The sequence below is a fragment of the Gallinula chloropus genome, assembly GCF_964237585.1.
Source record: "Gallinula chloropus genome assembly, chromosome: 2".
NCBI lineage: Eukaryota > Metazoa > Chordata > Aves > Gruiformes > Rallidae > Gallinula > Gallinula chloropus.
The window spans coordinates 81,945,961-82,018,049 of NC_140086.1; positions in this window are offsets into that span (position 1 = coordinate 81,945,961).

The following is a 72,089-nucleotide window of genomic DNA, read 5'->3' on the forward strand; positions in this document are numbered from 1 at the left end:
ACATGATAAAGTTGCAGTCCCTATAGTTAGGATACAGTTATGGTGCAGCTGAGGAGACAGGCTGCATATTACAGCTCGGATTGAGGATTTAGAGAAGGCTGCTGAACTGTGTTGGGAATAAATGGGCTACTAATGTTCAGCTCAGCAGTAGAAGTTGGAGCCTAAAACCCCTATAGGTCCTTCCTAAATTATCTCATCCAGTAAACGTACATCTGCATACAAAGCCTCAAACATGAGAAAATGAAGAATAAAGTTATGTCATATTACTCAGGTTTGCTCCTGAACAATCCTGAAATCAGCACCAGAAAACTGCCACATTCTTTCCCAACAGAGTAGCAGATTTCAGCAAATCTATCATGTATAATTTAAATCTCTGTTCCCTTCCCACATTTTATTTTCTCAAAGCTACTGAAAACCACAAATTATGACTAAATAATGTGATTTTGAAAAGAGTTCAAAGAAATCAATATTATTTTCTAAGTCTGAGAAATTGCAAGAAGTAGTACTGAAGTTCTTAGAAATGTCCCATTTGATGTATTAATTGTGAGGCTCATACCCAGTACACTTACCTATGACTAATACTCATACCACTGCCAGAAGATGTCAGACCATAAAAAACAGCATGTAGAAGCTGTTGTGCCTCTGCTTGCAGAGAAAATTCTTCATTGACAGCCTGTTTCTGCTATCTTTGGGGACAGATGAAACTTAACCCGTGCCAAATACTAGAGAAAATAACATTAGGATTTTAGGGTGAACATGAAACACATTTTAAGATGCAAGCTGTCTGAATCAGACTAGAAGCTACAGTCCTTTTCCTCCTGCATGACCAGGTCACTGTCAGTGTTTAGTGAATTAAATACATAATTTATTAAATGGTCTCTCTGAGCACTGAAATCTGTCAGAATTTAAACAGGTTCAGTTTGCCATCATTATTTTAGAAAGAGATTACAGAGTTAAGTTTAATTGTTTTCTTCCTCTTTCTGTTCAACGCTGCCCACAAGATCATTTTTCCAGCCATTGTTGAGCTTCTCTTTTATATGGGAAACTAAAGTGTCTTTTGTTCCCAGAGCCTGAAATCCAGGTTTTGTGAATTCCACTTCACAAGAGCTCAAGGAAAAAGTTCCCCAAACACTTTGTGGGCATCATGTATTGATAGCTTCATTGATAAGAGACTATGCGTTGGAAGTCTGAGGTTCAGAATTGATCCCAAATTCTTACCTAAACCAATTCTCGAAAGCAAATGTTAGTCCTTGCTTGGACGGAGTCAAAGAAGGCGACTGCAATGGAACCACTTTTGCAAGCAGTACATTTCACGCTAAGCCCTACTGACACTGGCAGCAGTAACATTCAAATGAATGTAAAGACAATGCAATGCACCAAGCTGCAAATTGTTTTGATGCAAATGACTCCTACAGGAGGCAAATATTGCTCTCAGGGATGGCAAGAAAATCAAGTCAAACGTTTATTATAGGGTTTTAACTTCTCTGAAATTACTTTGGTCTAGCTGTCACGTAGGTAGACCCTTGCTGATACTTGCCCTCATGAAAGCACCTGATTTCCCAAAGAGGACTCCCTGCAGAGCTGGCACACTGGGGTCAGCAGCTGGCAAGAGGAAAAGAAAGATGGGAAACACACTAATTCACAACACTCGCTGCCTCCCTTTGAGGGGCACCCAGAAGGGCTGACATTGCCTTTCCTTGCTGACATTCGAGTCTTTCTGCTGTTGGCCTTTTGCCATCTTATCTGTCAGAAAGCAAAAGTATGAACTCAGATCACTGATCTGTTTTTTTTAATGTCTCAAAGAAGGCAATAAATTTTCAACCTTTAATACAGATGGTGAAAACAGGCACCTGATTTGAACTTAACTTTTGTATCTTAATGCGAGCTCTAGCTTTAAAGGATATGGATACATCCATACACCATTCATTTGAAGAATCCTATTCACATTTCAAAATAAAGCTATTCTATATAAGAAAAATGTATGTGAAGAGGAAAGTCTTAATATTGGGTGTAAGGCTGGCTGATTGAAGAGCTGTTTCCCTCAGTACTTTTTAAAGAAAAGGACTTCAAAATTTAAAGAAATCCAGAACAGAGGAAGGAGGATCAAGGGCTGAGGAAGCTGCCTTCAGGTGCTGTTTCTTTCTTTCTTTGGGCTTATATACGGCCTTGTTCCATCCCCTGGCAACACTCCTAACTATGCTTATTAATGGGACAGAGTCACCCCTGCAGACTCAGTAAAAAAAACATGTACAGAGTACTGCTGCTTGAAACATCTGCACACTCTAAACCTCTGTAAATCCCTCTCAGGCAAACTCCCCATCTTCCCAGATGAAGAAGTGAATCTTGAGTGTGAGTGATTCTTGCGACTGAAGCCACGTTAACTTGCTTTGCCATTTAGAAGAGCCATATATTCTGCCCCCTTCTTCCCTTACAAAAATAGGTTTTTTCCCTAGGTTTTTTCCTAATACGATGAGAAAAAAATTTAAATTTCTTACCACGTTGTTATCATATGGAAAAAAATTTACAAGAATTAATGATTAAGAGAAAGCAAAATAATTTACTTTTTTTTTTTTTTTTTTTTTTTTACAGCCTGAAGGATGCAAAGACACTAGAATTTATACTGGATTTGACAGTGTATTTTAAGGTCAAAAAGTATAACTAGAAGTTCATATTTACCCACTGACAGCCCAAGGCAGCATTAAAAATGTGCCAGTCAAGCAGAATGATTATAATGTTCTTATTATGCCTGAAATAAGGCAAAACTAAGTTTTGTAAGCAAAATATAACTCTTCTTCTTGACCCCTACCCCCACCCCCCCCCTTATAAACACCAAGACATTATTTTGCTTGGAGGGAGATTTTTTTCCTCTGATAGTGGTAGGGAAACAGGGTTGTGATACTTTTTTTTCTGATGTTAAAAAAGTAAATACACAAGACTTTAAGAGGGCCTTTAGAAAAAAACCCAGCAATCTTCACACCTGAAAATGAAGACTTCTTAGTTTTATCACAGCTTGTCAGTTATATAGAAAGAGCAAAACAATATCACAAGGTTACAATATTACAAGGTTATATTCAGCTGCCTAACATGTAATGAAATATTTTGTGTGTGTGTGCATATGTGTACATAAGTACATGAAAAATTGTTATGGAGTCATTTTTCATTTAGGCAAGCTCTAACTATTTATCTCCTGTTTAATTCCTCTAAAGATGACAACATCATACCCTCTGGCTCCTGTAGATCAAATTCTAGCAGTTTTGGGGTTTTTTTTTTGGGGGGGGGGGGTGGGATTTTATAAATGGCTGGAATAAATAACACTTCACCAACAAAGTGCCTGCATTAGCTCCTATCTTTCTCCCACAAAATTTATGCAGGGCCCCATCTGATTGCAGCAAGAGACAAAGATGCTTCCTTTTTCTTTTTTTTTTTCTTTTTTTTTCTTTATTCTGATAAGCAATTTTATGTTATTTAGTATGCAACTTGTTACCACTATTTTCACATTAATGATCTAGATGTTTAATTAGAACCATAGTTGTAAAGGGGTGGAGTATCAAAAAGTACTATTACTTTTAGAGCTTGGGGCTACTAAACTCCATAAAATTTACATTCAGACACTGTAACTTTTAATGAAGCTTCTGATTACCCTTATTCTGCCTTGCTTTATGAGAAACTGACTCCCAGAGGAATCGTATCTTTGCATCTCAATTCTGCTCATTCATGCTATTCCACTGTTCCTTCTACCCCCTCCACCCCTGTAAGTGCAGTCTACATTTCTAAGACACTAAGCCTGTCAACGTGTTTTCAAATAATTTTAACAATCTTTTGACACGTAGTGGAACTCTTCTGATATTCCTATTATGAAAATTCAAATGGTGTTATTCATTACTACTAAGAGCTGCTTCTTGCGATTGAGCAACTTTACAGGTATTTTCCAGTTTGAAAAAGGAACACTGATTAGCAATAGGCTTTAGGTATTTGCAGTCTGCTTCCAAGATGAATGAGAATGTGAAATTAAAAATGAACCCAGTCTACCTGTTTACTAAAGAAAATCATGCTTGCTAACGTTGCTATCCAATCCAGAGCAGACCACAGTTGTGTTGCTTATTTTCACTACTGTGGTGGTTTTGCCCCAGCTGAGAGCCAGGCACCACATCGCTGCTCGGTCTCTAAGAGGGAGTAGGGGGGAGATTAGGGGAGGGGAAGCGAGGGAAAAGAAAACAAAAAAAACCCCTAAAACATGGCAAGTTGGGATAAGGATAGTTTACTGGGATAGCAGAGAGATGGATATAATAATAACAATGCAGTTTTTCACCGAACCGCACAACTCAGGCCATACAGCTCAGAGCTGCCCTCAAACCGGACTGTGCAAAAAAAACATGCATCCTGGAGCCACGTGCTCCTCCCCAACCAGCCCCCCTTTATGCTGAGCATGATGTAATTGATATGGAATACCATCTTTGGCCAGTTTGGGTCACCTGTCCTGGCTGTGTCCCCTCCCAGCTTCTTGGATGGCCCCCCCGCCTTCTTGTTATTAGGTCAATATGAACAACTGAAAAGCACTTGACTGCTTGGCAACAACTAAAAACATCAGTGTGTTATCAGTACTGCTCTCATCCTAACTCCCAAATAGGGCACTACACCCGCTGCTAGAAAGGAAATTAACTCTGTCCTAGCCAGGACAACTACTAGTAGCTAACTTTATATATCCTGAAAAATACAATGTCAGCAAGATTTTCCCCATCACACCATACCATGGTCTGATATCAACTCCATCAAATAACTATGAACTGCCCTTTAGGTATTTATAAGCATTGGCAAGATTCCTTCTCAGTCTTCTTCAGGCTAAACAGATCCAGTTCTCTCAGCCTTCTCAAAGAAGACAGATATTCCAGCCCCTCCACTGCTCATAGCTCTCCACTGGACTCTCTCCAGTAGTTCCCTGTGTTTCCTGAACTGGGAAGCACAGAACTGGACACAGCATTCCAGATGAAGCCTCAACAGGGCAGAGTAGAAAATGAAGGTGATCTCTCTCCACCTGCTGGCCACACCATTATTAATGCACCTCAGGACACCTTTGGCCTTCCTGGCCACAAGGGCACATTGATGGCTCATGGGCAGGTTGTGTCCACCAGGACTCTCATGTCCTTCTCTGCAGTTCTGCTGCCCAGTAGGTCAACCCCTAACCTGTACTGGTGTCTGGGATTGTTCCGCTTTATGAGCAGGACCCTACACTTGTCTTTGTTGAACATCATTGGGTTCCTCTTTGCCCAGCTCTCTAGTCTGTCGAGGTCTCACTGAAAGGTAGTGCAGCTTTCTGGTGTATCAGTCACTCCTTCCAGTTTTGCGTCATCAGCAAACTTGCTGAGGGTACACTCTGTCCCTTCATCCAGGTCACTGATGAAGTTGTTGCACAAGAGCAGACTCAGTACTGACACTGGGGCACACCACTAGCCCCAGGACTCCTCCATCTAGACTCTGCCCCATTTCTCACAGCTCTTTGAGCCTTTTTGTGAATATTTTCCACACCAACGACACTGGTTAAGAACATGGGGGGATGGATCATACAGCATATGTGTATGGCTCAGAAGATATCTACAAAAAGTGGTAAAACTGGGGTTGCATGTAGCAACCTGTATTCTTAAAATTATAAGAATTTAACAGAGCCCTGTAACAATCACAGCCTAAAAAAATGGTCTGCCAGTATAATTTGCAAGATGTCATCTTACAACTCCTGTTGCTATTATGTTGCAAAACTGTACATCATTAACAGTGTTCATATAGACGTCAAAATTTAGTATAAATCAGGCATTTATACAAAATGAAATCTGAAGTCCCAAGCATTATCCTATGAAAATGCTCAAGGAGCCCTCCAAACAAAGAATAGTAATTTTCTACACATTTTTTATGATGGATTAAAAAAAAATTAAAAATATCCAACTCAATTTCAAATAGTAGAAACTCCAACATAGTAGCCATCAGCAATTGGAAGTAAAGGACTTATTAACAGAATCAATTAATGTATTCTTTGGAAATGATCCACTGCACTTGATGTGGCATTAACATTAGATGTACACTGACAACCTGAAAAATTGTATTAAATAAACACAAAGTAGTCTGCATGTTAAATGCTAAAATTGCAGAGCATCTAAATTTCCATTCATAGAATCATAGAATGGTCTGGGTTGGAAGGGACCCCAAGGATCATAGAGCTCCAACTCCCCTGCCACAGGCAGGGACAATGGACCTTTTTAGCTGTTTCAATCTCATTTAAATAAACTTATCTGTATTTGACCATCAGTAATTGTTATATTAAGAATCTGAAAGATTTAAAAGAAACAACTAAGTTCACACAATTAAGTATGTCAAAATTGCAGTACATTTTGCGAAACATCAGTTTTTGAGTATAGAGCAGTATCTTGTAAATAATATGAATTCCACAGTGGTTTATGAAGATATTGCACAATTAATATTCCTTTGCTTTTTTCTCCCTAGTGTATTTAGTTAAACAAATTAAAACATTTTTAATGTTTAAAACCTGCGTAGTTTAAAAAAAAATCAGTGTATATTCTTTGAGATACAGCAATAGTTTCCTATATGAAGTAAAGAGTGACACTGGAATAAATTTTAATACACATTGATTCAATAAACAGCGGCATTCTGAATTCTGAATGCAGCATCACAACTTCAAAATTAAGCACAAGATGTGAAATATGCTTTTAAATTTCCAGATATTAAACCTATGGAATGCTCTTCAGAGTTATCAGAATGGTGAAGCTGTGCCTAGTGAAATCTAAACTTCAAATGAGAGTTGAGCCATTTCAATTGCCTAGAGCTCTAAGGCAGCCCCACAGTCTATATGTTTTCATGTCAGAAAACTAAATGCCTGCCCCAATGTAAGAAAATATGGAAATAAAATGCAAAGCAGGAATTTTATAATTGGGATAAAATACACTGATTATTATGCTAAGCTGTCATTTGACAACTTAATGTAGATGCTGAAGATATAGAAAAGTCTTTTCCTGCGACTCCATAATCACATACAGGATTTTTTTTCTGGCAAGGAAATTCTTATCTTTGGGCTGTTTCTGCTACTGTTGGCCAGTTCTCTCTCCATTCCTGCATTAACGCCCAAAAGACACTATCTCAACCACGGTGACCTAGTTTGCAGAAATAATCCAGAAAAAAAAAATAAATTGGGGCGTAATAGGGTTTAATTTCCTTTCAGTTCAGGTTTTTAAACCATTCTGGTGTGGTGCCAGAGGAATACCAAAAGCCAGCAATGAGGAAAGCAATGCAAGAAGGAGTATGATGGAAGGAGAATAGTAAACCACTCTTTTTCAGAAGCAGCCCACATTTCACTCACAGTTGTAGAAGTACACCAGTGGTCAAGTACCAAGAGATACTTATAGATCAAGTGTTAAGAAAAAATTTCTCCTGCTCGTTCCCATGTTTCCATTACTCTTTGTTTTGCTACATTTTATCATATACTTCTTCCATTTTTAATCACTAGCCTGCCACACCCTTGTATTAATAATTTAATTTTAGCTTTACAAATCATCGCAGTATTAAAAACATAACATTATCTGTATTGCTGTTTATTTCAGGCTAAGTAAATTTTAAATGCTCTGAGTATTGAGGTGCCAGTATAAATGGCTTGAAGAAGGTCTTACACTAAGGTGTTTTATATAAAGCCAGACATGTCAACAGTTCGTTTTCCCTACAATTTGATTGATATGACATATAAAGAAGAAAAAAATCATAGTAAGATGAAGCAGCTGCTCTGTAAGGAGACAAGGAACAGGTTGGGACATCTCAGCTTGCAGGGGTGCACAGCCACAGTTTACTAACTCATGAATACAGCACGTATGTTGAACACACAACCGTTACTCAAGCCATTCTGATTAATCAAAAGTAGGTGGTGCATGACAAACCAGTTGAAGATGGCTTTGAACAGAGGAAGAACGTAACACACAGCAGGCAGGATGGCTGACATATGAAGCTCTGGGAGGCCCTGGTGGCAAGTACTGTCAGCAAGTTCAAAAGAGAATCTGTGCAATAAAACTGGCAGGTCACACCAGTGTTGATGCTAAGAGGGGACTGGCCCACAGGAATCAGCCAGGTTCAACTGCCTTCCTGTCTTGCCTCCAAAATACCTTCTCCTATCGTCAATGAGAGACTGGTGGTACAAGAGAGCGCTTTTGCACTTCCAGGCTCATCACCACTGGGGACAAGGAGGCACTGGTCTGATACAGCATAGCACATCCTGTTTACTCATCCTGTTCTGCAGGGCTTGCCACAGCACTGAAATAATTAATTAATTAATTAATTAATTGTTAATTTTGAATGCTTTGAGATATGAAGAAACAGAAAAAAGAAAGATCACTATGTTAGTTTTTAAGTCAAAACCAAAATTAAAGTTATTTCTTGCAAAGTTGGGAGCCTAGCACAACTGCACAGTGTGTTCTTATTTGCATTCATTCAAATAATTTCTTTTCATCATTCATTGATAAGACAGTGTTACAGACTGATAAATTAAGGACTTTTCTAACCTCATGCTTTACACTGCAATGCCATGCCCAGAACTGATATTCTCTACGGCTCCTCTAAAATATAATACCACCTTCTAAAATACAAACCCAGATTACCAATGTTGTCTTCAGACATATATAATTTACTCATCTTACAAAGTTAATATACATTCTTGTACTGCACTACTCATTTTATAGTGGTTTTCTATTAGACCATCACATGGTGGAGTATATTTATAGGTTTGCAAAATAGATTTACCTGTTTATATTTGTATGACTTTTAATGGAGAATGGGTTGCATTTGGGTTTTGGGACAGCATATTCTATTATATTCTAGAGGGGAGTACTTTTAAATGACATATCTATCCACTACTAAATTGAAGCTGCCTTTAAAACAACTGGTTTGGTAAAACTCCCAGCTGAATTCTTAGGTTATCCTAGTTGCTAAAAATGAAGCATATTCCACTTCTAAATTTTGTCCTAAGAGCAATGCAACAAGCATACAAAGGTAATGTTCATTTTCCCATCCTGATCCAAAGGTATTCTTCCAAATTCCTTCCATCTACCAACACTGAAGTGTCAAGCCTTCTTCCCAGAGAACGCTTTTCTCGGTCTTCCATGAATACTCATGTATGTGGACACTGTTTTTATATTCATTATTGTTCACAGAAAGAATGGTCTATACTTTCCTTTTTTTATTTTATTTATCAAAGGTAAAAATATATGAAAAAAAAGTTACAAAAAAAGCCTTTGAAATCTGCTTATAAGTACTATCATACAATTTTTGTATACTTAGTTTGCCTCCGGAATTCTCAACAATTACAGGACCTGAACACAGCAATCCAAACACAGGTTTACATTGCAGAAGTCACACAATAAATATTCTATTCTGACAAAAAGGACAAGGAAAGATGAAAGAGCTACTATCCATTTGATTAATCATGTCTTTCTAATAAGCCCTAATGTCTAAAATACCTGGAATAAGAAAACACACCTAAACTTTTGGGTTTTTAGAAGAAGTATCACACATTAATTGTCTGTATGCTTTTCAATTTACAGTATCTTACAAAAGTAAAAATTCTGAAACCAGATTTATATTCAATACAACTGAAGAATGGTAAATTATGTATTGTTGCCATAATTGGCTCCTTTGACAATAATGACATTTCTATTGGAATTTCATAAGTATTAGGAGCACTTCGCTCAGCGATATGAATTTAGCTCATAAAGAATAACCTATAGAAGAGCAGGAACTCCAAGAATGTAGTTTCTATGGGTTTTTTTTAAGTATCCATTGAATACGTCTACTGAAAGCTGGATTTTCCCCATTCCTTCTTTTCCAGTGATATTTATAGAGTATCTATCTCCAAATCTGCATACCTCAGAGACTCTGCCATAGGTTAAGAATTATTTCTGTAGCTAATCCTTGACACTCTTTTATAGAGTACAATTCTTGCATGAGTTGCAACATGTAAATTTCTATGAAACCATAGAAACTATGACAATCAAACTGTGTCATAAATAGTACTCATGAGATGGAAGTCATCACCATAAATAATAGCTGAACAGCTGAACTTTCTTTCTGTATATATTTTCTTCTCCCTGTCACTGAGCCACAGTGAAGTGTGGTGCTCAAGAAAAAGTGCTGGGAAGCCATGAAGCCCAAAGATAAAACCTAGAAGATGTAACTGAAGCAGACCATTTTCTTCTGCATAAGGTTATTTCATATAAGAAAATCATTCTCCACTGCTGTATGCCCTAAGACTACAGCAACATCAACTACTGCATTGCAGAAATGGAGGCATTTACATCTGTCTTGCATCTCCATTAGTCAGTGGGGGGCAATATAATGAAAAAGCAATGCAAAAAGAAATTACTAGCAAATTCAGAAACACAACTGACTATACAGCATACATGCGGATTCAATTGCTCTGGTTATCATCCAAATTTGAAAAAAATAAAAGAATGACCAAAACATACCAAATTATAACCCCACATGTTCAAAGAAATTCCAGAAACCAGTTCTTTTTCACCTTTCTCACTGGGTTTAATAATTATGCTCAAAGATGTCTGTAAAGATTATAGTTCAAGCACTGAAATAAAGAAGGACATTTTATCAACAAATTACCCACGAAATTGCCTCAAATCACTTCAGACTTCTGGTTCCTTCTAAACAAACTGTGTGTTAGTGATCTGACACAGTTAATTGGCATAAAAATAAACAGTTTCAAAAGTTTAACATTTTTCTGACTATTTAAATAAAAGCAAGACTTCTTAGATACCAGCCAAAGTCTGTTCTTGCTGAGTTCTAAAGGCAAGCTACTCAATTTCCATCAATGTAGTGATTCTGGCTATCAAAGAAATTTATACCAATCTAACTGAGATCAGAAAAAACTTTTGTCAATGGCATTTCTTTAAACTTGTATTGATGTAACAGGATTAGAATGTGATCCTAGGGAATATAATCACCTCAGCCATCTTTCTCAAAAAAACATCCTACACGATGTAATAAGCATGAATCCAATACTGTCTGAGAGGAGCAAAAGAGTATTTTACTGTCTATTTTCTTCCACCTCTCCTGTCCACATCACAAATCTGATTTTTAAAAGACAATTTCTGAAATGGGATCTCCTGCAATGATAGCCTTTCTACCATGAAATTGCATGAATAATGTCAGAAAGCAGCATCCTGCATGCTTGAATGTAAACCAGTCTGATGCCAGGAATAACCTATGCCTTCACTGCTGTCTTGTAATCCACAAAGCTATGTCAGTTCACAGCTTGTGATTAAACTTCATCTCTAAATCTACATCTGAATATGCCAATCTGATATATGTGATTGACTTAACATTTCCTCATCATCTACTATGCCATGGGGATCTCGGTGAAACTGCAGTCTCCGTCAGAGGACAAAAACATTGCATTGCAACTGAGGCAGATGTCTATTTTCAGAGCCCTGCAGGCACCAAGAGGCCTTAATTGCCCCAAAGACCCTCGCCAGAGACCCTCACCCATGCATCCATGCACGTGGGTCTGGAGGCACCCAGATTTGGCCTGAGCTATGTTGATGCCTTTTTCCCAATCCTGTTCCTGCACTGTCTGTGAGATTTCCCAGACTAACCTCAGACCTGACTTGTTTCTTCTCCTTTTTCTGGATCACTGACTGCTTGACCATCAGTGGGAGCTGCCACCAATCCTGCTCTGCTCAGCCAGCTCAGGTGCTGTGGGATGGTGCCCCACTAGTGATGGCCCTGCACAGCCCAGGTGCAGGTTGCCTCCAGCTTCATCAGCCTGGTGGACCAGACCCAAAGCCCAGGTTGAAGCAACTTGGAGCTAACCAGCTTTTCAAGTATAGCTAGTCTGTCTGGCAACTGCCTCACTAGTATTTTATCTTTGCTATTAGAACTCGTATTACGCATCACAATATCAATGTGACTTTTCTTTATTTTGAGCTCCTTATTCACCTTTTTGTGTAAAAATGTCCTTTGAGAAAAAAGAAACTATAAAATATTTTTGAAGTCTTTGATTTGTTAAAATGCGCTTTTCATCCTCACTTTACATAAAATATTGATGAAGCACATGACAGTAAAATATATTTAAGTCCTTTGAAATTGTATATGAGATTTTCAGTAATTTTCACATCAATACTAAAAGATATTATAAGTTATTGGTGAGCTTATGTGAATGTGCATCAAAAGGTTTTCATGCAACCTGCACAGAAGTTACAAAGAACTATATTATCACTTAGAATATTTTTAGAAGTGTATGTTAATGGATAGAATAAGAACATCTATATTACAGCATCTAAACTACTTTTATAATGGTGAATAGCGTTTTAGTGAAAGAAATAAAACGCTACTAAGATTTGCCAAACTTTGCAACTCTTCATGTCCTACTTTCACATATTATGAGTATTTAATATCACCTTGCAGCCAAAGCTAATAAAGCCAAGACAATGCATGACCTGCAAAAAGTCTCTTTTTTCAGGCACTTTTGACAATCTTCATTTCTCTCACTTGTGATCAAGAATCCAAGAGAATCATCATTATTTCCCTTTCCCTTTGCTGTCCCAGTAAACTGCCTTTATCCATGTGGTTTGCCTTTGTCTGCCTATTCTTATCCCCATCCTGCCAGGGAAAGAGTGAGCAAGCAGCACATAATGCTCAACTACTGGCTGGGGCTAAACAATGACAACAGTCCATGTAAATACATTTTATATAGAATGAATCAAATTTAACCCTCAACAAAGCCCAATAATTTCATACAATTTATCAAAAATTGAAAGAAATGGGAAAACATGGCTACAAGTGCTAAAGTTTAATGTCACTATTCTCTGTACAAATACACCAAACACCCCCATGTTGTTCTCTATGCACTTTCATGAAAGGGAGAGGTCTGTAAACAAACTTTTGAAGACACCATCTTCAACTTCCTCAGACAACTTCTAAGTGCAATCAGAACCCAAGTGAAGAACCAACAGCAGTGACTGTGGACAGACAGACAGAACCTCATACTAAAAGCAATACTTTGATATCTGCAATAAAAGAAAAATAGCATGGGCAAAGTAGGCAGAAAGATCCACCCTACAAGAGACGTTTGGACTGTGATGATTACATTTTTTGGGAGGACAGAAGTGAAATATCTTCCCCATTTCTACCCACTGAAGGATTATGTGTAAGACTCTAAAAAACATGATGGTTTATGACCTACTTATGTTTTCGCAGATGTGCTGTATACCTTAGGGCTTTCTTCATAAACAGGCATGACTAGCATGACAGGGCCTGTAAAATTTCAGTAAAATTTAATGGGTGCTTAAAAAGACCCTGGTCAGTCATTTGAACCATATCTTGTGGTAATAGTAAGGCACACCTGTGAAAGCACAAACAGTAGGTAGATATCTGATTCCTATTAACTACATTTATAGATATAAAGGAAAAAATTCTTCCAACTCGCCTTTTCCTTCAACATTCAGTCTTTTCTTCCTTTAAATCCATACTTTGTCTTTAGAATTCAAGGAATTTCTGCAAGATCTTTCCAATACCACCCCCAAAAAAACCTGACAAGCAAATCATACTTTGTCCTGCAAATTTGTTTTGATTTCAGTAAGAAGATTGTTTAAATCTCAGAGATTGTTTAAATTTATAGTCTTCATAGCTTTAAACGTACTGAAATGACACTGTACTGCATCAGTGAATGATCAGCAAGAGTACCCGATGTCACAAAGCCAAGCTGGCCAGTAACTATCAGGAAACAACTTGTCTGCCATAACCATAAATAGTATCTTCAAGAACTCTCTAATGGAAAAATTACAGAATAATTCAGTTTCACAGCTCTATCAGTCTGGAAAGCAGGACGCGATTTTCATACAACTGCAAGATGCAGGGTTGGACTCAATGGTCTCTGGAGGTTCCTTCCAACCCCTACTATTCTGTCATAAAACATGCAGGTTGGAAGGGACATGACCAAGTCCAAAGTCTAGCTCAAAGCAATGTAATATGACCATGATTAGTTATAGAGATGAGGGGAAAACAGCATTTATATTTGAATTTTAAAAATGCTCTGTTCTACAAAATTAAAATAATCATAAAAAAGTTAAATTCATCTAGCTAATTGAAAAAAAGAAATAAAACTCCTACCTTTGTCTCATTAATCGGTTAACCCTAAGTGTAAAAGCAGAGTGGGCACTGCACTGTGGATCTTCAGCAGAACTGAAGGTGGAAGGTGGATCTGACTCTCCCTTGCAGTACGAGCGCCAGCTATACAAAGATAATCACACTGGAAATGAGGTTCCTGTTGCCATGTTGGTATTTATGCATGATTCCCAGCTCAGACTACTCCTGATTTCTGATATATCTATTGTTAGATAATTGAAATTAAATGAAAGCATTGTAATGACTAATGCATAATTTATTTTTAAAAACAAAAGCATAGATTTCTCACTAATAGACAATGCTACATTGTTATGTGACTACCAGCACTTAAAACACACTCCAGTCTTAAGTGGAAGTTTTGAGGCAGCTAATGCTTCGGTTTCTTCATTAAGTTTCTATTCATTAGAGTTCTGAAACATGGAAAATGCTAATACGCCAGCTCTACTGCTGGTATCCTTCCAAGATTATTTCATTTATTGAAAAATTGCCTTCTGTTCATAACGCAATTTAATGCAAGATCAAAAATAACTGTGATCCAAAATTCTGATTCTTTAATGCAAGTTCTTGAAGAAGTTCAGAAACAAAAATAAGGATTTTTAGGAAAAAACCTTGAGATTATAAACATTTATCAAGCACAATTTGCATAATTTGCATCAGAATAACTATACATTGAACACGGAAAGATTTCAGATACTGGTCCTTTACAATATGTTCAATCCCAACTGGATGCAACGTCACAGAAAAAAAATAAACGTTTATTTTACAGTGACCATTCTAGTCCTCATGTCCACAACACTTATTGTGAAGCTAAAAGGTAAAAATGCCAATTCAAACAAACAAACTAAAAAAAAAAACCCAAACCAAACTAAAAAAACCCAAAGAAACAAACAAAAAAACCCACTCCAAAGCCAACTGCCACTCAAAACCCCCTTGAAATTGTCACCGCGTGGTACCAACAGCAGAAAATTAAAACAGTAAATCAAAAAGTGCTAGTATTGTCTAGCAAATCACTTACACCATAAACTTACTACTTCAAAATTATACAAAACATATGCTTTGAAATCAGAAAAATACAAACAAAATGAAATTAACAAATTTTGTAATCTTTTTAGTTGAAATTAGGATCTAGACAATGCGTGTATATAGAAATGGTTGAAGATTTGTTTACTGTTTTTTTAATGCAGAACACTAACTCAGTTTTTTTTTTGCCATTCTTGATAAAACCTTCACTGAATGACAACATCAGAGGGTCACTTCTACCATAGCACAGCCAGATGCATCTCTAGCTGAGGATCTCCGCTGTTTTTGTTATCAAGCAGCAGTATCAAAATAAGATTTATCACTGCAAGGAGGTCAATATGAAGAAGAGCACAAGTGTTTTAGGCATTGATATTAAATGGGTAAATGCATAACCAAAACCCAGAAAAAAATTGTTCCCTATCATTTTATCATACACTTGCATAACGTCCCCTGTTATCAGTACATGGTCAAGGTCTACAAAATACAGTTGCTACAAGTGGTCCTTTCACCAAACCGAGTCACTGGCTTGTTGGTTGAAGCACAATGTATTTTTGTACTCAAACTCCTGTATCCAGGAAACAGGAATAAAACTATCTGAAATTACACATATATTGTGATTAGAAAGCACTTTGAGGTCTGTAAATCAGAACCGTTTTCTATAGCAATTTAGCAATAGCACGGCTATGGCAGAGAAAAAATACGAATGTTCAGGTGAGTGAAAATTCACAAACATTATAAAAGGGAAATAGTCAGCTTTCAATAGTTGTACAACTTAATTTACAGACAACATGCTAGATCCTTAATTAAGTTCTAAGCCCTCCTGCTTGGAGGGTACAATAGCAATAGCTACAGATACTGGTTGTGTTAGAAATGTGAATTGAAGCAGATCACAGAGTGAAGCTAGAAGCACTATGGTCCCTATAACCTTTTTAATGGAATCTGCTTCTAATCAAGTCCTTTGAATGAATTATCATGTAACATCAGGGAAACTTGAGGACATGTGCTTCCAGAGTTTATTTTTCTCCGAGAGGAAATAACATTGAAATTGTTCAGTGATACAAAACAGAAAGTGACAGCTGTTTGAAGACAGACCTGCTTCAAATCCACTCCCATCAATATTTTCTAAATGATAAATAGGTAAAATTTCAGAGTGAACATATGTAAGCCTTCCAAAATCTATAAGCATGGAAGAATGGTGCCTTCACTGGCTGATGAGCATATTTTCAAAGGGAGCTCAAATCTGTGAAAAGTCAGCTGACATCTACTATAACAAAATTTATTTTAAAAGGAATCCTGACGTTTTCTTTAAAAAAAATAATGTTTAAGCTAGAAGTAACAGTCACTGTTACAACAAACAACAAATGGAAGTACAACTCTTCCTTTTTTATGAGCTTTCCTTTGAATATTCTTCCATATACAATAATTAATTTTTGTATATGGTTTTAAACTTTGGAATTTTAAAACAAGGATACAAGAGTTAATATCACTTTTCTATGTCAAAATAGCTAAGGAAGTTTACCATCTCAAAAAAACTAATCAAGGACTACTGAATTATAAATACAGATGTACATACTAGCCATCTGAGACTGAAAATGCTGAAATGTTATTGCAATGACTGCATCTAATCTTGTCAATGACTACCAGATTTTCTATTCCGCTCCTGAGACCTGAATATATAAACACCATCAATTTATTTTAAAAATCTTGGTAAAATATTAAGAAATATTTTAAATTAACTTCCCGTATCATAAGCACATTAATAGATGTAGCTGGATTTTGATAAATGCTGAACAAAATAATATTTATAAGGCAGTAAAAAAATATTTGAATCTTTGAAAATATTCTGTATACTGTATGATTTTTTTTCAATAAGTTAAAATATACGTTAGAGTTCAAGACCTAATTAAAGAACTGAAATTTATATGCAGTTCAGTACATACGTTTTGCTCTTAACAAAATAACCTCAAAAGCAAAGTGCTGAAACCAAGTGCTATGCTTATTATGCATCTCAGAGGTGCTCTGAGAAGATTCAGGGAAAACTACCACCTGAAAGCTAAATTACAAATTATTTGGCATTCTTAAAAACAAAGGAGTAAGTCAGAATTTTAGCTCATATCTAGTTTCCATCTTGTTATCCATTCAGTTTTCTCTAGAGTGAGTTTGGAGACATTTTTGCTCACCTTGGTTATGCGGTCTTAAGTCTATATAGTTATGCTTTGTTTTGTCTGTCACAGACAAACTATGCAAATATCTTATTTTCAGTTATTATAAAAATATAAAATGTTCTGCACTCTCATACCACATTTATCATAGTTATCTGTGAAAATGAGACATTTTCACCAGTGAAACAGTGCCATCTTGTGTATTATGGACTTTTTCTTTTGCCAAAGTAGGAATTTTCTTCCCTTGGGATGTTCGTAGATTTTGACCCTGCCCTACACCCTGAGAATGATATGAAGTGCCATAGATAAAGCTTGTATTTTAATGATGAAACTAGTTGTTCAAGTCATTCACAAAGCCCTGTTAAAATAACTTGGGATCTTCCTTTGAAGTAAGCAAAATGAAAACCAGCTTTTAAATGAAACACCACAAGAAACTTAGTTTTAGTTGTCCACAAATTACTCATGTAATATCTTAAACTGCAGTCTCTCTGCATAATGGTTTAGATTCAGTTTTAATTAACAGCTTTAAAATTTAATTTATATTGGCCAAATGTCCACCTCTTTAATCTCCCTGAGTACTTAAGTCCTCAGCATACAGTTCTAAGAGTATTGATGACCATCATTAAAAGGAACAACATAGCATACAAAAGTATTTTCCGTTTTAAGGTATTACTCTAAACTATTTTTGGTTTAGACAATCAGAGATAATTAAATGGCACTATAGCATTCTAGTATCGTATACAAATGAGCAAGCAACAATTTATATTAATACTTCAATTTGCATCCATTTGAATGCTAGGGAAACAAACAAACAAACAAACAAAACCACCAAGAAACAAACAAAAAAATTCTGTTTAACAAATACTAATACTGGTACAGAGTAATTAATACCTCCAGAGCAGCTCTGGATGAATGCTTTTGTAATTTTAAAATTATGTGGTGACGTGTACTGTCTATAATTTGGGTAGACACATACAAAAAATGCTGTTGTTTTATCAACTGATAATTTTTCTTCCATAAAATTATTAATTCCTCTCAATTAACTTTGTTCAGAAAAGCAGACTGAAAGACATAGCTGCTTATATTACAAGAAACTCAGGAGCAGCGATCAAATTAATATTCCTGGTACATTTTTAAAATAATGTCATCTATTTCTATGTTTTCAAAAATTTCACTATGTCCAGCATAGTCAGCATAGTCAGCATAGTCAGCATAAATATTGAAAGCTTTTAAAACATAGAAATACATTTTTTTACATCATGGATAAACACACTGAATTATGCAGTACCAAAAGAAAAACCTATCAGCGGAGAGGAAGATTTGTGGGGAATAAAACACTAACCAAATGGCAAGACTGAATGTAAAGAGCTCCTATGTACCAGATAGGTAATTATGAACTGAATGATGTTTGCATTAGGAAATAAAAACTATCAATCACAGGCATAATGTCAGGAGCGCTGCCTGTCACACTTTTAACTTTCTGTGCTGAAACCAATAGCTGTAAGAATTCTTATACATAAAATCTATATTCCAGGAACAAATATAATTTGACACACTACATAATAAAGACTGGTGCTGAGATTAAGGAATAAAGAACAGATACAAACCTCTGTGTCTTCTATCTATTTCCCATGCACTACATAACGTTCCATATTTTATGGCTATTTTCATAAATAATTCCAAGCAAATGAAACTAAGGCAACTATGACTCATTTTCTACTAATACTTCATTTTTTTCAGTCACAACTCTTATGGTGTTCTGAAACTTTCAGAGAATAAACCTATCATCTCACTGAGGAGAGTATCACTAATATCTACCAGGTATGCACGTTCTGATAATCAATTTTTTACTTGGTCATCATAAACACACAGAAATTTTAAATAATATCACTCAAAAAAGTAAAAGCATAAAAAAAGAGCAAAACAAGTAAAACCAGCCTTCGTATAATCTTTGCTACTAGAAAAAAAGGTCTTTTTATATGGAGAACTCTGTTCAGCTCACATAGTCTTGCCATAGGTACAATATGAAATGACATGTTTTCCACCTGCAGTATGGTCCTTTCCTTATTTGCAACCAGCATTGAAAGTCAAAGCTAAAATACAGCTTTCAGTGTCACTTCCAATGTTATTTGTACAGGTAGTAAACACAAAATGTACAGAACATAATGAGGTACATCAGCAAAACAACGATCATTTTATCAGATCAATAGAGAGCAGAAATCACTTGAATCATTCCTTATGACATGCAAGAGAACCTCATAAGGTTCATATCAATACTAACCAACTTCAAAATATTAAATATGTCACTCAGCTCCTAGAATGACTCCTGATGGTGGGACTCCCAATCCCCAGAAATATAGAAGAGCCCCAACAACAAGGCAGAATTTCAAGTATTACGGCAATTAAATCAATCTTCTCTGGACATGAGTTGGCAGTAGGGTAAAAAGATACTGAAGCAGAATACCACTAAAACTAACAGCTGTTGCAGTTAATGGGGAGAGGGTACTTTCTCTAGGTAAATAAAATGGCATTGTATGGAGGAGATGATGGACTTGAAGAGAATGAAAGCAAATGTCTCTATGGAAGTACATAAGAGACATGAACTTTGTTTTTATTTCTGCTAAATTTTCATCACTACCTTTGACACACCCACCCATTTCTACACATGTGTATACATGCACACAGATACATATACATATACTTCTGTCTTCTGGGTGTATTTTGCATGCTACTGTTTGGAAGTCACAGAAATAAGAGCAATTCAATAATCTGACTACCTGTGATGATTAATTTGACAAATTTCGGGCATACATGAGAAAGAAAATAGGTGCTATTCCACAAGCATGGACTGATTGTATTCAGATTTCAGTGAACCTGACATGAATGATTATAACACATAATGTTTTCTTTATGATCTGCAAAATAAGACCCCCGTCACAATAAAAAACAGAAGACTATTTTAAGCACAAAGAAGTGTGCACGTTCAACGAGGATCTCAAAACATGGCATCCAAATATTTTCACAGCTCATATTCAACCCTCAGCTTAGTAGTACTGTATCTGGGATATTTGTTACTTAAATTGTTACATATATATTACCTGAAACAGCATCATACAAATTATTGAAATAAATCAAAATATTAAAATGTATGTACAAGGCCTACTAAGAAACTCAAAGGCTTGTTTATCTTTATAATTTTATTCTCTTTTTGTTTGTCTATTATGTAGTGTATAGTTTTGAGACTATAACTTAACCTTGCTGTAAGAGGAATTTTTATATACTTAAGTTACAAAGGATCATTAAACAACAATCCCTAGGTAAATCATTTGTATATCAGTCTAATATTCACACACAAACAAAAGATTTTTCTAGGATGTGAAAATTTATTTTAAAATAACTCTCAAAACATTGTTGATCAGTTCTTTAGCTTGTTTTATGTCTTTCAAAATATGATGAAGAACAAACACCCTGAAAATTCAGACCACTTGGAAATAACATACATGCCAAGGAAAAGTAAGCAAGGCAAAATGCACCGATTTTAAAATGATGGTGTGCCATCTGACTCCTCTGTATCTTAGCTGCTGTAGTGCTTTGTGCCATGTCATTCATCTTACATGAAAAGTTGACAAAAGCTGAAAAGGTGTAACAGTAAAGAAGGAAATGATGCTCTACCAGCTAACAAAATATATCCTTTGTCTTAATTTGAGTGACAAATTATTAGTAGAATGACTTTTCAATACAATTAAGTATTTGAATGATCAAGAGAAATTCTTTACCTCCAACTGATTTGCTACCTACACAAATCCACTGTGCTTGTTCCTAAAGCAGTTATCTACCCTTTCACGGATTTTTCTAGGTCTAATCTCCAGTAAAAACAAATTTTTTAAAAGAGGGTTTGGGCAGGAGGTTAGTAGGAGGGAACGGTAAAATATTTTTTCCATGTAATGGAAATGTAATCTTCTTTTAGCCACAGCATGTAAGAGCTGGGTTAGCAAAATAGAACTGCAGATATGGAGAAAACAGATTTCAGTGCAGACTGTCAATGAGCCACACATTTCCGATGAAAAGGTACAGTAACATAGAAATCCCCCAGATTTGAAGGAGAAAAATATGGCCTGTAAGCTCACCTGGCAATAGAAAGAGAAGTGAGCCATATCCTAGTGTTAATGATTAGTAAGATTCAGTTTTAACTTTTAGGTTTTGTTAATTATTTACTAACAACTTTACTGGTTACAATTTCCAACACTGGTTATAAACCAAGCCCTAAAATAATTTTGAAACCTGTGAAATGCAAAGATATGAAATAAACAGAACAACTCTCATACTCTTAATAATGCACATATCTAAAGACTTTGCTGATTAATTGTTGCAATGTTTTGTCAGACACAATATCCGTTGAGAGGACTCCTAAACAGGTATGGTATCTAGCTGCTCACATATATTTCTTCAATATTTACTCTTCATTTTTTTCCCCCTCTTATGGATCAAAAAGCACCAAAAAAGAGAGAAAGAAAATTTGTTATTAAATCCTTATAGGAACTAATACTGTTGACTCAGTCCACACCAGGTTATATCAATTCGCCCCGTGTTATTACCCATCCTAAAAATGTGCCACCATCATAAACATTACGTAAAATCAGCACATAACTCCTTTAAATTTAGCTCGTTCATCCAGAATTTAATGTTTTTCAAATCAGGTAGTTCTGTCCTCAGCAATGGTTCCCACTATGCATTGCTATAACAGCAGCAGAACAGGAACTATGCCTGACATGGGAAAAGTTGTACAGACTGTAATAATTCACCTGAAAAGTTACTTTATGAAACAAAACAAACCAATAAAAACAACAAACCACCCCACCCCCCCAACCCCAAACTAAAAAGCAAACCCTCAAAAACCAGAAACAAAAACAAACCCCTGCTGTCAACAGGTATAACCTAGTTTGAATGGAAGGTCTGCAGCGAAATTTACTAGTCACTCATCTTTATATTTTCCTGCTAGAAAAATTAAGTTCCTTTCTTAACCCCAGAATAATGTATTTTTAATCAAAACCAAAATATATAAGAAGTCATACATTCTCACTACAATATTTATCAATGAAGATGAATCATGTGAAAGTCTAGTGAACATCACAAATGCCCACTGAGAAGACCCCCTTCAAGTGCTACGAGTTAGCAGTCGTTATGTCTATTAGACTGGGAGAGGGAAAACACTGGTAGCAGCTGCAGCTCTTTGCTTGTGCAGGACTGTGACGTGATCTTCTCAGCCTTCCTACAGAAAGTTCACCTCAGTTAGTCCGCTCTGTATTGATGAGGAGTACAACACTGAGTTCATGATAAATGGCAAAGTTGTCTTATTTCTATTAGATGCTTTTCCACACAAATATCTTTGAGAATGATAAAGAATCTGTATGTGAACCTCATTTTCTCTTTTTATCTGTTTTTTTTTTTTTTTTTTTTTTTTTTTTTTCCAATACACTTACCAGCCAATGTTATGGTACACTTGAACTAGAATTTTAAGCATGCTTAAACACACTGCAGAAGATAAATACAACTGAGTCAGTGTTTCCAATCTCCTCATCTATCATTCACTATGTATCATATGATGCAAATATGACACAGTATTACACACATAAGTGAAATACTTAAGATCAAATTAGTTCATAGAACAGACACAAATACAATTAGAGCAAATATGTTGATTATTTAAAGAGCATCTGGAAAAAATCCCCACGAAATAAAACTCTATGTTTTCAAATATTTTTGGCAGAGAAAAATGAAAACATACCCACAATAAGCCTGAGACCAGTACTGCTGTTGACCTGAAATAAATATCTGGTGCCTCAACCCAGGTTGGTGGGTTTTGTCACTGAAGAATATATTACACAAACATTGTTTTTTTCTAAGGAGACTACTATTTAGGCACTATAATGAAGATAGCTACCTATTTATTTTAAATGCAGAATGAAGAAAAGGCCACAATATTTCTAAAAACACTTCTTAACACAAAATGTCTTTTGTATCAAATAATGGCCTCCAACTAAACTCAAAGAATTTCTACTTTTACTGCCCAATTTGAGGAAGATCATTCTAGTTTATAAAACCGACATTCAAAACTTCCCTCAAAGTATACAGCTTTTGAGATGCTTTGCACAGAGGAAAAGTCATCCTTCTGATATTTCTAACTGTGACCATTATTTTTAAACATAGGCCTTAACCTCAGACAAGCTGTAAAATAATAGCGATACACAAGACAAGATTTTTAATTCAAGAATTTCAAAGATTTTGTGGTATTATTTCTTGGACTCAAAGACTGGCCCTTAATTTCTGCAGTTATGAAGCTAGACAAATTTCTATAATCTCAGGAAGTTTGCATTTCCACAAGTGGAGAATCCAGATTTAATTCTAACCTCATCACACATCACAGCATGTTTCCTGAAGAAAGATGCCAGAAGAGTATGTTCTAAAAAACTGTTATTTAACAGAAAGTTAGCAAAATGAATATTGAAACCTTAAGTGAGATGTTAGACGGAAAAAAAAAAAAAAGTATTAAAGTAATACTTTTGTATTAAAAGGAAAGGGACTAGCAGCTCCAAAATATACACTGTGTCTGGAAAGAATACATGAAGGAAACTGAAATGAAGCAAGGGATGCAAAGAACTAGATATTCCTCACACTGATGCATTTCAATTACTCTTCTATTACACTTTTTTTTTTCATTAAATGCGAGCAAGCTGATGCTCTAGCTGATGTCCATGTGCATCTCTTAAATGGCATCTATGAAATGCCATCATTAATATTCTTGTAAATGTTCCAAAAACATCTTTCGTCTAAAAGAATACTTCTGCCACTTTGCCATCTCTGCATTGGATTTGTGTGTGTGTGTATTTTAGGGGATTATGTTAATAAAACAGGCTAATATACCATAAAGTTAAAAGTATGAAAATACTCTTGAAGAGCTTCAGAAGTACCATAAAACACATTGTCCACTTGTTCTATTTCCTAAGTAGAAGGACTTCAACTATTTCCCTTAAACACACTAGAGCTGCTCTTGCTTTGGAGAAGTATGTCTATTTTCAGCTCTGAATCTCCTATTTCTGCAGCATGCCTCAACCTTACCATTTCAGTACTCCAAATAACTGCTCGTTAACAATCCATTATCCAAATAGAAATGCTAAATTCACCTATATTTAGATCATTCCTGGTTAAGACAAGGGACTGCTGGTACTGGAAGCGTGTAGTAGGTACAGCTCTAGTGAGATACAGTACAACAGGTCCACCCATTCATTGGGATCACTGAAAGCCAATTTCAAAATTCCCTGAGGTCTCCTGGCATGTAACAATACAAAATCTACCATACATGATCACGAAATCTCCTGCAGAACATTAAAAAATAAACTTATCAGATATGTTCTGATGTACAGCAGTGGTGAAATCTCTTCATGCTCCATTATATAGCTAAGAATAGAAACCAGAGGATAAGCACACCCCAATCTATTTTATGCACTTTTTAAAAAAAATATTTTATGAAATCTTTTATACTGATACTTTGGGATCAATTACATTTCTGAAGCACAGACATTATCACTACTTCAGATAGTGTTTGCTAGAACTGCTGCTCCAACAGGAACATGGTCACACACGTACTCTTTGTTGCTTCAGTCCCTACCTCCACTGTGTGGAGGTGGACAGCTGAAAGTTCCCTGAAAAACTCTCATCAGTAGCTGAATGAAGTCTCAAGTGATCAATGCCACAAAATACCTGGTGGGGAGGGCAAGAAAGAAGACAGAGCCTGGATCTTCTCTATGGTGCTCAGTAGCAGGCCAACCAGCAATGGGCATAAACTGAAACACAAGAAATTACATTTAAACCTAATGAAAAATAAACTATTTCGCTGTAAACGTGATTGAATACTGTAACAGGTTGTGGAATATTTTTGAAGATACTCAGAACCTGAGTAGAGAAAGCCCTGGCCAACTTGCCCTAACTGGCCATGCTTTGCACTTATCCTCTCTATGCTGTATTGCGACTAGTAAAGAGTGAATGATAAAAGATGCAGGGGAAAAAAATTATATAGGAAGAGAATTACTAGCATAGTGAAAACAGGAACAGTGACCACCTTAATTATACTAGTAGAGGAGCTGTTCAAACCACTGAAAAAATGTTTTATTGCTTGTTCAATACAAAGTTCCCCCAGCACTGCTACCACACAATATTCTTCAAGGTGAAGAGCTGTAAATTAGGCCTTGATGACAGAATTCCTTGACAAATATGACAAGATCCTGTCAGTTAATATTTGCCTTTAATCTTTCTTATCTCCTTAATACAAAAAATAAAATGTCATTGTTTTAAACCTGAGTTATGAGGTAATACATTTAGTAGCTTATTAATAAAACTGTTGCATGAAGAAGCTGAATGTAATCCTGTTCGTTTTCTTTCAGTGAAGAACTTTTTATATTTTTTTTTCAATTTTTTTAAGTTTTTCTTTAGGATTCAATACCTTTTCCCCAATAAAGTGGTATTCCACCTCTGCTCACTGCTGCTTTGAAAACTGGTTAGTATTTAAAATGTGGATCAGTAAAAAACAGCAATGTATCATGTCAAAAGGAAGTGTCTGGTGAATGCTGCTGGGATGAGTTGCTAGGTCATGTTTTAATTAAATTCCTCATTAGTGATCTGAAAAAGAGTATAAAGAGCATGCTAATGAGATTCACATATCTAAATTGGAAGGTGCCTTACAGTCCAAACAACACAGAAAACTTTGGAATGTGGGGGAGGAAAATATCCCGTCCTTGATTTGAAAAATTTTCTATTATCTTGAAGTTTTTAGAAATAAGTGCAGTAATGAAATTTTAACTCAACCAGTTTGGGTTGGGTTTTCTTTGTTGGGTTTGTTTTCGGGCTTTTTTTTGGGGGGGGAGTAAGGGGAGTTCTATTTCTTTTGGGTTTTTTTTTAAATGAGAAATGGAAGGCTGCTCTAATGAAAGCTAGCTTGGAGACAGTAGTGATAAGCAGAAAAATTGACAAGATTTTTTCAGTGCCATTATATTCAGATCTCGAAACAGCCCAAGCCACAGCAGAGGGAGAAGGGAATGGTCCCCTGATGGTCTAGCATCAAAAATGGAGACCAGTCTCCATAGAATGACAGAGCCATTGAGACTTGAAGTAACCTCTAAAGGCATGCCTTGTCCAACCTCCCCTGCCCTCTTGTCTCTCCACCCATCACCCCCAAATCTGCAAAAAGCATATGGGCACAGATGCAGTATTGCAGAACAGATCATTTGACACAATTCAGAGGAGCTGAATTAAAGTGCAATTTTGTATTAAAGAAACATTTATAAGCCAAACTAATGTAAAAATTACCAAGAAAAATGGTTAACTGAAGGGTTAGAGTAATTGAGAGGCAAGGATCAGCATAAAAAGTGTCCTAGGTTATAAATGGACATCACTGAACAGAGTAAGTTTATAGCAGTTCAAGCTGAATCCTATTACAGATCAACTTCCTTTTTCACTGTACAGGGGAAGCATCAGGTACTTTTAGGAATCAATTTTTTATCAAATTATGTTTGAATGTGGTCATCAGAGAAGTGCTATGGGAACAGTAAGAAAATACTTTCAAGGTTTAGGTGAAAAGCACACTGTTCTCACAAAGCTTTATCTAAGTATATATTCAAAGTTACAGAATGAAACCAAAACCATATGTGAGCATTTTTTAATTTAAAAGAGTAAATAGAGACTCTGTGTTTCCTTGTCATTATATCATCATATTATTAAAATTGACAGTGAACTTCTAGTTCCACTTAATTCAGAAGTAAAGCTTGCTGCGCCTTTGCTTTTTATAACTCCCTGAAAGGTTAGATGAAACACCAATTTGGGCAGCAGATACAATCAAAGGCTACCCTACCTATTTGGCAGAGGTTTTTTTGTGGTGTATTTATATATATAAATATAATATAATATATATATAAATATATATATATTTCTTAGAATCACAGAATTGTAGGGGTTGGAAGGGACCTTCAGAGATCATCGAGTCCAACCCCCCTGCCAAAGCAGGCTTCCTAGAATAGATCACACAGGTAGGTATCCAGGTGTTGAGTATCTCCAGAGAAGGAGACTCTACAACGCCCCTGGGTAGCCTATTTCAGTGGTCTATCACTCTGGAACGATCAAATGTATATATTTGTATATTAGCATCTCTGGAAAAAATATATTTATTATATATATTTTATATATATATTTGATAGGGTATATATATTTGATAGGGTTTAGATAGATAGATAGATAGATAGATAGATAGATAGATAGATAGATAGATAGATATATTTGATAGGGTTTTTTCCAGACATACTAATAAAATGTCTTTTAATTCAGTTAAGTTTAGGAATTTTAATTTAAAAAATAAAATATGAAATAGCTTAAAGTTCCTGACAGTTTCATCCATATTTGCAATAGTAACCTTTATACCAAATACAACAAAACCCCCAAAACATTACAGAAGTCCTGAAATCTGTATCAATTCTATCAACTATGTTGATTTAATAAATGTATGTTTACTTTTGCTCTAGTCTACACAGATGATGGAAATGTGTTTTGAAATTCCTTGTCAGTTACAGTTTAAGCAATCTCCTTCATGTTACAGGACTGTGGGCTGTGCTTAATTTACCTTAAACTGCAGCTAAATTTCTATAACCTTTGCAGTTCTGTTAATGCTTTTTCCTAATCAAGAATCTTAATGAATTTCTCTTTCTACCACTAAATTACATGGATCTGCATTTAATTATGAGAGCACTTACTAAATGAAATAGAGTGTAAATGAACTCCCATTTAACCTTAACAACGCTTGAAAACCATGGATGTCAAAGATGAATAATAAGTGTTCAAAGCTTCAACCTTCTTCTGCTAGAACTGCTAAAGTCACTCTATTAAGAAGACACACAATGAAACACCATTAGGATTTGGAAGACTATGCAACTGTGACCATATTATTACTTGTTCTTCTCTGAGAGATAGATCATTGATCATGTAACCCATCAAAATTTAAAATATGCAGGCAATTAAAAAAGTATGTTGTTGCAGAATCTTCAGATTGCTTGAGGAAGACCTTGTTGAAGGATAATGTTACCTTGTTCCAAGATATACCATGAAAATAGAAGCCTGGACATTATACATTGCTCGAATCAGAGAGTAATACAGAATTATTAAGAAGTGATTTCACTAAGCTGATTTAAGTTTCAGGTTTCCTTAGTATGTGTATATTCTCTCTTTTTCTTGCATTTGCAGTAAATATAGCAAAACACCAGAACTTAAGCAACCCAAAGTACCTCAGATGAGACAGAATGAAACAATGCTGCTCAATACAGAGTTCAATTCATTTGACTTGTTTTATACTCTGTAAGGTAATTATTTAACCCGGTATTGCTTTCTCACTACAGCTTATAGATGTTGCTGTCTTAAAAAAAAGAGATGAAAACAGACACTGCTGGCATTTTACACAAAGAAAAAGCCAAATCTAGTTCAACAGAACATAATAGTTACTGTCAAATTCCCAAATCAATGACCTTTTAAATAAAAACTTCCTGAAATGCACAGTCACTAACAAAAAGTTTTCAGTACAATAAACGCGTTGTTTTTCTCAATTATAAGTTGCCTATATATATAAAACATTCTATAAACAAACATATCACAACATGTTTTCTTCGAACTCTGTTCCCTTCTAAACCAAATACCATTCTGCAATTTGCAGGGTGAGGAGAGTAGAGGCTAGGAAGGACTTTGCTTTATGCCTGGAATAGTAAGAAGCTGCAAGTTCTCAAACTAAGGAAAAAAAACCCAGCACAACAAACAAAAACAAATGGGGATTTAAGCAAGCCCCTTTTCTCAACCATCACTTACTGTCAAGCATCTTGTCTATATTTAATAGTCACTTAAAAAATGTTGCTTAAACTTTGGTGGTCCTGCCTGTGGCAGGGGGGTTGGAGCTCTATGATCCTTGGGGTCCCTTCCCAGACCATTCTATGATTCTATGATTACTTGGAAACAGTAATAAATACACTACTGAAAGATTTCTGAGATGGATAATTTTAATTTTTTTTTTACTTCAAATGCTTCAGCTGCAATGTTCAGTCAGCTGTCAATTACCAGTTGTCAATTATTGTTAAATCATAAACTAAATTGGTTACAGAAGAGGTGTAGGTGTTTTTCTACAGCAAAATTATATGTATAGAATGCCTTTAGTGGCTGCTTGCTTGGGGATGTTTACATGCTAGTCTCAACTGCATCACTGACCTTCTGTTCCTCAATTAAATCCTGTATGTCTATTCATGTTCTTTACCCATTGGTAAGTTATATCAATTTCATTTTTAAAATTTACTCTAAACATCCAGAGTAAAAATAATTTTGCATCACATTAGGAGAGATCTCAAGAACAATTATTTATTGTGAAATTTAGCAATTCAGATTTACACTGCAGGATCATATCAGCTGCCAATGCTCACCATAAATCTTTTTAATGGGGATTACACATGTCTATCAGTGGCAGAATAGAATATTAAACCCTTTATGCATAATACATTTTTTTCAAATTTGGGTGATGTATGATACTGCTTTTGAAAACAATTACTTTTATGTACCCACTGGGTCCTCTTGAAATATGAAGTCCAAATGAATTCAATGAGATTAAGAGGGGCAAGAATGTATGCAGTTGGGTCAATTGGCTTATACCTTCCAAATACCAAGAACTCTTTCACTCTTTCCATGAGGGATTTTAGGAACTAAAACACGAAGAATGAAAATTCCCTATGTACTCTGAAAAAGCCTGTCACAAAGGAAAATAAGAAGCTCCTCGCTGCAACTATCTACAAAAAATGAAACCCAGACTGTTCATGAATAGATCACTAATTTCACTACATTTAAAAAAGGTATTATTCAGTGAATATTTTGGCATACACTTATTTCAACTTAAATATATTCTTTGAACAAGGAGAGATGAATAAAGATAAGTAGCACAGGACTTTGATGGAAGCACAGCTTGTGGAATCATATGATCATTTCAGAATTTACCCTTACATGACAAAAAAAGAAGAAGTCGGTATGGAGAAACAGCCTCAACCCCGGCAACCTGTGCTGTCAGGCAAGGCCAGGTCAGGAAAGCTGAGAGACGTGAAAGAGCTAAACTCTCAGCTGGGGCTTGCACTTTGGAGGCTTCAATGATATTGGCCAAAGTCAGAAACAAGGACATGATGAAGAAACATCAGTAGGAGTGAGTGAGGGTGTGGTAGCAAAAAGAGTCCTCCCACAGAGGGAAGGAAGAGGGGCTGATGAGGAGCCTGGAGTTCAGGAATGGGGTAGCGAAGATTTCTTCAGAAAAATGGTTGGGAACCACTGCTTTAGATGGTAGTTAAACAAGTGACAAGCATGTACAGATAAACACCTGCATGAGTCTGCAGTGAACCTGAAAGTAACTGGCTGCCTCATTTGTTTCTGAAATACTGGCACAAAGCCTCCTGAATAAAAAGGTTTGCAACAGAAGAGTAAAACCTTGCCTGAACAGACCAGCAGGTATTTATCAGTGGTTGCCAAAGATCAATGGTTTCTCCATTAGCCCAAAAATGTACAAGGTGAGAAAAGGGAGTGAGACATCTCCCCATCCTCAATTTTTAAATATATGAGATAAATGTCAGGGAGGTGTTTTTTGGTTGGTTGGTTGGTTGGTTGGTTTGGTTTGGTTTAGTAAAGTGATCCTGTATACTGCTGAAAGCCAAAGCAATTGAATTAATGGTGACATCTATCTAGCTCTTCTTGTGAAGATGACATATTAGTCAAACTCTTCACACACAGTGTAAAATAGAAATGTCCAAATATTTATTTTCATCTCATTAGACTGCATGAAGTTTGAAGTTTGTCTCTATTTTATCCACCCCAACTACTGCATGGTTGGAATTCTGGGCAGCAGCGGTCTTCTCATTCACAACTCAATTACTGCTCTAAATATTAACTCTGTAAGCTAGTAAAAGAAAACCTCTGGCTAATGACAAATAACATGATATGTAAAGGGTTGTTAGTATCTACTACTTTTGTTTTGTTTTGTTTTGTTTTGTTTTGTTTTGTTTTGTTTTGTTTTGTTTTGTTTTGTTTTTAATAATCCAAGCCATTTCTAGACAAATGTACTGTTCAGAAACACATGCAATTTTAGAAGAGACTATTTTGTGAAGAATAGCAGAGGGAGAGAAAGTAGAAATTAATTTCCTCTACTTGAGGAAAATTATATCTCATTAGATTTGATATATTCAGATCTGTTATTGAGCCACTGGCCAGCACAGAATTCAGTCTTTTTTTAAAGGTGAGCATGAAAGGAGACACCTGGGAAAAACACATTCTGATGACTACAGTCGTAACAATCAAATGGACTCAGACACTTGCTTGAAATCTCTGAGATATGCTTTCTATCTGATTTCTGCTTCTTCCCCTGGCAGATCAGGTGCCGGTAAGCCATTCACTTTGTTCATTACAGCTTCTGTATCGCTTTGGATTAGAGTTTGCAGACGTGGATTATGTCTATTCTTAGTGCTTCTAAATCAAACCTGTGTATTTGATTTTAGTTTTGTCAGGAGCAGTACTGTAGCAGGATTTCATAGGTCATTCCTACTATTTCCTACAACAAACCTGACACTAAGACCTCTCAACAGAAATAACTTTAAAAGTAACACAGCTGTTAAAACAAAATGTCAGTGCATTTCATGAAACTCAGAAATTACAAGTGGCAAATAGTTATATGAGATGAAAGTGTGCATGAAACAGAATCAAGATGTTATTGCCACCACCTTTCCTAACTTGCTTGAAAGCATACGTGCAACAGTCAACTGTTAATTACTGCAGATGTATGTATGAGAATTCTCCCCACCTGCAGTAAAGAACACCAAAAAGGTGGCAGAACTTTTACCCATAGTACACATGAACTATGTTCCCACTCTCAATTGTAATAGAGATCTCTGAGGCTCAACTCTTGCACCAATATAATCCACCAAAAAAATTAACAAATCTCTTTTCTTCTGTTCTCATAGCCGGGAATGCATTGTGCTGCTGCAGCCTGCTCCTACGATCGGGTGTGAGTTCTCACAGCCATGTCTGACCTGGTTGTTCACAGTCCTGTCTTAAGTAAAGGTTATCTTATACCAGCCACCAATCATTCCTCAAGCACTGATGTAAATTAACATGCTAGGTCAAAAGAATACACTTCTTTGGTTTTTCATTCTTCAAAGAACAAAAATCCTAAAAACTCAAAAGTCATGTTTTAAAGTAGTCCACCTTGTAAATCAAACTCTCTATTGGGCAGATAGTATCTCCCAAAAACTAAAAGAAAGTCTGAGAATGTTGCAGTCTCCATGACAACAAAATAATTAAAAGTACTAATGATGGCATCAAGCTTTCAACTGCACCATACAGCAAACTCAGTTGCAATACATTTTATAAGGATGAGTTAGAGGTTACTGCTGGGTTGTACAGTTATACACAGAAACAACCTTGCATTTTCAGCCTGAAATGTGGCAGCTATTTTTTAATTAAAAAGCACCATTCTAAGCTGTGTCATTTGCTGCATTTACGGACTTTTTGTGTATGTATAAGGCACCTTTCTAAACATTTCTTTCCACCTGATAATGCGTCTTTGAATAGTATGCTTTTTGGGCACTCACTACTCTAATATAAAGGTCCCTATGCATTTGACCATGCAATGTAACAGCTTCCTTCTTGCTTCATCTCAAAGCTTTTTGACAGTGTTGTGACTTACTTTTTCTGCCCAGGGATTTGAAATACACCATCATTTTACTCACGGTTGTTCCTGCTCCAGTCCTGTCCTGTCATTGTTTCTTTAAACCAAACTCCTTCACACACATGGGCTGCAAGTTTATCTGTGCTCTTTCCACATGCTCCCTGCACTCTTCCTTCCTATTAGTCTCCATTTCATTGTTACATTGGTAAATAATTCAGCCAATGTCAAGTCTTCGACTGGGTTAATTAGTTATTTTCCTCTGTCCAGGAAGTAGAATTTTCTATGTGTCAACATCTTAATCCCTATTAGGGAATGAAGGAGAGGATGATGTCACCCAGGAAGCTAAGTGCTGATATCAATCAGTCCTGTGACCTAATTACAAATCCATTAAAATTGACACAGAATACAGAACAGAGATGCTCTGAGTATTGCACATATTTCCTTCCTGGTTTTCCCCTTTTTGCCTCAAGTTAATTGTGTGCTATCTATAGTTGACTGGCATGTTATCTCAAGAGCAGGGACTGATCAGCTTCAGCATTCGAAAACTGATCTATTAAAAATAAGCAGAAAAAATTCCACTGGGTATGGGCCAGGTCTGGACACTGTCATTTTTGGAGTATTTGGCAGAAATAAATCTATTCTGTATTCAAAGTTAAAAGTGAGGCAACCTTATAGGTTAATTTAAACACTATTTTGTTTGAACTTGACCATCTTTTAGAACTAACCTCATTTCACTGTAAGAAAGACAAATACTAATTACTCTTCCCAGGTGAAGAGTTGTTCTTTCTTAATCCACATTTTGAAAGTTATACTGCACTGTTTAGCTGATTCATTAAGATTCTGTGTAAAAAATCCCATAACTGGAAGAAACAGGGATCAAAAATCACAAGTATAATTGAATATTTGCTGGGAAAAATAATTGCTGTTGCTAGCAAACCCACAGAATTAACAGAACACAGAAATAATAAAATTTTGAGTAAAACTTGACACTTATGCATTTGCAAGTTCTAGATTTCAAGTGCTGTTAGTGAAATGTGTTAAGCTGTGCTCCTATGTGGCCTGAAAGGAAATAAAAAATAAAGATATATATAGGGTTTTTTTCCTTCCTAGTAGTTCACCGTAGAAGGTGAAACTGATAACCACTTCAAACTATAAAAAGATGGCAGTAGAAATCTGACTTTCAGTGTCTTTTTTGATCTGCTAGATTTTAAATAAATTCTTGTAAGCATAGGCAAGCACTATAGAAATGCAGACAGCAGGAGGTTAGCAGGTGCCTGAACTAGCCAAATGTAATCAAAACCCCATGCACAAGACAATAGATCCTCTTCTGATCAGATCACACCTGATGCTCTGCACATCAGAAGCAAACCCACTTTTCACTCTGAAGCTGCACCAAAGGGGTGGCTTTTACAGCCAAGCCCACATCAGAGCCAGTGCATTGTCGCTACATGCCAGGGCCACAGTGCACCTTCCCTGTGCCCTGCTACCCTGGCATGCAGAAACACCTCTCCAGCATGGGCTTGGCCGTTGCCATCAGGAAACTTAACTCATTTCCTTCAGCTGATTTAGTAGAAGACACAAAAATTCACTCTCCCTTACTTTGGTTATTATATAACATAAAGACAGAGAAAGTCAGAGCCCTCTCTGCTACCCAGAACTATGTTTACTGTGAAATTTAACGCTACCGAGTAATTTGAAGTCAGCTGGGTAACCTGACTAAAACCACCATTCTTTAAAGTGTCAGAAATGTTGAACTGCAGATCCAGTGATCCACTTGAAATCCATTTGCAATCACGCAGAAACCTGGCCATCACCCAACTCTACAAAATCACAGAAATACTCAATGGAACAGGATTCAATAATCTGGCAAATTTAATGAGAAAGGGTGGACATGTTTCGCTTCTCTCATTTTTCCTAATAATATATTACATTTACCTTGGTGCTTTACAGTTATCTCTCCACAACTGAGAGAAAGTGAAGATTTTGCCACAACTGAGAGAAAGTGAAGATTTTGTAAAGGCTTAAAACTTATAACAAAACTGCATGGGAACATTGAGGGATCAGGTTAGACAAAAATACATCAACTTTGCAAGTACACATAAAGCTAACGCATACTGAATAAATATTCTTAAATTTTTTATTTGATGTCTTGGATCAGCAGACCCCATAAAAGGAGGTTCTTTTTTCTTTAAACATTTTTTCTAATGGCTGAATATAAAACCATTGCCTTACCATTCTTGTGAAAGCTACATGTATTTAACATTGATATTATGAGCTTCTATCCTTAGACTACAAATCAAACACAATCTGCTAGACAAATTGTGCTTTGAGGAACAAGTATGTATCTCAATGGGAGTCATGAAAAGGCAATGGAGATTTTTCACTTATCAAGAAGCATTTTCTCAGATGTTCCTGCCATATATGTAGAACCGAATCAAAAGTTCAACACCAGTTTTAAATTCCTTTTTCCAGTATAAAATTTTGGTTTGCTGTCAGATAAGAAATAATAGGTTAAATACGTGAAAATGTATTTGCTGATTTCTTTCTTGTCATTTATTACAGCACTTCAAATACTGCTTCTCCAAGGAAACAAGATTGACATTGAGAGGTATTTGTGATTACAAATGCTAGGAGGCAAAAAAGGCTCTCTGAATGTATTCAATGTGAACAATATTATACAAAGATAGTTTACAGAACTCAACGTCTCAACCCCATAGGATGCAAACCTGATATTAAACAGGTAAAGCAAAGGAAAACGAAAGAATCCTACAGGTCAATGGTCTTGGGTAGGCAGGTAGTTTTTATGGAAAGCTGAAATAAATACAGCCTTTGAAGGGGGAGGAAACTAACAGGCTGAGTTGGGTTTTTTACTGGAAAATATATTTTTAGGCAAAATGTATGTATGACACTACAGGATTGCATTATTTAACAAACCATGAGATGGCTGTGTTGCTAGCCAAAACTTCCACATGGTCTTTCTATCAAGTCAAACATGAACAAATTTACACAGATTTGATAGGAGTGTAGGAAAGACAATAGTTTCTGCTGGCAAGATACACTTCCTTCAGAAAGAAGGAGGTGAGGATTGAATTAATTAAGATAGGTATGTTTGAGCATTACTGTTGTGAGAAAATACCTCCTCTAAGAGAAAAATATAAATCCAACCTTGTTCATTGAAACTTAATATATCATAGGAAAGAGAAAAGGAATGAGTAACAGAAAAGATAATACAAATATTTTCAAGCTGCATTAGAAATAATGTCTTCTGGGCCCCAGCATTTTCCACTGTATGAAGAACATAATTTTCTCTGTTAAAGCTCGTGAACATGATAAGTGATAACTAAACTTAAAATGAAATTCGCAACAACTCAATTTACTTAGTACATTTACAAAAGTAGCATCCAATTTACGGAATCCAAACTTTTTTTTTTTTGTCACTGAGAAACGGTGCTAAATAGGCTATTTTTAAACCTGTGGAAAAGCAGTGATGAATTTCCTTACAGTCTCCTCCATTACTCTGTCTACCTACTGATGACTTGTCTCCACTATGGAGTTATTTGTAGTTTATTTCTCTCTCATGCTTTTCTTTACATCTAGCTGATAGAAATCTTTCTTACACCTATTTAAAAAATAGCAATATATATTGTATACAGAATAGAAAGTGTTTACTGTTTTGTCCAGAATGTTCTTATTTGGAAATTTTTCACAGTAACTATGGCACATGAAGAAAGCTGTAGCTATGCAGTCAGAAAGAACATAGAACCTCTAGGTTTTTTTAGCTTTGCATCTGCCTATGTCTAGATAGAAACATGGTGCCAGGTAAAAAAGAAGCAGGTTAATAACTAATTCCCTATGCTTATCAAAAAAGAGAGGGGAAAGAAGGGTGTATTCTGGAGTTTCCTTTCAGCTCAAGATCCATCTGAAGATGGAAAAATTCACTAATTCTCAAAAGCACTCACCACTACGCTTATACATAGCAGCAAGATTACTAAATAATTAACAGCATTTCCAAACCAAACATACCTCAAAGACATCAGTGTCTTATTTCTTCCAAAGAATTACTACCTCAGCTGCCTTTTTGTCTTCTGGTCTTGAATTTGCTGTGTAGTCTAGGAAAAATAAATCTCAACTTACTTTCAAACTGAAAGCATAAGGCTAGACCCAAGGAAAAAAAAAATCCCAACAAAACAACCAAAAACCAAACCCCAACTTAATAGCATTGCAGTTAATTCCTCTGTAATCCTGCCTCATTATCTTAAGCAAATAAATCTCTGAAAAGGATTGCCTTATTAAAAGCGAATTAGAAAACTGAATGTCATCTATGCAGGGAAACATTCTCTTAAAATGTAATCAGCAAGGAAGCTCATAAATAGGGCACTATATAAAAATGTTCCTATCAGGCAATCCTAGCAAATTTTCAACAGATATGTATATAACTATTATTTTACAAATTCCTAAAATAAAATGTGTTGACATCATTTACCACAAAATTTCAAAAGTCTAAAAAAAGTGGGTTTTGGATTCTACAGAACAATAATACAAAGATATGTAAAATGTAGCAAGGGTGGCTAATTAATCGCAATACCTTCTATTCCCACCATGTCATCAAAATGTTTGATTTACCAAGAACTTGAAAAACAAGAAAAAAAGTTCATTGTGTTTTATGTCTAGAACCATGGAAAATTTAGGAGGCATAGCTTCTACATGCATCTTAACACATATTACACATTTTTAGAAGTGCACATGGAGTTTATAAGCCATGAAGAAGTAAAACATTCCATAAAGATAAATCTAAGACATACTACTTCAGTCACTTCTATTATTAGAAAATGTTTACCAGTTGTAGGCATTTTTTGATATATTAGTTAGAAAACATGGGTTATCAGATCCTTAGGGAAAAATACTATTACAACAAAGAATTCTTTTTTAGTGAGAAGTGACAACTTTATCACCAACTTAAAAGAAAACATCAGATATTTGTAGAAACAAACTGCCTTTGCATTTTTAGCTTCATTAGTATTGAACTTCTGTGAGTTATTCCTTACTTCAAATTACTTCGTATATCTGTACCAATGCAGTCAAATTATTTTAAAAGAAAAAATAGCACATGTTATTTGAAGGGTATGCAAGAATAGCAAAATTAAGTGATCCTAGCTCTGGAAGATTATTGCAAAATATGAAACCTTAATACAATGTGGAAAAAAACTAATGGAGACAGTTTTCAAATGAAAGTAATAAAAGGTAGACAAAGCCAATACAGAAACAAGAAACAACTAAAAATGGTTTACCAGAGCTTCATTCACACTCACAAACCAGCAATGCAGAAAGGTGGAAAGAAGTCAGGAAACTAATTTCTGACAATAGCTGGTTCTCATATCAGTACCTCTCAAAATAAAAATATATAATCACACACACGAGTCTCAACACATAAAAGCCAGTGCATGATGCAGAAGCTAAAACAAGGCATCCAGCATTCACATTAAGATGCAAGAAGTGGTATATATTACATTATCACGTAAGTATTTCAGGTTCACAAAATTAAAATAATCACACTGATACCAATAAGGCCAAATCTTGATTCATAAATATTTATTAGTCAAAGTGACCCTGACTCCAGGCTTTGTATCACTTTATAAATAATTATTTATATATATAAAAATAATTTAAAAACATTATACAAATAATGATTTTTAAAGTAAATAATATAATTATTTAAATAATTATTTGATCATATATATAATATATAATGATGTAAATCATTATTATATATAATGATTTTAAAAGTAATGGAAAATTAAATATATTTTTATATATATGTATATAAATACATGTATAATGGAGTCTCATACAGTTTTTCGTAATACTCCTTTTGATAATTTTTGAGACTTGAAAGTTTCAAGATGAACCAATGTCTCTTCATCCAAGAGCTATTTTCATCTGCGTGCTACAGTATTTTCATGCCCCATTGAAAATTAGATATTGGAGTGTTTCTTTTTCTCCTGATTATGGTTGTTTGGTTGGTTAGGGTTTGCTGTTTGTTTGTTTTGGTATTTTAAAGGCTTATAGTAAAATGGCATCTTTGTTGTCCGTAACTCTGAAATCTGACATTATCTTTTGTACTGTGCTTTAAAATCCACAATTTGCATCCTAAATGTATCTGTATCTGTCTAACATTTTAAGAAAAATGTATTTATTTTTAATGTAATTGGACTGAAAGAAACACATAGAGTTATTGTAGCCCCTCTAGATTTGAAGGACAATAGCTACTATTAAAAAGGTTTTGCTATTGCAAACTTACTGTCTTAATTTTGCATTATCCAGTCACTTTATTCCTGTAGTACACAATTATCTACAAGGTTGTAAAGAATAACTGATCAATATGAACCCTAATATGCAGGGAACATGAATTTTTGTGGCATCCTAGAGCACTAGACACTTTAAGGGAAATCCCTGCCAGAAAACCTGTGCTAAGAACAATGTTTTAAACCACCCATGCCATACAAAACCGTGACTAAATACTTTATTTATGAAACATAGAACTCTGTCATTTTTGTTGTGTTATAAAGGATGAAATCACAAGTCCAACTCTTGTAATTGGGTAGTGACTGTATTCTTAAAAATCATTTGCAGGTTTAAGGAGAAACTGTTAAAAAATAAAATGCTTTCCTTACAGGTTTTCCACTGTCTGGTGTCATGTGAAATGCCATGTTATGGCTCATAATTTAGAAACACTACTACAAATAAAGACAGGGTGTTTGAAATCAAATGAAATATATCCTTCTCTATAAAATAAAATAAAATTTAAAAAAAAAGCCAAAACAACACATCAGTAGGTAATGAAGTTAATCAGACTATGGGAGTACAATCAACATTTTTATTATTTTTATACTGTGAGGACTTACTAGAGTCACTAATTACTACTGTCATACACTTTTTCATTCAAGTACAGTTTGTTTAAAATAATATAAGTGTGAACTATTAGCTAATATTTGCGTTTATGTTCTAGCACCCAAAAGAAAAGGATTTCTCCAAGCTAACAACAGATAGAAAAGACAGCTTTAAAACCTAGATTAACTCTTGTTTTTTTTCCCAAGAGATCAATGCCGAATTTTTTTTTCATCACAAACATCTTGGCACATATTTACCTATAGAAAAAATAATCATGCAGACAAGAGTGACAATGACTAACACCTTTAAGCTGTAAACTTACAGATGAAGTCTTCAGCTACATCTTAACTATAATCTAAAATCAACTACTTGGTCTCAAACAATTTAAGATACAATTAGAAATAATTTCCTTTCTAGAGACAAGGAACTTATTTTTTCTCCTAAATACTTGAATTGCGACCACCTGGCAAAGAGAAAAAAGGGCTTAAGCACCAATAGAGCAACTGTGTGTTTTTAGGTGGCATTAGCATCACTTAATCATCTGTGTACAAAAAGGAAAAGGTAATACTCCTTAAAAAAAAAAAAAAAAAAAAAAAGTCTGGTAGATTAAAGAGAAGACACAATAATAAAAGGGAATGAAAATCCCCTCAAACACCTGCTTGTTGGAGCCATGTACTATCCAAGGACAGGCAGAGTTATTTGGCACACATACTCAGAATCAATGAATTTCTGGGACCGTCTCCTAAACTATAACCTATGTTCAAAGCACTAGCCTCACAGATTTCTGGAGGATTTTAAGCTGAAGGAAATACTAATTGACTATAAACAAACTTTTTTTTAGTTGCCCACTTTTCCCAGTATTTTTCCATTAAGTTTCTTCAATAGATAGACTTCTAATTAAATTACTTTTTTTTTTTTAATTAATGCCAGAGACAGCAGTATTGATATTAAAATGTTCATGTGAAAATAAGTTTCAAAGTATCTCGCATACATATTTTTTCTGCTATTAGCATAACTTTTCCTTCCTCTTATTTTCTTATTTGAAGAATATTTCACTTTGCAATGTAGAAATATATAAATATATTTTCAAGAAATATAATGAATACTTTCTTACACCTGAATGCATGGCGAGGCACTGGGCACCTGAGATCCCAAACAGCAATCCTTTTAGGACTTCACTTTGCTTGTCACTTTTCAGCTGATACTTTCAATTAAATTTACATTATAATGTGATTGTGATTATAAAATAAAAAATGTAGGGTAAAAAAAGTCAGAATTTAAATTAGACTTTGCTTCTTTAGTTCACTTGACAATAATGAAACTAACGAACACAGACCTTGGAACACATCAACAATTAGTTCTTACTGTTCTAGTTCCATGGAGCGTAAGTAACTATAAAATGCAGCCGTATTTGATACCTATCATTCCTGAATCAGGCCTGCAAGTTAAATAGCTTGTGTGATGCATCTTTTTTCCCCCGCCTCCCCCCCACACACACACACTTATTTTAGATTCTGCAACTAAGGATTTTCCCCATATACAGCAAATCCCACTTGTCTATCATTTGATCTTTACAAGGCATTAACTTCCGTACGAGTATGGAATCCTCTAAGATGGAGAACTGCAAGTACTCTTATTTCTTGACTGAAAATGAATGCAGTATACAGGGTTTTTGCCTGTCCCTATTAATGAATCCCTAAACATTTAGTAGAATTTCTCTTCACTGTGAAGAGCAAATCAAGAAGTACCACCAAATTTAGTATTTCTGTTCACTTATGAAGCGGCATTCTTAAAAGTTTAATTCTCATATGCCTGCTTCTGTAAATATTCATAGAAATACTCAGCAGATATGAAAATTAACTGTACCACTAAACCAATTAAGCTTTAAGTATACGAGGTCATGGATAAAATTTTGATCAATATATGTGCCACTATAACACTGAAACATATACATGACTGTGGTGGTTTAGCCCTGGCTGGAGGCCAGATGCCCACCAAAGTCTGTTTATCACTCCCCTTTATAGTTGGACAGGGGATAAAATATATATTGAGAGGCATAGGAGTCAAGGTAAGGACAGGGACAAAATCATCCTGTCATCAACGACATGGCCAAAACAGACTCAACACAGAGTGAAGGTAAGAAAACTATCTAATTTATTAAACTACACTAAAAAAATCTGTGAAACCGGAGTCAGGCGCGTGACCAAATCTTAAAACAATGCGAGCAGATCTTAAAACACTTTCCCCCCACCACTCCCTCCTTAGCAGACTTTAGTAAGGGTTTTTGCTCCCTTCTTCTCCCCCATTGTGGCATGGGGGGGAGGCAGGGACTGGGGAAATGGGTTTCTCGGTAACACCTTCCCCCCCATCCCTCCATTCTCAGCAGACTTCCCTTTAGTCATGATCTTGCTCCCTTCTTCCCCCTGATCGTGGCACGGGGTGGGGGGAAGGGACTGGGAAAATGGGGTTCTCGGTCACTTCTTCATGAGCTGTTTTTTTTTCTCCAGATCTTAAAACACCTCTAACCTCCCACCCCACACACTCCCTTCGTCCCCCCCATCATGACATGGGGATGGGGGAGGGACTGGGAAAAATGAGGGCTTTGGTTAGTTCCTTGCAAGTTGGTTTCCTTCTCAGCCATGGGGGGGGGGGGGGTGGGCATTCATTCCACACCCTCCCCCTGCTGCACCGTGGGATCCCATCCATGGGACACAGTCCTCCATGAACTTCTCCAACGTGAGTCTCTTCCCCCAGGGCTTTATCTATTCATCAGCTGCCTGGCTGTGGATCACTGCTATGGCAGGCAGTCATAAATCACAATGTCTCTCAGCCCCAGTCCTCCATGGGGTCACCAGCCTCGCCCAGCAAACATGTTCCAGTGCAAATCTCTCTCTCGCTCATCTCTGTGTCTCTCTCTGTTTGTCTCCATGGGCTGCAAATGCTGGCAGAGGCTTGCTCCAACAAGACGTAGGATCACAGCGTCTTCGCTATGTCTCCACCTGCTCCATCCAGCATGGATCCTCTCCATGGGCTACAGGTGGGGTCTCGGCCTTTTCCATGGACTGTGGGGGGACACCCGCTGTACCATGGGTTTCTCCACAGGCTGCAGGGACATTTTTCTCTCTGGCACCTGGGATGCCTCCTCCCCCTGCCCTCCCCAACCTTGGTATCTGCACAGCTCGTTACATCTTCTCACTCCCTTCTCTGGTGGCAAAATGCAGCTGCTTCCGGGTTTTTTCTCCTATATGTGATTCACAGAGGTGCTTTGACCATGGTCAGCCTCCACTTTGGCCTTGAATTGCCCAGTGTTTACACTTTAGGGCCACAGAGAATTCCAGCAGCTCCTCTCAACAGCCATTTTCCAAAGCCCCCGTTCTCTCCCAGCACCCAGCTACACCAAACTACAACAACGCCAAAAGGTTCTTGGAAACCACATACAGTGTTCAAGAGAAAAGCAGTCTTGCAATCAAGAGGACCAAACAGTTGGGCAAAAACCATTAGCAGAAGTCTAAATTATAAAAGTATTTTAAAAATGATATTTGTCTATGGCCTCAAATGCTTAAGACATCACTTGTTTCATAGAGATTAGTTAGGAAAGTGCTTTTTACCTGAATTAGGTCCATTATAACCCAGTTCTTTTGTTGACAAACACAAGGCCTTTCTTTCTTCTCGTTTCTGATATACATATTTTTTCCCATACTGCCTTGAAAGAAGATCTGAATTACTCAGAATCAGTGTATTACCAGACAGTCTTCCCTGTGTAAAGATCAATGTGATTGTTCTTCACTGACAGAAGAATAAACCCCAATCAGAATTCTGCCTCAGATTTGGTCCATGATTCTCTTTGCTACTGCTGCTATATTTGGAGAGGAAAGCTCTGTTGATTTTTCTGTTTTTTTTCCCATACAGAGGCTCAAATTATATTCAGAGGTATGCAAAGGAGAAAGGAATTGGAGGATGAAGGAAGGAAATTCAAATAAATCATTAATAAAAAACCAATTAAACATTATCGTTATATTGTATTTTTTCCTTCTCAATAAAAGCAGGAAAAACTTGACGTCTTAGAAATTTACACTTTTAAGTGTTAAATAGAATTTTACTGTTTATAGATGTATTTTAAACAGTTAATTTAAAACATTATCTCTAGATTTACAGAAATCTCTATTTCAGTTTGCTCATTTTAATTGTTTATGATTTCAAGACCAGAATGAACTATACTAAATTCTATTGTGAATTAGACACTTAGCTTAAAAGAAATTCCACAACCACTTAAGTCTATACTATCAAACACTCCTAAGAGTCTATCTAAACAACCCTTGTAAGTGAAGATCTGGAAGCATAATGTGGACATTGACAACAGTGTTCAGGTGACTGCAACAATGACACAATTTACTGTAATAGTCCTAAGGTCATTTGTACTAGTACTTACTCATGTATATACGTTAACAAACAACATTTAGAGATCACATTATAATTCCATTGGGAAAAGTGACCCTTCACTTACTAAAGCATTACATCTAATTTACGAGGAAGCCATAATAAATTAGTTAGTTAAATCTCTGGCTGAAATAGATCATAGTTGTGCCTTACCAATTAACCTTTCTATGCACAAAACCACAAATGGTTTCTAGGGATCTTGCTTTCAACTCATTGTAAATGGAATTTGTTCTCATTCATGCAGTACACTCAACCACGGATCTAAACTAATTAAAAAGAAAATTTTAATAAAAAGAAGTAAAGAAGAGAAAAATAATAAAAACCCGAACAGATTTTAATTTCTTTTTATTACTTTAATTTAATAAAATAGGAGTTCATGGGAAAAATACTGTTGGTGGGAGGGGATAATCAAACTATTAGCAATAAAAACTTCTGATTTTATTGGGATGTTTCATTTCAATTTACACCTCATGTATGTTACAGATACAAGCATACACATGAACAGATAGTTACTATATATTTTTACATAACTTACATGTTTAAAAAAAAAGTCAGAAAATAAGAACTTTTAATACTGCTGTTGTCAGAATGTTGCACATCTTCCCAAAGTAAAATTTGATCAGTGTAGCTTGCCTTAGTAAAGTTGTGCTTACTGACACAAATATATTCTGTTGTTAAAATTCCAGACGAGTCTAACCATAACTTACACTCAATTCAGACAACAGCCTCAGACTTCTGGCTGCAGTGACATTTTAATTTATAGTTCCAAAAGGACAAAACTAAATGTCTAACACCAAGAGGAAAACAGAAAAAAGTAAATATGCAACAAAGAGGAATACAGTTGCATTAAGCAGAGACAGGACAAAACAGAAAGCGGAGGAACAGCTTTAGATTCAAGATAGCACTATCATAAATTTTCTTCAGAGAATGATAGTGAAAACAAATACTGGTATGAGCTTATTTTCCTGACAGACAATCAAGACTGACAGCAGATAGGTCCCTTCGGATATATAGAACTAAAGGCTCTGCTTTCCTTCAGACTGCTTGAAGTCTGGTGATGTTCTTCACATAAAAGGAGACACCCCAAGGTAAAGGAAGCAAACAATATTTTAAGCCACTACTTAGAAGACCATTTTTGAGCTCACAGAAGGTCCCACAGCATATTCTAAATTGCACACTGGCATGCAATCTTTCCTTCATAAAGTATTATCAGGTCTCAATCTGTTCAGTCAGGTTACAAACCAATTTTCTGTTTCCCACAAATTGACTCTATATTCAAAACAATCTGTGACTTGAGGGAAAGGACTTGAAATGACTGAAGGCTTTTCTGAAGGTACAGTGCTGACTGTAGTTGTCTGTGTATCAGGAGACCAGAGGAGGCAGCTAGTATGGCTTAGGAGCAAAAAAAGAAGAGATTGGGGATGCAACAGTGCTGGCAGTTGGAGGACATCAGAGAAATGCTGTATATTCCTTAGCCATGTTTTAGCTGTGACTAAAATGCTCTTTAAATGCCAAAAATACAGTTGGCAAAAATATAAAGAAATTAAAAGACCTTTCTGTCAACTGAAACAGAATTTTGAGGTGAGAGATCTCATCATTCATATGTCAGATAAATCAATTAGTGTTGTAAAATCATGAGCAGTTTAGGCAGATTTTGGTTCCATTTTGTAACCGATCAAATAAAAGTAACATTTTTTTCTTTCTTTTTATTCCCCTTCTTTAGCTCATGAGTGGGTCAGACAATCGCCAAGCCCTGCATAGGATGATACTGGAGAAGTTAGTGGAGGTATGCTGGAGTTTCAACATACCACAATCACAAGTATATTATTACTAACAAAGTACGACTACCTCTTCTTACAGATAAAAATACTGTATTCAAGGCTTAAACGTTTATTAAGTCAAATCTGAATGTTTAATAAAACTGATTAATAATAATCTAATCAAGGGGAGGTGCTCCAGAGTTAGCCTGACTTGCAGAAGTTGGGGGGGGAGGGAGGGAGGTGCGGAGGGGGGCACAGGGGCAATAGTGCAGAAAAACAGAAGCTTGCGATAACAAAGAGACTTCACCCAAAGCCTGAGGTGCCCTTGCAGAACAATTTCACTGCTCTGCAAACTGATGAGTAATTCAGCTTCCCCTGGGGCCCAGCTGAAATGCCTCTGTGCAAATGCATGTAGCACGGGCAATAAAAAAAGAGAAGCTGGATATGTGTTAGTCCCTGCTGGGATGTGATCCCATTGGCATTGTGGAGACATGGTGGTATGGCTCTAATGACTGGAGTGTTGGAATGGAAGGATACAGGCTATTTAGGAAGCACAGGCAGGGAAAACAAGGAAAGGGTGTTGCCCTCTATGTCAGTGACTATTTGGAGTGTATGGAGCTGTGCATGGGAACAGATGAGACAGCTTATGGGTCAGGATTAAAGGGAGAGAAGGGCCAGGAGACATAATAGTGGAAATCTGCTACAGGCAACCTGACCAGGAAGACCAAGCAGATGAGGTCCTCTATAGGCAGATAGGAACAGCCTCATATTCACAAGCCCCAGTCCTCATAGGGGACTATCAACAACCCCAGTATCTGTTGAAGGGACAACACAACAGGGCATAAGTAATCCAGGAGCTTCCTGGAATGTGTCAATTATTTATTCCTTCTCCAAGTCATACAGGATTCAACGAGGAGAGGTGCTATGCTGTACTGTGTTTTTACCAGCACGGAGAGGCTGGTGAGGAATGTGAAGCTCAAGGGCAGTCTTGGCTGCAATGACCTTGAAATGGTGTAGTTCAAGGTCCTAAGGACAGCATACAGGGTGCACAGCAAGCTCACTATCCTGGACTTCAGGAGAGCGGACTTTGGCCTTTTCAGGGTCCTGCTCAGTACAGTACCATGGGACAAAGCCCTGGAGGGAAGAGGGCCTCAAGAAAGCTGGTTAGCATTCAAGGAGCACCTCCTACAAGCAATGCATCCTAACAAAGAAGAAATCAAGCAAACACACCTGGAGACCTGCATGGATAAACAAGGAGCTCCTGAACAAACTCAAACACAGAAAGGAAGCCTACAGAGGGTGGAAGCAAAAGCAGGTTGCCTGAAAGGAATTCAGAAAAATCTGAGCAGCCTGGGGTCAGGTTAGGAAAGCTAAAGGCCTGATAAAATTAAAGCTATTACACATGTCACATTTGAAAATCTCCCGAATGCTATACTTGTCCCTAAATTGGAGAGACATGAATTTGACAGATGGACAACTCGGTGTATAAGGAATTGGCTGGACAGTTGCACTCAAAGGGTTGTAGTCAATGGCTCAACATCCAAATAAAAACCAGTGACAAGTGGTGTTTTGCTGGGGTTGGTACTGGGACCGACACTGTTTAACATCTTTGTTGGTGACACAGTGGAATTGAGTGTACCCTCAGCAAGTTTGCCAACACCACCAAGCTGTGTGGTGTTGAAAGTAAGGGACCTTGACAGGCTTGAGAGGTCAGCCTGTGTGAACTGCACAAAGTTCAGAAAGGCCAAATGCAAGGTCCTGGACATGGGTTGGTGCAATCCCAAGTACAACTACATCAAAAGAAGCGTGACAAGCAGGTCAAGGACGGTGATTCTGTCCCTCCACTTTTGTGAGACCCTATTCATAGCACTGCATCCAGCTCTGGAGTCCCTAGCACAAGAAGGACATGTATGTGTTTGAGTGAATCCAAAGGATGAAGATGATCAGAGGGCTAGAACCTCTCTCCTACAAAGGAGAGAGTTGGGCTTGTTCAGCCTGGAGGTAAGAAGGGTCTGGGGAGACCTTATTGCAGCCTTTCAATACATAAAGGAGGTCCAGAAGAAATCTGGAAAGTGACATTGTAGGAAGGCCTATAGTGATAGGACAATGGCCTCTAAGCTGAAGAAAGACAGATTTAAATTAGATACTAGGAAAAAATTCTTTACTGTGAGGGTGGTGAGGCAGTGGAACAGGTTGTCTAGAGAAAACGTGGATGCTCCAGGTTGGATGGGGCTTTGGGCACCCTCGTCTAGTGGAGAGCACAAACACAGAAAGCAGAAAGAGTTGCAACTAGAAAACACAGTCTTGCTGTCAACTGCTTCATATTTAAGAAGCTGAAAGCCTGAAGTGGTACAGTGTTCCATTATGGACATTGCATAATACCTGAAAAATGGGAGAAAATAAATCAACAACAGTGAGATTTTTTGTACTATATAATGAGCATGCCTGTATTGGAAAGTGCTCTTGTCTTATTTGGAAGTAATTTAGGTGAAAGACACACAAAATTCTTCTAAGAAAGCACAAATTCACTTGCTTCACTTGTTTTTTTTGGAATTTTCTCTCTACCGTCTAGCAAAGTAGCTGCAAGCTACTGTCAGAAGACCTAAAAAAACCCGTGTTTGGATTTCTAAAGTTTACAAATGTCTTCTTCAATAGACCTGGACTACACCACTTACTATAGAAAACATACTTCTGGGAAGAATGATGTCCCCAATTTTCCCTAATATTACTGGACAGATGTACACTCTGTTATATCTTCAGTGAAGAAAAATAAACTGAGTATCTACCTCTTCTAGCCTACCTTTTCTCTGTTCAATTTGGGACAATATACATTAGAGTCTGTAAGCACAAAGTTAGTCTTTATTCTGACTTGCTTTTCAAGAAAATCACAGTCATTTTCACAGAAGCATTCTCTGTACCACTATGGGCATTTTAGAACAGACTAAGAAAGATGAGAAGCAATATTTAAATTTTAGGACACTACTATTTTTATATCACAAAAAACCCCTGTGCCCATATAGCTAAAACATTAAAATAAAATTATTCAAAACATCGTAAATAATAAACCCCCAAAACCCCACTAATTTAGGTATTTTTTGAAAGAAAATCTTATCTTTCAATTTAAATGAGTTTTGGTTTTATTCCTGGAGAAACACTCCATTATTCTATGCCAGATATATCCAGTCAATTCCCTGACCAATGGAATCTTCTGTGTGTTCCTTTCACGCAGATAAGCTTTACCTGTAAGCCCTGCATCCTTTAATCTGTTGTCTTTATATTGGCTTGTATCTGTCTGTACACATACTTCTTCATATTGATCTGTTTATTTTGGTTGTCCAAATCTGTTGTGCAGGGTACACAATTCAGCTGTGACGACACTCCTAAAACAGCCCAGGACACCACTAGCCACCTTTGTCTTTCACTCTCTATCCCCCCAGAACCCCTAGGTCTATTTCTGCCAAACTGGTTTCCAACTGGTCAGCCTCCATTGTATACTGGTACCTGGGTCTGTTCTTCCCCAGGTGCAGGACTTTACATTTCTCCTTGAATTTCATAAGGTTCCTGTTAACCCATTTCTACAGCCTTTGCAGATTCCCCTGGATGGCAGCACAACCTCTGGCCTGTCAGCCACTCTTCTCAGCAGACTTGCTGAGGCTACACTCTGCCCAATCATCTAGATCATTAATGAAGATGTTAAGCAGGACCATACCCATTGTTTACACCTGAGGAAAATCTCTAGTTGTTGGCCTTTAACTAGATTCCATGACACTGACCACCACACTCTGGGCCCAGCTTTTCAGCCAATTTCCAATCTACCTCACTGTATGTTCATCCAATCCAATCCAGCTTTATCAGCTTCTTTATGAGGATCTTATGGGAGACAGTGTCAAGATCCTTGCTGAAGCCTAAGTAGCCTTGCTGACAGTCACTGTTCTACTGTGATCTACCAAGATGGCCATTTCCCCACAGAAGGTTACCGGTTTGGACATGACTTCCCATCCCGGTCCATAAACTTCTGTATGTCTCCTTTGCTTAAGTATTCTCTCATTTGGTCCTCTTCCAGCACAAGTACACCTTCCTATGCATCCATGTAGTGCTCCTTGTATTTTTGACTGACCTACTTGTAAGGATGGACTAACAATAATAAAATATAAAACTGTTGAAGTATTTATGAAATGGTTTTCTCAGCAGTCTAACCCATGGGAGGCAAATTAATAAATCTATGCATAGAAAGATTGCATTTAATAATATTTACGTAAAACTTGTAGGAAATCGACATAAGCAGGAAGTAGACTCTACACTGATAGTACTGTTGTCATTTTATTCTAAAGTCACTGTTAGAGAAAAAAACAGTGTAACTGCGAAACAGACTAGGGGAATATAATGAATCTGTGAAATGATGTTGATGTGTTGCCTTTTCCATCTTTCAAAAGCCCTTGTTTTGGTATTTCTGATCACTGTTAAAAAAGATACTTCTGAGGACCAGTAAGCTTCAACATTTTAAGCTTCAACAACTGCTTCACCACCCTTCTACACAAACATCCAAGAGCTTTCAGAGAGCCCATACAGGAGAAAACTTTTGCTCTTTATTAGTAATTCACCTTTGCTTAAGTGCCCAACTTATTCCTTTCCAGACTGCAGGTAGTTAGTTCAATTCCCAATAAAGTAAGGCTTTATGTACATTCAAGAAGTACTTAAACTAAAGCAACTGATTTAATGCTGCTGTCTGGATCATTAGTGTGCTAGCAGGGGACTCCCAAATCACTAGTTTAAGAACTGCTACTCAAGTCATTAAGGAATTTTTCAAAGTGCTGCACCAGCAGTCGGGGAACTTCAAAACATAAAGAACTTGTTCTGTACCCAGCCAGTTACTGACACTTCTCAATTACTGTGATGTTTTACACGCGTTCTGAAAAAGTGCAAGAACTGCACAATGTGAAGAAGCAGCAAAACATCAAGGTTTCAGTACTCATCAAGTACTGTAATTGCAACAATTGCAGTTACCCAGATTGTTCTGTTGCGAGCCAATTATGTGACTGGTCCTGAGGGATGCACAATATTAAAGTAATGAATTAACACCTTAGTCACACTAAGTCCGTTTTGTGAAGGACAAAATACACGTACAAGAGGGGCACAGTGACTGTTGTCTAGCAAACGGCATTGTTCCTATTTTAAGATTGCCTTTCTTGGTGCCCAAATGAAATCACATGACAAACATAAGTAAGACAAATGAATCATTATCTGAGTAAACACATCCATACACAATTTGCACCATGTACTCCCAAACTTACATGAACGGCATCTTGATAAAATTGCGAATGAAAATGTGCTCTTAGCATTAGAAAAAAATTTAATTTATTCATTTATGTAGGTAACATGGGTTAAGAGGCCAATTTCAGTAAAAACAAAAAGTATAAAAATTTGGGAAAAAGCATGGCAAAAGTCATCATCACCACCACCTGCTACACTGAATAGACACTCCGTTTTAAAACCTGTTTGCTTGAAACAGGTATTTTAATTATGATTTACTTTAGTTAAGTAACTTACACATTCTCTTACCAGTTCCAAATTTATCTGCCATTTCTGACATGCAAAAATCTGCTGTTGCATGGTCTCCATGCAACCATTGTGCATCCTGGAAGTTGATCCTGTTTTCTCTAGACTAAGAACATAAAACTTCCACTCACAATAGTTAAAAATAATTCCGCAGGGATGATGACTGTAGAAAGATAACATATTTGATTTTCCCTTTCATTTAGCAGTCTGAGTTGTCATAAGAGACTGATGCTTAGGACAGGTCTTGTATTTTTCCTCCTGTGCTTCTGGAATACCGTCAGCCGATAGCAACAGAAATTAGGTTAGGTATTATTAAGCACAACATTCTGGCTGAAGTATTCCTTCATTATGTATATAGAGAAAAGAAATTATAGGCTGAGAGGCTGCTACTATTTTACTCTTTTACTTTTTTTTTTTTAACTTTTTTACTGATTTTTTTACTCTTTTTACTATTTTTCACTTGTTTTCCATAATGGAGTAAGAACTTATTGGAGAAGAATACAGCAACACAGGGCAATTTCTACATGTAGGGGAAAGAGGATGCTTTTTATCTGAAGGACTGAAAAGATAGCAAACAATGTATGAAAAACTGTAAACTATTAGAAATCCCCTTCTCCCCATTAAAACCTGAAAGAGAACAAAAAGTAAAATTGCTAAGTATGTAGAAAATGTAAATAAAACATACAAAGGCTCAGAAAAATATTGAACATCTGTTAAAAATGTAAGATGAAACTCTTGATTCATTCCCGTTTTACTAAAGATGCCGATCTCTGAGGCTACATTGCTGTTTGTGGTTTAGCTCTGCCCTTTGCATAATCAGCACCACAAAGACTTGTTATCTCAAAGTTTGTGTTGGTATTGAAGCAACAGAGAAGTTCTGTACAAATCTTAACTGAAAATAAATGAGCGAATTTAAGAACTTCTTCTAATAAATCATTTCCTTGTCATTGCTGCTCCTGTATTTTGTAGTGTGTTTGTCTTGATAAGGATTTTTTTAACATAATCATATCAAGTATCTGAATTTGCTTATAACATTATTAGCATTTGCACATTCAAAGGGTTTTGAAAATAAAATCTGGTAAGGGTTATGTTTACACACACACACTTTCAGTCTCCATGAAATACCATAACAGATTGCGAGGGGCTAAGTCTATCAAAATTTGGACCTTTAAAATGTCTTCATCAGCCAATCAAATCAAAGGTAGAATTTCTTTAGGGTCAGTGCAGGGAAACAGACATCTGTGCAACTCAATCTAATCTAGGCATCTCTGAGTAGGTCAGACAAATCACTTCCTGTCAATTCCAAAGTTATGATCAGCCTCGCTGGTAAAACATATTTTAAGGTAAATATTGTGGTCCGGGTGCTAAACCCTGGAGACCTTTTTACATGTAAAGTTTAAGTTCTAGCTCTGCCTCTCAGAAAATTCAGAACGATGTTACACCTACAGTTCCTGTACTCTCTGCTGCCTCTCAACAGATGAGAAGTTTCCAGAACTTAATGTGCTTTACTGCAGCTGAAGTCAGCCTTGGAAGGCAAACTACACACAGACAAATTACTCCACCAATATCACATATCTTGATATCTTGACCTGCCACTAAATAGCAGAAATTCCTAAGGTTTTCATGACTGCTGATCCCCCTCCCCAATCTGTCTCTCCCTAGCCTTATATTCAATTATCTACTTTTTTTTGTGATATTCAAAGTATAACTAAAACAAAATAAAACATAACTCATTCCAAAAAGCTTGCATGCATACTTAGTCTTTCTGAAGGAAAAGTAGCTCGTCAGTCTGTTATTTTTAGATGGGCATACAAATCTGCTACAGCAAACCAATTCTACAGGCCTGTTTTCTTCTAAAATTACTTGGCATGCCCAATGAAAACACAGTAGGCACATTAGCAGTTATCACTAAAAACACAGTATGAACAAGTTGTTCTACAAAGAGAAAAATATCTAAATTATTCTTCCTACAGATTTGTGTTTGCTCCTATTTTTATGGCAATGACATCAACTCCCCAACAACCCTATCACACCTCTACTTAACAAAAGATTGCACATGCTGTGCCTGCAGCTATTTGTGCACTGAAAGGACTGTCAGAACAAACAGGAGTACTGGCAGATCGGCTGCTACAAACCGCACGCATGATGCTCAAGTCCTGTCCTGTCTGTCCTCCCCTAAAGGGAACAACTAATGCTGCTCTCTCATTACACTCATTAACCACTTTTCAAACAAATAATGCACAAACATAATGACACTGAGACTTCTTATTTTCACCTTCAGTAGAAACTGGCAAACAAATTCATAAATCAGGAAGGAGTGCCAGAAGCAGGCAGCATCATTAAACCATGTTTAAAAAGGAAAATAGGCGAAGAAGAACCTAAGCATGTAATGAAAATACAGATGAACTCATTCGATGTAGAAGTAGAGTAAGAGTCGTCACAAATTAAATCGTAGGACAGTATGCACTGATGGACTATAATAGCTATGCAGATTCTGCTCTGCCTCTGCCAAGACAGTGTTGATTGACAGGGCTCAGCACAGAACTGTGCATGAGAACTAGCTACAAAATTGTTCTTTGCCATATGTGTAGGGCTTTAGCTTAAATAAGCTATATGACGTGTCAATACAATTTTAGCACACCTGAAAACAGAATGCATATATAAAGTCTATAATTGCATCCATATGTCCATACGGTCATAACCATGCAATGTATGAGGAAATGTAATAGGTAGTCCAAATTTTTTTCCAGAACTCTAGCATTAGCTTGAAATAAAAACTAAATCATCTATCACTTGAAATATAATCAGTCAGCATTACCTTCTATAAAATTGCACAGGCATAATACAATAAATTAATACAATGTCCTAAGTAACAGAACAAAATCTGAAAGAACAAGTACAAACTTAAGTGCCTGTCAAAGTAAACAATAAAGCTTGCAGCTTAAAAAAATATAACTCTATTTGGAACTCCTCAGGATTACTCCTACTATTTCTCAAGCAATTTATTTAAAAATTATTTCCCCTCCTCACGAAATAAGCAGAATTTTTATCCCTTCATAAGAAAAAAAAAAATTATTTCAAATAATTGAAGATGAATGTTGTGGAACAGCATTCACATTTTATACTTTAATGTTCAAGTTAACAAAGATATATTCATTAAAAAATGAAAAGGGAAGATGGAATGATTCTTTTATTTGAATATTTTCTAAGTGATTGTCTTAATTTAAGCCAATATCAAGTTCACAGTCTTAAGACTGTAGCTTTATCTGGTCTTTATTCCTTTAAATGTAAATATAGCACTCTATAATTAATTTTATTCTCTTGGAGTGTGGAGAAAGATGGAACAAATACAGAAATGGAGTTGTGAAGGGTTTTTTTTTGCATTGAAAATTGTCAAAGAACAAAAGTACATTAATGTATGGTAATTTATCTGGGAGAAGATCATTATCATTGCAACCTTGCTCAGAACAATATAAGTGAAACTAGAGACTTCACTGAATTGAAGCTAGGACTGAACTAAAATAGAAATCTAGCAGGAAAATCCTTGATTAATGAAAAGCACACACAAATGAAATGTATAAATGTAAAAAAAAAATAGTTCAAGACATAAGAAATTTTTTAACCACATTTCCCTTCTCTTTACAAATAAAAACAACCTCTTTTGAGACAACACAAATATTTAATTTACAGTAGTGATATAAGTGCTACTTAACTGTCAACTTCGTTTGCAGACTGTATGCAAAGAATATCTCCGTCATTGTTGAAAAAGTTGCACGCAATCATTAGGCCCATTTCCTTAAAAACTTTATCTTATTAATAAAAAAAAATGAAAATTATCCTTCACAACCACTGAATAGCCAGCTTACATCAGAAACCAGTAAGATCAAAAAGATATCCTTTCTATGTGATTACAGCAGTCCTGCCCTGGAAAAATAAGGCAGCTCTGCATTTTCTTGTTCCTGCTCACTTCTTATAAAAGGAAAATTTCTCACTAAACCCTTTCCAACTCCTTCTAATTAGACCAAAGGTGAAATACTGGCTTGTTTTCTTTTTCCAGTTCACAGATCTTCCAAAAGATTCTGCAACCTGTTTTCCTTCCTGGACTGATTAGACAATTCAGTGAAAACAAACAAAACATCCTACATAGTATTTTGATGCCATCATAAATAATTACAGTTTGCCAAACAACCTTGATTTGCTTGACCTTATCACTTAAGCAAATTTTCTCTTCTAGTTTCAAACATTAGAATATCAACTCGTTTACTGTCAATATTGCAGCATTCCTCACACTACAAGTATATTCAGCTGCTTCTTAGTCAATAATAATAATTGTCTTTTCTGTTGAAAGCAGTATTTTCTATGCCATTATCTCACAAGCTCATAAAAATCCCATGCATTGACATTTGGGCCTAAAATTGGATTCTTCAGATAATTTATGCCCAAACAACTGCACAATATTTCAGAAGAAGAAGAAGAATATCTACAACATTAATCAAGTATATTATATAAGATACAGTAAATTAATAATATTTTTCAGAATATAGTAGTGAAATGAGTGCTACCTAATGATCAATTTAATTTATAAAATATGCAATTTTGGGGTTTTTTTAGAAATATTCTTCACTTGAAAACACCACTCAGAAATAAACCCACCAAAACTGTAAACAATATTTAATGGAGTGTCATTGCTTTTTATGGGTAGTAGCAAACTCCTCCTTTCTCCCTAACAGTAAAACAACAAAAATTGCCATTGTGTTTATTGCTGCTGCTTTGCACAGTTCTGATCACTCTTCAATTTTGTGATTTATAACTGATGAACATTTGTTGAAAATCAGTAATTAACACTTATTTTAACATTTTATTCCAAATTTTGAGACAAAAGGAAAAAATAAATAAAGCCAAGCTTTGACAAGTATGTCCATTCTTAATTTCCAATTATCATGTTTCATTGGCAGTTCTCAGCTCTTCAGTTGCTTAACTGCAAACATAATTAGTTTCTACACACAGCTGAGTATTATTTCTCCAAAGCCCCTTAGACATGGGATTCAGATGTGTATAAGTTCTTCATACAGTCTTGTGTGGTAAATTCTGGCTACTGAACAATTAAATTAATTCCTATTTTTAGCAGTTACGAATTTATTTATCTTCTTTAAAAATTACATGTATTTTACTGAAATTATGGACACCTAAGATTGCTTTATTTTTAAAAATATAACCTCAAACCAACTTTTGGAACTATTAGTTCCATTTTTTAAAACCTATTGCAATTTTTTATTTGAAGCTTTCTTTAATGTGTCCTCTACTACCTAAGAAGATCTTAACTTTCCCGTCAAAATCTTAAATTTGTAAGAAATAACATGTGCTTGACACTGTTACTTTGTCCCAATTTTGTATCTTTAGTATCATTAATTTTTCTTTAATTATGAAAATTGGATATTTTAACAAACGCTGCATTCATGTAACTATCCTTTTGCATATCACAATTTCTCACATGTATTCAAAGATAGTGGGAATCTGCAACTGCAAAAGGTTAATCTGGATCAATATATTTTTTACCTGTTCATCATCTATACCAACAGCTAATTTAATAAATGTCCACAACCCCATCCAACAACCTAAGAATTAATACAGAATTCTCTTTGAGATTAGAGTTAATTTTCTTTGTGGTGTCTAGTATGGGGCTCTATTTTGGACTTTTGCAGGAAACAGTTGATAGTATAGAGATGGTTTTGTTACATAGAGGTGTGATTTTGTTGTTGTTGAGCAGTGCTTATACAAAGCCAAGGCCCTTTCTGCTTCTCACACCTCCCCACCAGAAGAATTGCTGGGTTACACAAGAAGTAAGGAGGGGATACAGTCGGGACAGCTGACCCCAACTGACCAAAGGGATATTCCATACCACATGCAGTCATCATGCTCAGCACATAAAGCTGGGGGAAGAGGAAGGATGGGGAGTGTGGCAGCATTTGGAGTGATGGTGCTTATCTTCCCAAGAAACCGTTAGTGGGATGGAGCCCTGCTTTCCTGGAGATGGCCAAACACCTGCCTGCCCATTGGAAGTGGGGAAGGAATTCTGTTTCCAGTTTGCATGCATGTGTGTCTTTTGTTTTACCTATTTAACTGTCTTTATCTCCAATCATGACTTTTCTCACTTTCACTCTGCTGATCCTCTCCCCCGGCCTGACATGGTGGAGCAAGCAAGCAGCTGTATGGGGCTCAGCCACCATGGCACCACTATAGGGTAACTCCAAAGCAAGAAACTACCCTCTCTGACACCCTTTATGTTGTATGATGTGGACATGGGGTTGTACCAGCTGCTTCTGTTGTCACATTGGTTTTCTTTAACAGGTTAATTCACGTAGCTGCTGAACAATCTTTGAAATCATTTAAAAAAAAAAAAAAAACCAAACATATAAAACAAAGAAGCAAAAATCTAAAAGAATTTTCTGAACCTAAATTAATTCCCTGACAAATGCATGAATAAAAATCTAAAACGCTTGTAGATATTAGAAGACAACTGCTATATGAAATAAATATTCTTCTTATAGCCAAAATGACTGTGACAATTTCTCACACTTTTCAAGTGACTCACATTTAAAGGTTTTTTTTATAAGCATTTTAGGGACAGAAATTTTCAGTCTCTGTTAAAGGTGAGAAACTTGTGAACCAGCACAGGATTAGAGTTGCTGTAATTTGATTTGGAGAATTTCCGAATTATTTCTTTAGATATTATTTTGAAATTTCATTACTTCTAAATTCAACACTTGTAAGATTTTTGAACACGTCCTAAGCAATCTGTTTGAGTCCTAAGCAATGTGTTTGATTCATTGGTCCCAATTTCTCTTCAAATGCATAGTTTATTGCAGTAGCTTCATTTTCTGAAAGCAGTGATATTGCAGTTCTAAATCAAGCATTGTTCAACACAGGCTTGTAGATTATCTGGTGTTCCTCCACCTACATTTTTATCTACTTAACTACAAAAAGCAACCAAGGATTCACAACTAAGAGATGTACATTTTTAATATCCCTGACTGTGTTTGTAGAATGGATTTCAAAAGTTCCTGATTTCATTTTTTGCAAATGAAATGTTACTATTGAATGAGAAGGAAAGGTCCATATCTTATTCAAAAAAATCCCAAAACTGTCAGATTGAAAGAAAAAATAGCTAGCAGGACCAAGACTTTAAATAAGGTTACCATTCAGTTAGATAATTAAAAAACCCCACAAAAAACCCCACAAACCATAATTTTGAATGACTCTCCTCAACCAAATATATCCTTTTACAGTCCACACAGTCAGCTCAAAAGTGTGGGAATTCCTGAGAAAAGAGCAAGACTAAAGAAGACAGAACTTAAACCTTTCTACTTCCTCCTATATGCAATCAACAGGAGTTTCAGAAGTAATTATTCAGACACTACTATATTTATGTGTGTGTATGAGGTAGAGTACTGCTTTGACTGTGGAGAGTAAAGAATATGTTAAAAATGTACTGGACCATTACTTTTATTTCAAGCCAATATGTATTATTTTGATACACTACAAACTGTCTCTTGAGTTCTGCAAGCAAACTGTTGAGATCCACTTATGCAACCACTTATGTTGGTTTTGATCGCATCACACCATTATATACCAGCAGAGAACTAATTCAGTAATTATATTACTTGTTCTGATACACAATCTGAAATTCTACGGAAATTAGATGGGTACACAAAAGGAGAAAGACCATTCAGAAGAAACTAACTATCTCAATAAAGGTCATTCTTCACTTTATTCTTCTGGTGTGAACTGGCCAAAAAAAATATTGAATTGCATCAGTGTTTTAAGTCACATATTAGTTATGTTTTGGAACAGAAATGTAACTGTGTCATTTGCTCTGTGTAGGGAGGAATACCAGACTATTCTACCTGAGGGGGTCCTGAGGGTACTCTGAATGTTCCCACATTTGCAGTTTCCTCCTTCTATGCTCACTATTAGTTTTCATCTTATCTACAGTTTTTATTTGAGACTACCTTAAAGGAAGTGTATGCCAGAAAAGGAATTTTTTAACAAAATAAAAAAGAATCAATATCTTCATACAAAACATTGCTGACCCTTCACAACTGCTGACCCAGTTGGCTAGAATATTTTGTACTGTGTTGCTCAACCTGCTCAATAAAGGTGCATTTAAACTAAGAGCCCAGAAAAACTAGTACTACATTAACAGAATTGACGTGCCTTCTCATGCAAGAACACTAAAGCAGCTTGACAAAATCCTTTAGCAGGACTGGCTAGAGAAACCAGTTGAAACCTACAAGCAACATGTCAGTGTTATCGATTAAAGGGAGGTGTTCCTGTATCCACCCTAAGCCACATCAAATTCAGACATGAAGACTGACTTCACACAGTTTTGCCCAAATGTTTAACTGAGCACGGTGCACACACGTTGCCTAGCTACTCTCTCACACCAGTTCAACAGTGAAGCACTCTCTTGCTCAGCATCTCTTGCCACCAGCCTTGGTAGGCAGGCATTGTTGCACCACTGCCTCTCCACTCTGCAGCCAAAATGTTGCTCTGAAGCATACCAGGGTAACTGCTGGAGCTGGAATCTGCCCCTTGTGCTTAGGGCAAGGGAGCTGTCTCTGGGGCTCACTACAAAGGCTAGGGACACAGGGCCACAAAAAGGGTGAGAGAAAGGCGCGTGTCACAACCGTCTTGAAAAAGGGCCAAAAAGAAACAGTCACAGAAGCCTACAGGCTGATGACCCTCACTTTGGTCCCTCTGAAAAATCACAGAGCAAATCCTCTCACTCTGTAACACTTCGTCAGTCCTCCACACTGAGCCTTGGGAGCCCAAAAGGCAGGGGATGGATGAGAAAAAGGGGTAGATCCTTGGAAAATTTATATTTATCTCATTTTAACTGATTATACTGAGCTGAACTACAACTGTTAGCATTATTGAAACTGTATTAATAAAAAGTTTCTTATTAATTAGAGTAGAAAGTAGACTACAGCTAAATGAGATTTTCTTCCTCACAAGTTGATGGGAAGCAAGCTAATCTGTAACTTGGATGCAACAAATTGGTAATAGTTTTACACTTATCATTTTCACTTCCTACTCCACTGTCTTCTTTCAGCGATAAAAAAATAATTAAACTAAGTAATAACATGACAATATTGAAATCCTTTATCTATATCTGATAATTCCTCCTTTTGTCTCACGTTACTTTCCTAAATCAATACTATTCTAATGAAGCCTCTTTCCTTCTGATAAGCTAAGGACATATTTGATTTGTGATAGCTTGAAATAGGCAAATTAATTTAACTACTTTTAAAATGTTGATCATTAGTAACTGTCTTATCACACAGTCACTCCTACATATTTGTTCCAAAGCTGCTCCAACTGCTTAGGGAACAAATATGTGCTTCCAGTGGGGAAAGCCGGGATTTGGTTTCAAAACTGGCAGGGACTCTTGACTTACGCAGAGGAAGGATGTTGCTATTAAACCGAGTGGCAAAAGCTTGAAAACTGAGTAGGCCCATCCAAACTCTGTTGAGTTCAGGAATCATCAGGACATGTGCAGCCAAGAACCACTGTTTTTTCAGAAATAAAAAATTCTCAGTGAGGTGACTGGGGCACACTTGAGGACAGCTGGGGTCAGCTGGAGAAGCAGCCTTTCCTAAGTGCCAGGCAACCTTCAGGAAGGTTTTGGTTCTACTGCTCCCCAGCTGTTGATCATTACCAAATATTACAGCTCACGTTTTTCTTTGGACAAGACTGCTCTTCAGTGTTTTCAGGAACTTGGTGGAAGCAACAATTCTTATTGAGTTCCAACAGACCTTATTTTCCTAACAGGAATTAATCAAAAGACAGATAGAATTTCACTCACATTTAAAATTAAATGCTGTGTGGACACAGTTCAACATTACAAGTATTCACACATAGACACTACATATGCAGTCAAGTTTCATTTAGTCCGTTGTGCTTATATATAAAAAGACTAATATCAGTGTTCACCGAAGTCAAACTTATTTGGCATCTAGTCTATCTTGCTTAGTGTAGCTCACAACTGCACATAAGTATAAAATCTCTTTCTCTTTCAGAAACAGCCAGATTACTATAAAAAAGATAATTTATGTCAGTAAATGCTAACTTTTTTCAATGGGGAAGATTTCTGTATCTTCACTCTCTTTAAAAAAAAACAACCAAACAAAACCAACCAACCAACAAACAAACAAAACCCGGAGCCAACTCAGTAATTTCTAACAGCAAACCCACGGAATTTACTGCTCAAATGAAATTCTGAAAATGCTCATGAATATTAAAGGCAAATTTCAGTATCAAGGGAAAAAAAGTTCATAAAATTTCACGGCCTGAAGATGTGATTTACTTTTAGAAATAGTTCCCCTCTACTAAAACACAAGAGATTAATTCGATGCTACAAAGTGAAGAGCATTAATGTGAGAACTGGGCTGTTCAAATTACAGGGTGGTACCCCTTAGAGATCTCTAACAAAAGTAGTTGAAGCCAAAGGATGTGTCATGTCACTAGTTAATCCACCATTAACAGCAATTATTGCAAAGCTTTACTGGGAATTCAGGTTAGCCAGTCTCACTCCCCATCTCTGTGGAGAGAGTTCTGATTTTAAGCAGATGTTTATCTACATTCCTCTAAAACTACATTTACAGTTAAACAGGGAAAATATTTAAGCAACAGAAAATCATGACAAACCAACATTGTGCTTCAGGTTTGCAAGGAAATATTAAAAGTTATCTTCTTCAAATAGAATTTGGAATGGTCATGCATGACAGAATCAAGGGTATAATGAAGTACCTGCTACTTGTTCTTTGTGATAGACCAAAACTGCAGTTACTTGAAATCATAACATAGTAAGGAGTTTTCTAATTTTCTTTGGAAATTTTCCTTAAACTCAGAAAAATCAGACATTTTCATTGAAGAATGAAAATTACTGTTTTCCTATGATGGGTTAAATAATTTTTTTAAAAAAAGCAAAAACCAACTAACATTCTGCTTGCATAGTCTACTGAAGGAAAATCCATGAATGCAAACACCTCCAGAACTGGAGCCTCAAAATACACATAGTGTTCGGGGTTTATTTTTTTCATTCAGATTGTCCTCTCATTAGAAACTTCAATAAATTTGCAACTAAAGGAATGTACCAGTGCCCTTGAGATGTTGTGACTATTCCACACCTCTTGAACCGGTCAGTTTATTTTATTACATGCACATGTAGGCAGGAGATTTAAAAGCAGTTTGGGTTGCAATTTTGACATCCACCACGCCAAATATAAATACATTTCTCATTTTAAACAGCATATGATTTCTACCCTTCATGAAGATATTACTTTCCTCCCTGAGCTATTCCTTTCACAGATTTATATAGTTGGCTTCTCAACTTCACGTTTTCCCTGAACCTTTTTTAGTTAGTGCTTGCAATGTACAATGCTAAATTAAGCACGCTCCGAATCCAGACAAATTCTCTTTTATTTATATATTTGAAATGTATATTATAGAAAAGAAGTTTGTATTATTGATTAGATGATATGGTAGTTCATATTGTCTTTTTACTATATTAATATTTTAATTACAATTATATATTAAGAAATTCTCAGTCTTTCTTGAAACAATAAAAGTTAATCCAATTCAGGCACAGAAATTAACATTTTCCAGTGGGAAACAACAATAAACTTAATAAAAATATCATGCTATAACGTTTGCACTAAATTATCCAGAGATACATTTAAAATACTTTACTACCTGAACATTTGTTCTCAATTTTTGTACAAAACAGTTCTAATTAAAACCAAATGGAATTTGTTCTAATTTCTTTAGAGATGTTATTCTCAATATAATTCATTAAAAGCTTTGCAATAGTTTTAACTATAGTATACCACAATAATTTTAGTTTTAACTCCTTCTTCAGAAATCTCAGGAATCACAGAACTGCAGGCTGATTTGAGTTGGAAGACACCTCAAAGATCATATAGTTCAAATCCCTTGCCGTGGCCAAGGACACCTTCCACCAGACCAGGCTGCCCAAAGCCCCATCCAACCTGACCTTAAACACTGCTAGGGAGGGGGCAGACACAGCTTCTCTGGACAACCTGTGCCAGGGCCTCACCACCTTCACAGTGGGGAATTTCTTCCTAATGTCTAATCAAAACCTACCCTCTTTCTGCTTAAACCCAATACCCCTTGTTCTACCACTCCACTCCCTGATAAACAGTCCTTCTCCAGCTTTCCTGTAGGCCCCTTTTAGGTACTGGAAGGCTTCTATAAGATGAGCCTTCTCATCTCCAGGCTGAACAAGCCCAACTGTGTCAGCCTGTCCTTACAGGAGAAGTGCTGCAGTCCCATGATCATCCTTGTGGATGTGAATATGCTAGTGAAGGTGGTTAGAAAGGAAAGCTAGCAGGTTTTGGAGTTCATCTTTAAAATATCCTATCCTGCCTGAAATACTATCAGTAAGAGGACAGTCTTAGGCTTAACAGTATTCTCAGTATTCTTCATTTACAGTTCCTCTGAAATAATCATTATTTCTATGGAAGGAAACAACAGTTCCAAACACATTCTCTCTGCTCCAGTGAATACCCCTTCTCTATTTGTTAGTTCAGATGAAAATTATTTTCTTTAGTAGCTTGGCTTTAGGATAATTTAGTATTAGAATTATTATTTTTATGGAAAGATGTCAAAAACACGTTTTCATACTGAAATATAACTACAGGAATAAAAAGTAAAAGAACTAAATTGGTGAAAATACTGTGTGCAGAGATGAGATTCCATCTATTCAGTGGCACATGTTTCCATAAAATGGAAGGTGAAGGACAGATGAGTTGTGCTGCTGTGTTTGGAAGAAGCTCCTTTTCCTACACGTTGACTCTTGTTCAACAAGATTTCCAATCTTGTTTCCAAGATTTCCAATGTACTGTGAGCACATTACATTAAATCAGAACTGATTCTTACATTTAACTGTGCTTAAACTTTCTTTTAAACCTGTGCCAAGATGATATTAATCCTAAATTGACAGGAAGCCAGAGAACCTGATGAGAGGTGGACAAAATATTTTCGTTTTGCTACTTATAAACTATTATTCCATGACAGTAATTATCTGCTGTATTTGACAGGATCTTTTCAACAAATTTTGAAAGTTATTTGAAGTTGAATATTAATTATAAAAAAATCTTGTCTTGACTGGGAAACACAGTGTGGTAAAATTAATCTTTTATATTTATTTTTTATTTATTTTATACTTACTCATTTAAGTGGCTTTCCATTTAAATACACATTCATCTGTCCTCAAAGCAATAAAATTAGAAATTATTCCAATGCTTTTTGGCTTTTCTTGCAATCTCTAACTAGAATCACAATCTAACTAGAATGAAAATTATGAAGATACATTCCAGGAACACAAAACCCAGCCTTGACCTGTGAAACACTCAGAGAGGAGTAGAGTAACTCAGACAGGAGCCAGGGTCCTAAGCATTCTTTTGATAAATTCCTCCCTTAACTGAGTGGGTGAGTTTTTATGGTTTCTTTGTGTGTGCGTCTAGGCACTTTTAAAAAAAGCTCTTAAAAATCGTTTTCATTTATCTATTATGATCCAGTATTCAAGAAATATGTTTGGAACAAACCCCAGAAATTATAACAGAAAGGGTATGCATGTGCTAAAGCTGAGGTGATTTTATATGCTTTGCTTGAAATCTGCAGGAGGATATTGTTACACGCAGACACATTGATCTTGTGCAGAGCCCATATACCACATCGGACAGGCTGAACCACGCTGCTGCTGGTAACAGAGTTTCAGTCATTAGGGTTGCTATCCCGCTACCTAGTGAAACTAACTGAAATAAAGCTAAGTGCAGAAGCAGTGGCAGAGAGAATTGAACCTAAAATGCATGTGCCAGACCCTGAGAGATGTGCCCACACATATTCTGGGTTTATTTAGTCCCCATGACAGTAAGTATACAGAATACAAGAGGAAAATGCAACTATTCATAGCTGAGGCAATGCAATTGCATAAGTTCTCAGCTATGAGTCAACAAAAAGCCCTCTTGCTTTTTCTCTTCAATATAGACACAGTGAATAATAGAATATAGATGGATTTACTTTCATCTGAGTTGATTCTCTTTTTGCCAAAGCTCATTTTGAGACACAATATCTCCTCTCCAGCAGATTCATTTTTATTCGTTAACACCTTTCCAAGTATAATGTGTGGGAATTTTGCAAAGCTCTACAGATCTTTCTCCCTTGTTTTATACTTTTAAAATGTTCATTCCTTAGAAGTATTTATCTAAAAGCAAAAGAAAGTATATACAAATTTTGTGAGGTATGAATTTTTGACAATATAGAAAATGCATTTTATGAGAATTTAATGCCCTAACTACTGTAGTCACAATAAAGCTACCCCTTGGCTATTAAAAGAGTTTTGAACTTCAGAAAATTATTTTTCTGCCTCTATTTTGTTATTAGATCACATATGCTAACCATATATATCAAACCTTGGATTTTATAAAATATATTTGACAATCTCACAAGAACAGGTCAAAAAACAACAGAACGGTGGTGGTTGGAAAGGTCTTCTTGAGATTACCTAGTCCAACCTCACAGCTAAAGCAGTATTACCTACAGCAGGTTGCAGTTTCAGATCCAGGCACGTTTTGAATATCTTCAAAGAAGGAGAATCCACAAACTCTCTGAGCAGCCTGTGCCGGTGCATTGCCACCCTCAAATTAAGTTTTTTCTTATGTTGAGATAGAACTTTCTGTGTTGCAGCTTGTGCCCATTATCCCTTGGCCTGTCACTGAGCACCACTGAGAAGCATCTGGCCCCATCCTCTTGACACTCACACTGGACGCTGCTCTCAGTCACATGCTCTGACTGGGCTGACCCTGTATGGAGCCAGGACTTGGATTCGATGATCCTTATGAGTCCCTTCCAACTCCGGATATTCTATGGTATGAAGTTGACTTTCCTTATTAGAGGTTCTCCTTCTCAGTCATGATCTTTCCTGTATTTTACAGTTTGATGACTATTCAGGAACACTACAGGTATTTCAGGTATTTATTTATTTTTTTTTTTTAACGTCTGAAGGATTGACAATATGATTTCCAGAGATCTTTACAATCTCTACATTTTTTATCATCTACCAAACTTTGCCCATGCTTAACCAAGAATATTAAGTAGCATATGAAGCCACTTGCACTTTTGTACAGAGTATTCACACCACAGGTGTGTCAAAGTGGAGAGATAAGTTTTTCTTGAAGCTGCCAAGGTCTCATCCTACCTTAGAGAGGGAAGACAGCTCCATCTAGTATAATAGAGATGTTTGAAAGACGAACACATACACAAGAAATCAGGCTACAATTCCACTGAGGGTTTTTTTCCTAAAAATTACCTTTCAGTACTTTTCAGTAACATTGACTAGTGAGTCATGTCTATAAAACCTGGATTATTAGTCCATAAAAATTGTTAACCCCAGATGCTCTGTGATAGGTAAGCATCCTTATTATTAAAGTAGCCACAGTTTCCAGAAGTCAACAGGTTTTACAAGCAACACAGACCAGTTAATATCATTACTGAAATAATCTATATGCTTTACAACTTACATTCAATTATGCTCATAAAATGTCCCATTATAGACAGAAAGTACCAATATTATTTGCAGTTGCCAGACTATACTGTCAGATGTGTCAGCAGTTAAAATCAAATTAGATTTGACAATCAGGATTTCAACTGCAAACTGATCTCTTGTAATTAATGTAATTAACAGTCTGAAACACAGAGAACAATGTACCAGCACCGTGAACATATTGTTTGTTCAGATGAATCATTTTCACATTGCTGTTTAATTGATGTGACTTTTGCTTCAGATACACTACAATTACCATGTCATGTTACTGATAGAGTAGATAGAGGGAAAAATTGGCTAAATTACAGTCTTTTTTTTAAAGGACAAAAGCTTAATTAACAATTAAAACCATCCCTACTCAATAATGTAGAAGCTGATACACCGGTATTGAGCATTTATATCTAGAAGTCTCCTGTTTCAACATAAAAATATCAATGTTTGATACTGCTGCCAAGCAGCATTCAACATATACAGAATACTACCACAAGCCTAATTGCAGAGAATAAAATCTCACAGAACTGGCAAGGCTAACCACCATCCTGTTGGTGAAAGAATATTTTCTAAGAGAACAGTTACTTCTACTGCACCTACAACTCAGGAAAATGGAAACAGAAATCTAATGTACTTGTATAAGCCCGGTTACATTGTAAGACTAAAAGCTGTTGCCATCACAGTCTCTAGAAGCAGTGTGCTAACTTAAAAATTTAAAGGAGTATGTACAAAAAAAATTTCCATATCACACCACCACATTCTTCTTGTTTTCTCAAGAAAGGAACAGCACCAAGTGCTGCCTAAATAGTTTGAAGAACACAACCAAGATTTGCCTCCACAAGGGTCTTCAGCAGATGAGTTTCAAAATATTCTGCTCCTGATCACAGAAGCTTTTATCCACAGGTAATCACAGCGTATAACTCAGTCACTGTCACAAAGCACTAAACCTCTATGGTTCAAACTGAGGGAGGTATCATAGAATCATCACATGGTTTGATTTAGAAAGGACCTTAAAGCTCATCTGGTCCCAACTCCCCTCCTATGGGCACGGACAACTTCCAGTAGACCACATTGCACTTAACACTTTCAAGGAAGGGCATCTCCAGTTACTCTGAGCAACCCGTTCCAGTGCTTCACCACACTCCCAGTAAAAAATTTCTTCCTAATATCTAATCTAAACCTACCCTGAAGCTTTTTATTGTAAAAATGGACTGAAAGAGAAAGCCTTCTCTTCTCCATGCTGAAATGTCCCAATTCCCTCAGCCGGTCTTCATAGAAGTGCTCCCGCTCTGACCATATTCATAGCCCTCTTCAGGACTGACTTCCATAGCTCCATGTCCTTCTTATTTTGGGGACCTCAGAGCTGAACACAATAGTAGAGGTGGAGTCTCAGGAGAGGGGAATGGAAGGTGACAGATAGCTCCCTCAAAATGCTGGTCACGCTTCTTTTGATGCAGTCCAAGGATACGGTTGGCTTTCTGGGCTGCAAGCACACATTGCTGGCTCATGTCAGCTTTTCATCCACCAGTATACCCAGGTCTTTCTCTGCAGCATTGTTCTCAATCCTTTCATGCCCCAGCCTGTATTGATAATGGGAGCTATCCTGATCCATTGTGCAGGACATTACACCTTGCCTTGCTGAACTTCAGCTATCATTGATGCATTCCAGGAACCTTCTGGATTGCTTATGCCCTGCTGTCCATCCAACAAATACTGGGTAGGTTGAAGTCCCCCCATGAAGACCAAGGCTTGTGAGCATGAGGCTGCTTCTGTCTGAAGAGGGCTTAATCCACTTGGTCTCGCTGGAGACTCAGGGATTTCATCATCAGAGGGGACCAGGAGACAATATGATCAAATGTAATTAACTATTTCTAGTTGCTTTTTACTAGGCAAAGGGCATGGACGTGAGTTGGCAGTCTGTCAGGAATTCCACCTCCATCAAAGTGCCACTTTATTGCTAGTCTGGTGATACATTCACGTGTATAGTCCCTATGAACTCTAACTATACATATCTCTAACATGTGATCCATTCCAGAAGTGCTTAGAGTCCTTTGACAACTTCAAATAAGTGACTGGGGTGAGAAGGGAAAAAGCAAACCAAACCAAACCAAAACTGACCAAACCCAGTCTTCTGCTGTTCCTTATATATCACTCATTAGAAAAAGGAAAACTTGTCCTGGTTTTGGCTAGGATAGAGTTAATATATTTTCTAGCAGCAGACGGAATCCCATGTTTGGGAGTCAGGATGGGAGCAGTGCTGATAACACCCTGATGTTTCTAGTTGTTGCCAAGCCGTCAGGGACTTTTCATTTGTTCAGTTGTTTTAGAAGGAAAGGGAGCCTGTGAGAGCTGGCTAGCATTTAGACAGCACTTTTTCCAAGCCCAGGACTGGTGCATCCCTTTGAGCAAGAAATCAGGAAAGAGAGGCAGAAGACCTTCGTGGATGAGCAGGGAGCTAATGAGTAAACTCAAAGGGAAGCAGAAGGTCTATGAATTGCAGAAAAAGGGTCTGAGCACCTGGGAAGAATATAGGAAAGTTGTCAGGGCCTGTAGGGACGTGACTAGGAAGGCTAAAGCCCACTTGGAATGGAAACTGGCAAGGGACATAAAGGATAATAAAAAGGGGGGTTTTAGATATGTGAATAGTAAGAGGATGACCAGGAATAATGTGGGTCCCTTGCTGAACGAGGAGGGTGTCCTGGTAATGGGGGATGCTGAGAAGGTGGAGATACTGAATGCCGCCTTTGCTTCAGTCTTCACTTCAAAGGCCCCTCGGGACCCACAGACACTGGAAGAAGGTAAGAGAGTTTGGGAAATTAAGAGCTTCCCTCTGGTTGAGGTGGGGGTGGTCCAGGAGCGTCTCAAGGGGATTAAAACACATAAATTCATGGGCCTGGGTGGAATGCATCCACGAGTGCTGAGGGAGCTGGCAGAGGTGATTGCTGAGCCGCTCTCTATCATCTTCTACAGGTCTTGAAGAACAGGAGAAGTGCCTGAGGATTGGAGGATAGCCAATGTCACTCCAGTCTTTAAAAAGGGCAAGAAGGAGGATCCCAGCAACTATAGGCCAGTCAGCCTCACCTCTGTCCCAGGAAAGGTGATGGAACAGCTTGTTCTGCATGCCATCTCCAAGCAGTTGGAAGAGAAGAAGGTCATGAGGAGTAGTCAGCATGGATTCACCAAGGGGAGATCATGATCAACCAATCTCATAGCCTTCTATGATGTCATCACCGGCTGGAGGAGATGGAGGGAGAGCAGTGGATGTCATCTACCTTAACTTCAGCAAGGCCTTTGATACTGTCTCCCATGATATCCTGATAGCAAAGATGAGAGAGCATGGGATAGATGAGTGGACAGTGAGTTGGGCTGAGAACTGGCTGTCGGACCGAGCCCAGAGGGTGGTGATCAATGAAGCAGAGTCTGGCTGGAGGCCTGTTACTAGCGGTGTTCCTCAGGGTTCAGTGTTGGGTCCAGTCCTGTTTAATATCTTCATTGACGACCTGATGAGGGAATAGCATCCACCCTCAGCAAGTACGCCGATGATACAAAGCTGGGAGGAGTGTCTGACATGCAGGAACACTGCGCTGCCATCCAGTGAGACCTGGACAGGCTGGAGAGCTGGGCAGGGAGAAACCAGATGAGATTCAACAAAAGCAAGTGTAGAGTCTTGCACCTGGGAAGGAATAACTGCTTGAATCAGTACAGGCTGGGGTATGACCTGCTGGAGAAGAGCTCTGTGGAGAAGGACCTGGGGATCCTGGTAGATGACAGGTTGACCATGAGCCAGCAGTGTGCCTCGGTGGCTAAGAGAGCCAATGGGATCCTGGGATGCATCAGGAAGAGTGTGACCAGCAGGTCAAAGGAGGTGATCCTCCCCCTCTACTCTGCCCTGGTCAGGCCCCACCTGGAGTATTGTGTCCAGTGCTGGGCTCCCTGGTATAAAAAAGACAGGGATCTCCTGGACAGAGTCCAGAGGAGGGCTACAAAGATGATTAAAGGCCTGGAGCATCTCCCCTGAGAGGAAAGGCTGAGTGAGCTGGAACTGTTCAGCCTAGAGAAAAGAAGACTAAGGGGGGACCTTATTAATGTATATAAAAATTTAAATATAGGATGCAGGGGGAAATGGCCAGCCTCTTTTCAGTGGTCTATGGAGACCGACAAGGGGCAATGGCTGCAAGTTGGAGCACAGGAAGTTCCGCACCAACATGCGGAAGAACTTTTTCACAGTGAGCCCTGGGACAGGCTGCCCAGGGGGGTTGTGGAGTCTCCTTTTCTGGAGATCACTCAGTCCCCAGCATCATACACAGTTTGTCCTTGTTTCATGTAGCAGGAGCCCACGCTTTGCTGGAGGCTGCACCAGAGCAGCTTACAGATGAATCTTAATTCCCTGGAAGTAACCATTCCTTATCAGAGCCCTATAAGGCACTGACCTGTACCACTGCGTGCAGAGACCCTTTCTGTGCTCCCTGCTAGTTCCGCATATTTGCGATGGTGAGTTTGACTGGCCACAGATCCCTCCTGAGTCTCTGCTCTGATAGTAAATTTCATTTGGAGATGAAATGCATTGCTGGTCTGAGTGAACAGGTAAGAAAAGAGCGTTTTAAAGCTACTTTGAATTATGTGAAATAAAAAGCAAGGGATAGTTTAAGTGAGGCATGATAGCAAGACAGTGATGGCATAAAATGGTCGATTAGCTGGGAGAAAATTAG